Here is a 69,110-nt window from a genome sequence, read left to right on the forward strand (position 1 = left end):
TTGCTAAGTGAGTTTTATAGGAGTCTAACGAAGCTCTGTAAGCAGCAGCATAGCTGATGACTCGATAAGCTCAGCTGGTCTGTGCCCTGACACCTCCGTGTTTCCATCTCACCCACAGGCCGTGATGTGCAGCTGCTTTATCCCTCTGTACTTTGGGTTTTTACCTCCTGCGTTCCGCGGGGTGGTGAGTAGCCTTGTGCTCTGGAGACCTTGTCCCGGGTCAAGCCAAGGGCCCCCAGCCTGTGTCCTTTCCGCAGTGGTGGCATTGAGTATGTTTATATCTGTGGTTACCACCAAAGTTGGTGCTGTGTTCAGAAGCATCCATGGGCTGCTCAACTCCTTTCTCCTGCACTTGCTCCCAATTTCATTAAAGAGCAGTTTTTCGGCTGGAAGGGAGGAGGCGGTGGGTGGGCACCTGCAGCGCATGGGACAGGGGGCAGGGCTGTTCCCTGCGAGAGCATCTCTGTAGCGCCGGTTCCTCAGTTGAGTTTGGGATTGGGTGGGAAATAAACCCCAAATGCATGCACGTGTGACATATCACTCTTCTGTCCAAAAAGAGGAACGCTCAGGGTTCCTTGTTTTCTCTCCTAGCGTTACGTCGATGGGGAACTCAGCATGTGGCAGAACGACTTTGTGTCCCGGACCACAGTCACCATTTCTGCTTTTGCTGGGGAGTACAACATCTGTCCCAAAGAGAGCCCGGCTGCCTTTTTCACTTTCCAGCTATTTAATTATATTTTACAGATATCAAAAAGGAACATCTCCCGCCTCCAGTGTATTTTTCAGCTTCCTACATGTCAAGTGAGCTGCTATAACAGGTACTCAGAGCCATGAGGCCCCTATGGCTGGTCCACCTGCCCTGACTGCCCCCTCCTCCCTTTAGGTTCTGGAGCAGTTTTATACCCATGGCTACCAGGACACAGTCTCCTTCTTAAAAAGACTGAGTAAGTGACTGGGAGTGAGGAGCAGGTAGGTCGGGTGCTTCTCTTCCTACGCTGGTGAGAGATGCTGCCAATGCATCTAGTGACTGGGGCAGCGGTCTCTGCATCCCTGTCAGGATTATTTGAGTCCCATCGTCTCTGTGGCCTCTCCTGAAGCTCCCTGTCCACCCCTTTCCCACTGACGATGTCAGGTCCCCTCTTCTCTGCCACACTGGTAGAGCTTTCCAGGAATGCAGGTCCCAGAACCTACACAGAAGTGTAGGCTTGTGTGATGTTAGACTGATAAGCCACTGAGGCACAAAGCAGCAATATGTGGTGGTCCCTGGCCCAGAAAGCCAGCTCCGATTAGCCCTGTGCCACGCTCACCAGTCGCCCCATTTTCCAGTCAACCCTGGTCATGTCTCACATTGCTGGCGAGCTGGTAGTTGAGCAACAAGCAGTGAGAGCTGGATTCTCTTCCCAACAGGTGAATTTGGTATAAATTACCTTAATGAGGGCTTTATGCCTTCATTGGCTAATGATTCGTGTCGGAAAGGTGAAGGGACCCTGCACGGGAAACCAGAAGCAGGAATACTCCGCTGCAGAGCCCCCAGCCCTGAGGATGTCACCAAAGAGAACGCAGGGACCATCCAGGCAGCAGATGAAGTGGAAGAGGAAGCCCCACGCTGCCTTCTCCACCAGCAGAAAGGTAGAGGACCAGCTCTTCCTTCACCCCATCAGCTTTCATTAGCTAATTAACAGTTGCCCACTGCCGAAAGAGGCCGGCTGAGTTTGTGCAGGAACAGGAGAGTCCACTCCTGGGTTGGTGGTTGTTAGTAAAGCCTCATGCGGAACCTGGTTTGGGTTTGAGGCTTTAGGCTGTGACCAGATCGGAAAGGCTCTTTGGAGAAGTAGCTCTTTCTATGAAGAAAATAATTTACTCAACTTGCAAGGTAATAACAGGTTCTGCCCACACATCATTTCGTTAAGGGTGAGGGAAGGAGCGATGTCTCAATGGTTATTCAAATGGTTTATTCAAATAAACAGCTTGTGCTGTTGAGATCCATTTTGTGCCCATCGAGAACCAACAGGGGAGACAGTGGAGTACAACCAGTCCATCAACCCATGATGTGCAAAGTGTATTTAGGATGTTAAGTGCTGCCAATTAATTCTACGTACAGACCAGCAACATGAGGCGTGTTTGCCTGGACCATACGGTGTTCATAGCAGTGATTTACAGAAAGAACCAATGTATTTGTGAAATGTCGGCTCTCCTGGTGCAATAGGAGGTGCGGTCTGCAAGACTGCGGCATTTTGAAGGACAGGGAGGTTTATCTTTAAGTTTCTTCATTCTTCTCCACAGCTGCAAGTTCAGAGGGGTCCAAACGTGCACCTACCTCCACTGGCAGGAGAAGCAGGCATCCGAGCGTCTGTGAGGCTCAGGAATAGATAATTGGTAAAATGACTTCAGGAAACTGGAGAAAATGAGTTCCTGCCCAGTGTGATGCTCGCTGGGGCTTTTCCCTCTGTTTGATGCATCTCTCTGAAAGTTTTTGAGTGGGAGGCAAACACTTAAAATGTGGCATTTCCCAGCAAATATCTGCCCTGCAATCTGCATTAAAGCAGGGGGAGATGAGCAAGCGGAGCAGCTGGTCTGTGTGCGCGTGCAGGTGAAGGTGCCCAGTGGCCCCAGCACGGGCTGCAGGTCAGTTGCAGATGCAGCACCGCGGTGCTTTTCCTCGGCTGTCGTGTTAGAGCAGCTCAGGCCTGGGCAGGGAAACTGCAGCAGCAATGCGAATAAAATCAGCCATTTTCCCCAAGTGGCAAACAAACAAACAAACAATTTCCTAAAGGAACAGCAGCTGTGGGGCTGTGCGACGTGAGCTCCGGAATCGCGTGGTGTCCAAGACCCCCAGGGCCCATCCAGGACGGTTACCTAAGGGAACAAGCTGGCAATTAGTTGAATCAGAGTTGACGAACCAACAGGGGCCAATGAACCCCAGGGACATTGCTGCTGAAAGGCTTTTCCATGGCTGAGGGATTGTGTCGCTGCCTGCGGTGTGAAATCATTCTGTGCCAGCCTCTCCACCAGCTACACGTGAAGCGACTTACAAGCAGGTTTTGGGGAGGTTTGGCTTAAATGCTGTCTATGTGACAAGTTAAATGCCTTGAATCCTTGAGAGTTTAGTATCGAAACACCTCTCAAGGCCTGGGGGAATGTGCCTGATGTCCTGCTAGGACAGAGCCCAGCAGATAAATGCTCTGGAACAAGAATATGTTGTTGTTATGAAGCAGCACTATGCTGGTTCTTAGCACGGTTGAGATGTTGCTAAATAAATAATATGGAGGAAAAAAAATATAGCTACTTTCAATGCGTAGTACCCCAGATTTGTAATTTTTAGGCAAGCTCAGCATCAGTGACCCATGAGCGATGTCCCCAGGGATGTCCCTGCCCTGCCCTCCCTCTGCTGAGGGTTTGCAGCCCCCAAGCCACTCACCTCCTGGCCACGGCTCTTTTGGGCAACCCAGGCACCACGGTTTGGAGAAACTTCTGGAACCATTTTACCGTGGAGCTGATACCTTCCAGCAGCCCCCGCAGCTTCTTCAGCCTGCAAAATCAAAATGAACAGGCAGATTTTAACGACTGGTAAATGCAGCAGAAAAGGGAAGGTGTTAATGGTAAACGCATGCTGTAATAATACTATTTTTTGTAACGAGGTGTAGAAGAGTTATAGAATGGTGTGAGCTGGAGGGACCTTCCCAGCTCCCCCAGTGCCCCCCCTGCCATGACAGGGACATCTGCACCAGCTCAGGGTGCTCAGAGCCCCGTTCAGCCTGGCCTGGGATGTCTCCAGGGATGGTTCATCCACCACCTCCAGCAGTCCTGGAGTGTTCCTGCTGGTGATACCCACTCTCCCCAAGAGCTTGCATATACCAAATCCCCCTGCAGAGGACGGGAATACCACTAAGCCTATTTATGCAGCAGATGTGCCTCAGTTTGCCCCATTCTGTACAAAAGCAGGGACTCACTGCCAGCCCACGCTGTGCCAGAGACAACCCCACGAGCTTCCCACGGAGCCACCGCTGGGCTCACAGGGACACCTGCCTCGCGCTAACCCTGCACCGTGTCCCCGAAGGCACAACCGCTGGTTTCTGCATCGCTCTCAGCTCCGATGCCTCTACCGAGCTGTTCTTACCCCTTCCTGACGGGAGCCGGCAGCCTGTGTGGCTGCAGCAGGACCTTTGAGAGCGGATCCTGCAGTCCAGCCACCTGCTGCTTCCTCCACACAGCCAACCCTGTGCCCGCGAACGACAACACAGAAGTAAATAAACAACCCAATAAACGCAATAATTCCTCTTGTCCAGCAACACTTGCTGCAGCTCAGCCCATCGGTGCTGAAGCCCAGGCCAGAATCCAGCTTGAGCTGCTCTTACAAAGTATCTTTGCAAACAGCTAATGAAATATGAGAAATATTTACTGTAATAAATAACTCGATAATGTCTTAAATATAATGCTGCACCTCTCAAAGGCTGCAGCAGCCCCAGCCACCCCTAAAACTGCCGATCCATCCCCCGAATGCCCTACCTGCCAGGACACAGGCGCTCAGGCACTGCGGGACCATCTTGCAGAGGCTGGTGACCGTCCTGTTGGACTGTGCAAAGTCGTTCCTGCCGCACATGCTGGCGAAGCGGAAATTGCCGTCACAGTAGTTGAAGCCAAAGGCATCTGTGAGACGCAGAAAGGGCTGATGTTTGCCTGTGCGTCACACTTTGGGGCTGCTCGTCGGGTTTTGGGGTGACACTTACTGTTCCTATACAGGAAAAGGGCTGTGTCCTGGTACCCCTGGGAGAAAAAGTCATTCAGGACCTGCAGGAGAAACACTTGAGGTGACTGATGTTGGGGAATAGGCTGCCTAAGCTTGTTGAATTATTTGGTATACTGCTTCTTATAGAGCTTGGTTAGAGACCGTCCCCTCCCCTTGAAATCTGATTAATTAACAATGGAGAGTGAGCTGAACCTTAAAGCTTGGGAAGGCAGGTCCAGCATTGATTTGTTTTAACCAAAAGGAAGCTGGGAAGAAGACCTGGTGGACATACCATGGTGCTGGGTGGGAAGAGAGCGTAGCTGATCCGCAGGAGGTTTTCCATTGAGATCTGGATGCTGCCGTTGAAGATCTGGAAGCAGAAGAAGGTGGCGGGACAGTCCCGCGGGCAGATATCGAGCTCTCCCGTGAACGGGGACACGGTGATCACGGCTTCCTCCAGGCTGGAGACGGGCTGCAGGCCGGTGAAGCCTCCATCCACGTATCGCTGGGAAGAGCAGGGGAGGGTTTGCATCAGGCTGGATGGGGCTCCAAGCAACCTGAGCTGGTGAAGATGTCCCTGCTCATGGTACAGGTGGCACTGGGGGAGCTGGGAACGTCCCTCTAACCCAAATCATCCCATGGCATCTGCACTGCAGACAGATCCTGCCCAGGATAACTGGGTTGTGTGCCCAAGTCCCAAGTGTGGGTGTCCTGTCATCTCGCTTTGGAGATCTCCAAGGCAAGATCTAGTCATCCAGGCTCTGTCTGTAGGCAAAGAAAGAGAGGGTTCTCCAGATGGCAATTCCACCCAGCTATAATCTTTGGATGGGATGAAGAACAAGCTAAGAGGCTTTATCATCCTCCATTAACTAAAGAAGAAGCCTAGACATACATATCCCTCTCTGCTCAAGGCAATGTGATGTTTAAACCCAAGATCATACTGCTGGGAGCATGTGGTTTATTGGAAATATCACTCACCACACCTCGGTAGGATGGAGGGATGAATCCACAGTAGACAGGAAGAAAGCAGCTGCAGAGGAGAGCCTGGGAGAAGAAAGGGTTGTAAATGTAAATGCTCCTGTCAAAGTTCTCCTGTCGGCTGGTTATCTGTGAATTCAGGCTTGACAAACGTTCTGGAGCCAGGCGATACCACCTGGACTTTACACTTGACTGTGTCAACAAGAAATGTTTCAAAAAGTGGAAAATATCTCATTGCCATAAAGTCGAAACCCTTCTCTTGATAAGGGCATAAAACACTTCGTGTTTTATTTTTATAGCTGCCAGCAAAGGTAGAGTTGTATATCTGTAAATCACTGTCCAAACACTGTCCTTTGATAGCAGCAAGGTGCAGCTTTGGGGTCCTTTTTCATATTTGCAGGGTTTGGGTCAAAAACCAAGACTGCCTCACAATGTATTTCATCCTGCTGGGATTTGTCAATGGCAAAACCACTGCTGGGCGGTTTGCAACTGTTTTCCACCAATCTCATCAGCTGGGAACAAGCATCCCAGGCGCCTGGGTTGGCACCTCCATGGACCTGCCATCTTCTACCATGTCCCTGGGACAAGCAAGCCCACGACCTCCTGGTCAGCTCCGTTTTACCTGGGGATTCTTTGCCCAGCGTCTAATTTACTGGTTAATCCTTGTTGTTCAGCACCACAGACACTTTGTCCAGCTCTTTCCCCCCAGAAATGTGCTGAGGCAACGAGGAAAATTACCGCAAATAGGACTTGGCCGAGAAGAGACATGGCCAGAAAGCTAAAAGGTCGTGTTAGCATTACCACAGCTCTTTGCAAAGAGTCATTAGCACTTATTAGGCCTGGCCAATGTGCCGGCATCAGCTCTTTGAAGCTGCAAACAAACATTCTGCTTTTTTATCATGATTTATTCCTTCCTGGACCTAACAACATCTTCCTCCCTCCTGATGGAGCTCACTGGTGTGATCACGGCTCTGGCAAAGCTTCCTGACGCTCTCCCCATCTCAAGTAGAAAACAGTGCAGTTAAAGTGATCGATCCTTAGGTACCCCACCCCAGGCAGTGGGTATGGGCATCAGAGGAAGGTCCTGTACCTGAATGAGCTCCTCCTTGGAGCTGAACTCGGAGGCCATGACATTCTGTCCGTCCACCACGCGCGTGAGCGAGATGTGCAGCCGCCCCGACGCCAGCTGGTACGAGTCCTCTGGGAGCATCTGCTGCAAAACCGCCTTGATATTGGCCAGCAAGCTGCACTTGGGAGAGAAAGGGCCCAGGATGGTGTTCCTGACTTCTTTTACCGTGGAGAAGAAAAATTCCTTCAGGTCATCTGAGACAACGGGGGGAAAAGCAGAGAGAAAGTCAATTCCGTGCTGCCCTAACAGCTATGTATTTAATCCTGATTTTAACACTTCCCACACATAAAGCCTCTTGCAGCTCTGTGTATGACCCCAGGATGACAATGCTGCTATAACGGGGGACATAGTGGTGGGGCAGAAAGGGGGAGGTCACCCCCATGATGTCCTCAAAGGACAATATAAGGCTCAGTGTGGCCCCACTGGTGAAACCCCTGTCTGCACCAGGGGAACTGGCCGGGAATGGAGGAAAGGCTCCAAAGAGCCCCAGGAAAGGGATTGTGCTGCCAGCCAGGCACCCCAGCTCCATCGTGCCAGGACTCCCCGCTCAGCCGAGCTCCCCCAGTGACCTCCTGGCCACTGTTAATAGTCATTACACACATCTGCACACCCCAGCAGCTGGATTAAAGGAGTAGAAATGCTGAAGGCTCAGGAGAGGCTGCAAAGTGATGGGGAGGGCGGAGAGAGGGGTGCAGCAAACCCCATAGTCACCCCGATGCCAGGGAGGGGTCCCTTTGCCGAAAGGGAGAGGTCGCTTCGGAAAATCTCCCACCTTGGGTGGTTAAACTGTTTTGTCAAAAGCTTTTCCAGCTCCCCGATGCTGCAAAGAGCCGTCCTTGCAGGCGGGTGGGCCCCCGGGCCCCCGCACTGGCACAAAGCCATGGGCTGGTCTTAGTGCTGGGGCTTTGCAGGGGCAAAGGTTTCTGTTCTGTCTCGTGAGATTGCTTTAGAAACACGGACAGACAGAGGGATTAGATGGAGTGCCCTGAAGGCAACTGGAGCAACACAGGTATTAGGAGGGGTTATAAATGTTTGAGCGGATGTTCAGGCCATGTGGCGTGATGATTAACGCTCGGCGGGTTCACGCGGGGTCCCCGGGGATGCCAAAAGAGCCAGAGACACCCCAGGCGGGGGATGCACTCGCTGGGCACTGTCTGGCTGCTCTGTGTCCTGGAAATGGGGGGAAACCTGGAAAAACTGCCCACAGGCTGCTGGGCAGAGGGTCTTTCCTTCCCTTGGGGCAGATGTTTTGGGCACTAGATCATCTTGGCACCCCTAAGTGGATGGTGCCTCCCCCCAAGTGATGCCAACCCCCAGTTCAACATTGGTCCCCACAGCAAGACCAGTTCCCAAGCCAATCGATACCAGCTGGACAACCCCAGCTCCATCCAGTTACACCAATACGAGAAGTCAGAGAGGGAAGTTTTGGGGCCCTTGCTGATTTGTAGGGATGTTCATCCCCATATGGGCAGAAAGGTTCCTTTCTGCCATGTCTAAATATATTTCCTGAAGTTTTGCATTATTTGTAGCTCCAGCAGAGCAGTTTTAGCATCCACCAGAGGTTTCAAGCACTGTGTGTTTCCTCCCTGCATCCTCCATCATTATTTGGACCCTAAAACCCCCCATTCCTCCTAAAGGTCCCCATTGCTTGAATTGGGGCTTGGATCAGCCTTCCAAGTCTTAAGTCCTGTGTACGCTTGTTTACACAAGGACACTCATTGGAAATATAGGAGGATGTGATTATTAAAAGTGGATTAACTGCTCTGAATTAATTCTACACATAGATGACCATATTGCTAGGAGGTCCTGTTTCCACACTGTCTAGGGATATTCAGAATAAAACCTCTTTTGCAGCAATAAGAGAAACCCCAGCCCCGGGCTGGAGTGGTGACCAGTCTATCCCCCTGCACGTCCCACTGACAAGCCCTTGAACTTTTGGCAGGTTCTCCACCATCTGGAAATGGGAATTGCCCACATCTTCCCTTTTTGCTGGGGAGGCTGAGCGAGATAACCCAGCTCCATAGATACCCATATGGATGTCACTTGTGTCCCTTCATAGTTAAGGATGCCAAGGGGTCTGACCCGCAGGGGACAAAGGGTCTTTAGGTGGGTTATATCCACCTAGACTTGCTTTGGGCCACATCTCAGCACTCCTTAGACCTTGGAGCAGAAGACAAGGAGATCTGGTCCTTCAGCAGGAGCAGGAAAATGAGCCAATAAAATATAGATATGTCCATATTTATCCATGCAGCATCTACCTGACCATCTGAGATAACATTCAGACAGTAACAAGGGGCTTTTCAAGCTTACACTACCCAAAATTGCTCCAGGGTGGCTGCCAAAAGCGGCAACACCTGCAAATTTCTTGTGCATTGTGAGGGATAGGAATTTCACCAGTATCACATCCCCACCAGTGCTTTAAGGCATCAGCTCCTCTACTTCTAATTTTGAAATAAAAAGATCTACAGTAAGGAAACCCAGGCGATAAGTCTTACCGAGGCTGATGCCGCACACCACGGCGGCAGCGATAAGGGAGCCGGCGGACGAGCCGTAGACCTTCCCGGCCGACTGGAGCAGTTTGGGAGCCAGCTCCAGGAGGGACTGCACCACCCCGACCTGGTACAGCGCCAAGAAGCCGCTGCCCGAAAAGGAGAGCGAGAACGGGGCGCTGGAGCCCCGCAGCTCCTCCGCAGCCATCTTCAGGTCAAATCGGCGTCTCCAGCTCGATGCCTCGGGTTGTCCTTTTTCACCAGGTGAACCTCAAGCTCTTGTCTCCTGGGCTTTCTCCAGGCTCATCGCTGGCTGCAGAGGAGACCAGAAGATGGGTTTTCTGCCTCCTTTTGTGGCAGCTCCCCGAGGTGTTTAGATTCACGAGCTATTTTAATTGCCGCCTGTGCTAAAAACAGAATTTTTCCCTGATCAAAACAGCTCTTGTAATCCTTGACCGCAGCCAGCTCAGATGCTTGGCACCAAATTAAGGCTCCTCTTTTATCCCAAGTGATGGGAAGCGCCACGGGAGCCCTACCCACGATGGTCCCTGTGTCACTGTGCCCGTCACACTTGGAAACATCCCTGCAAAATTTCCTGTTTGCTCCGTGCTCTCTTCATCAAGGGTGTTTTCCTAAATAGGATTCTCCGTCAATCCTGGCTTAGGCACAGCTCAGCACAGAGTGAGTAAAGGCTTGTGTAAGACACTTAAAGCCAGAGGGTGTTACACAAGGAGTGGATGCAGGGCGTTACGCTGGGGTAGGTTTGGAAATGTTGCCTATACTTGCTCCCTGTTGGAAGGGTTTTATCCTTAGCTGACTCTTGGATATTCTTGGGGGAAAAAATAAACCAAGGAGATGGATTTTCTTTTCTCTTCCCCCAGCCTGCACTGTAAGGCCACAGAAGGACACCCACAGCAACACCGTGTTTCCCAAATCCGGAGTTATCGAACCAAAATCCAGCTGCCTTTGGGCTATCTTCATTGGCTGTATGATAATTAAAAAAAATACAGAGAAATTCAGTAGATTTTTAGTATCTTTACAGCCTTAATAACCTAATAGTGCTGCCAACATGCAGAATAAAAAGTGGCATTTTAAGCAGATGTATTTATTAAATATTACAAAATACTGTGTTGCTTATGTTGTCCAAATACCTACACCGTGCACGCAATATTATGAATATGACATATATTAAATTCAAGGTTGTATACACATACATAGCATTGGCATGTGTACATAGATGCCACTTGACATGGCCAGGGCCGTCCTCACTGGCTGCTGCCTGGACAACAGGACAAGCAAGAGCAAGTTTGTGAACTCAAAGGTATATTGAACCATCATCTGGACCATCCTGGAGGTGAATAACTCCTTGAATTAGAGTATTTTCATGTGACCATTTCCAGCCTTAGTGGATTTGGTCTTCTCATTTCTGGTCTTTCCAGTGTTTGATGTCGTTCTTACGTTATCCCCTTGATGAGTGAGTCTCCCCACACGTTCCAGCCTTTCTACCATCCTGGTGATATCTGAGCTTTGATCTGTGTGATTGTCAAGGTTTAAACAAGGTGACAATAAACCATGGCAGATGCTCCCTGTTACCCCCTTACCCTCCCTCCACCCTTTCCTTAGATTGAAAAGATAGGGAAGATAAGAAGGAAGAGAGACTTAGGCTTCAAGTTGGAAAAGGCTTTACTGATGCTACTAATAAATAGAAAAAATATACAAAATATACAAACCCACTCTTGAACGCTCAATGTGGAGTCAACGTCACTCCAGCGGTGGTGGAGCTATGAGCTGGTGTGGGTCCAGCAGCTATAGGGCAGGTACCCAGAAGTCATGATGCAAAGCTTGACAGCAAACAGGAAACTGGATGCAGGGATTGCAGGACCTCAGGCCTATAGACCATACGCAGACAGAGATGTTCCTCTTTAGATGCCAACCATGGTTGAAGAGTGGCAAGACGCTCGTGATCACCCTTTTATATATGGCGTATGACGATTATGGAATGGAATACTCAGTTGGTCAGTTTTAGTCACCTGTTCCGTCCGCGCCTCCCAACAAACACACCCCTCGTGGGAAATCTTATCGGTCTTTCTTGGCTGTCATAGCAATAAACCTAAACATCAGCTTCTTCAGCATTCTGTTGGTTCTGACCTTGGCGATATCAGCACCAAGCACCGTGTCCGAGAAAAACATGCGGGCAAAAACTCGGAAAAGTACGGTTACTTAGAAGGACTCGGTTGAAAGGAAAAATCACCAAAAGAGAAATGGTCTTGTTTTTAACAAAATCAGAAGAGTGATTCACTCCATTGTCTCCTCCAGCCCTTTGGAAAGCAAATTCTGTCATTTCAAGGCCTTTCTTCCAGCGCTGGCAAACATCTGCAGATAGAACAAGGATCCAGATGTACAAGCGCATCGGAAGCGCCTGAGTGTTTGCATGTGGGCAGGTACCATTTCCATGTTCCCTGTGAATTAACTCTGCCAATTATGTGTCAGGCCCCCAGGGAACTCAACAGGTTCTGCACGGAAGAGACGCAGGATGCTCCTGCTTTGCTCAACACTTCCACCTCCTCGGCTGAGCCCAGCCCTGGCTGCCGAGCTTTGGAAAGCTGTAAATAATGCCGTGAGACCTGCGTGAACATGCTTCTCCATCCTGTGCATGGCACGAGGATGGTTTCCCTGAAGGAGATGGGATTGCTACAAACCATGGTGCTCCAAGAATACCTCGTGAGTGCAAACCATGGTGCTCCAGGAATACCTCGTGAGTGCGAACCCCAGCCAAACTCAGCCAAATGTTCTTTCCCCAGCTCTTCTTTGGGCATCTTGTTTCTTCCCTTGAAGCTGCCATGAAGTAACGTGTTCAATGGTCTTTTCCATTCCCAGAACCGGATGACGAGGGAGCGTGCGGTGGCCATGAAGACGCTGTTATCCCTGGAAGAAGACAAGTGAGTAGCTCCATGGGGAGATGCATGGTGAATGCAAGATGTTCCTTGAGGAGGAGAAAGCCCAGCAGACAGCACAGCCCCAGGAGAGGGACAGGGGAGGCACGGCAGGACGGACAAGAGGACGAGTGTCCATGCATGGGGAAGGACAGGAGATGTCTGACCTGGCAGCACCCCAAAAAACAGCGGCTCAGACCTGCGAGGACTTCATGCTCAGACACCCCTTGGGATCCTTGACACCCAGGAAGAGCTGGGCTTTGGGGACACATCGCGGGCTTTGGGGACACACCACAGGGGTCCATCAGCCAAGGGGGGACACATCCACATCGCAGCATTTCCCAAATTTGCCCTGTCCTGCAGGGAATTATGGGGGGCTTCTCTAGGCAGGGGGGCACACAAAAGCTGCCCCACACCCTGTCCTACTGCTGTCCTGGGACAGCACCCCAAGAGACAGCACCCTCCTGACCCGGTGCCACACTCCCGTGAGATGAGACCGTGTCATCATCCTCTTAGTGACAGCGAATTTTGCATTAATTAGCCCATTAAGTGCCAGGCTGATATTCTAAGCCGTCCTCCCCCACCTGGTGCTCGGCAAAGCAGGATTAGTGGGGACTAAGGACTTTGGGGATGCAAGATCCCAGAAGCAGCCTGAAGTGCTTTGGGGAGAAGCCCCCCAGCTCACCCTGAGCACCAGGCGGGCAGGGGGCTGCAGGATGGATGCCCAGATGGTGTCCATGATCCCAGCGATTTTCAGAGCAGGGCGACTGCTTTTGCTGGTTGAAGCCATGACAGGGTGTTTAGGGAAGGATGAAGGTAATACTGAGAGTTGGAAAGCGATCAAAACCCCGGGGCTAATAACTTGCCCTTCTTTAATACCTACTTAATATCTTCAGTGGCCACAGGCAATCGGGGTCTCAATATTATAACCAAGAGATTAAGTCAAGATGCTGGAGTCGCTCAGGAGAAGGGACCGGGGCTCTGAGAGCCGCCAGCCCTGGGGTGCTGCACTGATGGCACTGTCACTGCTCCTGTTCTTGTCCCCCTTTGCTGGGCTGGAGCAGCGTCTCTGCTTTGGGTCGGGTTATTTGAGACCAGGAGGCCCTTGTGACTCTGTGGGTTTTGCTCCTTGTTTCCCCAGCACTGGGTGGGGAAAGTTCCAGTGACAGCAGAAGGAGGATATTTGGTTCCACCGTGATACCAGGAAAAGCACAGGAGGAGGGAACGGTGTTTCCCCTCTGGTGTTTTGCCTGGCAGACACGTCCCACGTGCCGAGGGATGACAATGTCCTCCAGGAGCTCAGCAAGGAGACAAAACCATCTTCTACTCCATGCAAATCCCAACCCACACCCAGCACCGCGTGAGCTCCCATGCAAAACAAACAGGAGCATCGCGTGATCCTTCCGCCAGGTCTCCACCGTGTCCCCATCCTCAGCAGTCACCTGCGCAGGGGACAGGGACGTCACCAGGGTGTGCAAACAAGCATGAGTGGTTTCGGTGTCTCCTGCAGTAAAACTCCCACGGCTTGGTTCCTGGCCAAAAGGGAACACAATGCTGGCGCTGCACTCGTTGGCATCTGGGCAGGGCTCAGGACTGGGACTTAATGTGTTTCTTAGTCTTCATTACCCTGGGCTAAACTACATGGAGCCCCTGCCAGGTGTCCCCGCTCCCTGGGGCTTTTCAGCAGCTGGTGGTTCTGCAGCTCTGTCAAAAGCTTCCTTAAAGGTTTTGCAAAGAGTGACGTTGATCTGCACGGGGAAGGGCTGTTTCCTTCTTACCAGGGCTCTGCTTCCCTCTCTTTTTTAATTAGGGTTTTGAAAGGACTGAAAAGCTCAAGTCCTTCAGGAGAGGAGGTGCTGGGCAAACACAGGCTGCCAGCGGTGGCCCAGGGGACTGCCACCCCACGCGTGGCACTGACCCAGACCTGCGGGTTTGTTTGCCACCATCGTTGCCTTCAGCTCATTAGATTGTCCCACCTCTTGCAAGCCCCAAAATCTTGTCCCCTTCACCCCAGGCTGGGTCCAACCCTGGCAAGGGAGATGCTCCTGCTGGTGGCACCGCGCTGAGCGCCGGGAATCCCCCTGGCCCCAAACTGCCTTAATCCATGGCCTGACTTAGGGGTCCGGGCAAAGCTTAGCTGGGAACATTCCCAGCGATTAGGATTTAATCGCTTTGACATTTCACATCTTCTTAGACCTCATAGGTGAGACCCCAGCAGCTGTAAATCCCCTCGGCCCTCGAGGGACCGACAGCAAGGGCAGCTCAGGAACCAGCTTTACCCACTTCTTTGTGTCAGATCAAGCTGCTTTGGATAATATATCCCCTTCTGCTGGAAAGGGAATGGCTATAAACTATAAAAAATAGAAGCACGGCACAGTATATCTGCTGTAAAACTCCCTTTGTGCCACTTTATATCTGGCTTGGAAAGAGCAGCCCACAACAGCTGGAGCAAAGCAAACGTTATTCCGTGTATAACATCTGCACACATCACCCATTAAAGAAGCCTGGCTATCATTTAGGGATCCATTTATTTGGGTTTTAGGGTTATTTTTTTCCTGAACTGAATGCTGGGCTGACAGCAGAAGCTACAAAATTATGTTGTACATTCACAGATATGTATAGAAAAGCAAGTAAATAAATACACATACACGAACGCAAACAAACCACAAGGTTCAACACGTGCACTTGGTGAAAACTAAAATACAAACACAAGGCAACCTCTGAAATTTGGCCTGTGTGTGATTTACAGACTCGTTGCCCTCAGCCAGCTGGTTTGAAGCATTTCACGCTGCTGCGGATGTCACTGGGTTTTCCTCACAAGATTTTAAATCCACAGCTCAGAAAATCATCCCACATCCAAGTCACCAACAGGGACGGTCCCCCCATCAGTGAATCTGCGTCCTTGGGTTCCAGGCACCGCGGGCCCGTCGGAGCAGCCGGTGTCAGTCGGGGCTCTCGCAGTTGTCTGTGCTGAACTGCTCTCTGTTCTGCTGAGACAGGAGAAGACATCCATCAGGTCCCTTTCCCAACATGAGCTGGTGCTATTGGTCTCCTAGATGGGTTTAGGAGGAAATTCTCTCCAAGGAAGGGGAGAATTCCACCAGGTTGCAGCAATGCTGTGCACTACAGGGCAGCTCCTGTCTGCATGTCTGCAGGCAAAGCAAGTCCCGCTCCTTGTGTGTGCATGGACCACCCGCTCCTTGTGTGTACATGGACCATGCTTGTGTTGGAGAAAGAAGCAGCCCAACAGCACAGGGCAAGATCCAGCACCTGGTCACGCCCCCAGTATAAACCAGTATGACTGCTACCCACCTAGGTCAGTCAATCACCCTAAAATTACACCACTTAGAGTCACAGAACAGTTTGGGTTGGAGGGACCTTCCCAGCTCCCCCAGTGCCCCCCCTGCCATGAGCAGGGACATCTTCACCAGCTCAGGGTGCTCAGACCCCATCCAGCCTGGCCTGGGATGTCTCCAGGGATGGTTCATCCACCACCTCTCTGGACAACCTGGGCCAGGTTGCACCCTCAGGGCCAACAATTCCTTCCTCATGCCCTCACTCGCTGCTGGAAGCTCAGCCCCACACTCAGTTCTCCTCCTTACCTGGAGAATTTTGCTGTAGGACAAGGGTGCAAATGAATCCTCCAGGTAGCGGGTGCCGAAGCCCATGATCCTGTTCACAGCCTGGCTGCAGATCCCGGCCACCTTGGCGGTGAGATGCACCGTGAAGGCAAACTGGATCTCCTGGGGGCTGGCGTCAGGTCTGCTGGCCGTCATTTCCTTGTTGACGTAGGCATCAGCCAGGTTCTTGAAGGAGCTGTAGGACATGTCTCGGAAGAACATCCGTAGCCGTGCATCTTCCTTTACCTGGTCAAGAAGCAAATACGCACATTACAAATGAATAACTCCATGTGTCATACTCGCGTTGATGCCTTCACTCTGAACGAGGATTGCAGTTGAGGGAGGACAGACAGACAGCCACAATCACACCCAGTTGGGGAATTAAAAGATGCCATTTCCTTGATTATACAGAGCATTTCCCCGCTCCAGGGAAATCAGTGGTGTTGCTGGTTTATAGCATCGCAGAGCTCAGCCCGAATTCCCTTGCTTCCGCCGCAGCTCTGCTCTCACCTGCTTGTCCAGCTCGTCTCCGGCGCTCTGGAGCAGGGCGACGATTCTCCTGATGGCTTCATCTGCAGAGAGAGATCCCACGTCACCTCCAGCGCTTCCTCCAAGCCCTGCACCATTCAGTCCCCAGGAAAAATTCCCTCAGCAAAGTCTATCCATCTCCATCCCTCCAAAACCCATTTCAGCCTATTGCCATGTATCTTATTATCCTTTAGCCAGGAAAAACATCCTCCTGCCTTTGAATTTCTCTCTTCCAACCCTGATGCTGAAAACCTCCCCCCAAAGGCTTCATACGACTCTTTGGATCACTCAAACCCCTGGGGCAGGCTGAAGCGGGGTTTGGGTCCCATCCAGGCTTTGCATGGGGGTAAGTCCCATGCATATATGTTTTCTATACGTGGCGGTGATGAAGCGCTCACCAGGGCGACACTCACCGACCCCGTCGGCACCGGCTGGCCGCGGCGGCTCCACGCAGCCCCGGGCTCTGCTCCCCTGGCCCTCGCTGCCCTGCACGATCAGCCCGATCTCTTCCGACACCCGTGTGTAGTAACCGTCGGGCTGCTCCACGTCTGCTGGAGAAAAACAAAACAAAACACATATTCGGAAGTGAGGGTTATTTTCTTTTTGGCCATCAATTGAAAAGAAAAGCAGCCACAGCAGTGACTGCATCCCACCCCCGATTAGTGCGTGTCACTGTGAACGATGGGGCTGCGCTCTCTGAACCACAACCGAGTGGCTGCAACTTGTCCTGAATCTGTAGAAGCTTTGCAGAAATGCATTTTTGGGCAGGGGAAGGGCTGGGGTGGGGACGGGGGTGTCCCATGGGCTCTCCCCACCATGCAACAGCAGCTGGCTGTCCGCACCCTTCCCCGCGGCAAATCGAAAGCGGCTTAACATTGGCCCTAGAGTGGCTTAAAGTTTAATCTCAGCACTTGAATGCAGGTTTAAACTAAAGCATTCCCCTAGAGGGGGAAAAACCTCTGGTGCTGGCAGTCACTTGCTGTGCTCAGGAGTCAGAGCGATGACATGAGCTCAAAGCACCGGCAGATCAACCCTTCCCTGGGGCAGCAGGTTGAGATCAGAGTCCTCAAAACCTCCACCACAGCCTGGAAAGCAGCAGGAGGGTGATGCTTGGGGTTAGGAACCAGCACTATTGCTTTCCGAAAAGGTGCCCAGCGGAGGTGCTGTTGGCGCTGGGGTTGGGTTGGGGTGGTTGGGGTGGCTGGGGTGGTTGGGGTGGTTGGGGTGGTTGGGCGGTGGTCTCACCCGTGGCCGGCGCCTGGACCTGCCGCAGGGGGAGGCAGCTGGGCCGCTTGGCCCTGGCCCCGGCTGCCGCCTCTCCCCGCTCCTCCTCCACGTGCTTCTTGAAGGAGAAAACCCTCTTGAGGCTGGGTCTCCTCCTCGGGGCTCTGCCCAGTGGTGGGGATGTGCTCGCGTCCCCTCCGGGTCTTTTAGCCCCTTCTGGTTTGGAGTCGAGAGGAGCCTTGGCATCTTTCTCCTTTACTTTTGTCCCTGTGTTTTCCTTCTGCTCCTCATGGCTCTTCTTGAAGAGGAAATTAAATAAACTTTTGAACCAGGTGCGTTGGGTTTTGCCCTGGGAAGAGTTTTTTGTGCTTTTCCTTTCGGGTTCCAGCTCCTCTTTCGAGACCTCCCCAGGAGTTTTGCTCTCATCATCCAGAGCCTCAGCCAGGTCCGGTGCTTTGGGTCGCTCCTCCTGGTCCTTGTTGGGGCTGAGTTTGGCACAGGAATACTTGCAGAAGTCGCTTTTCGACCGCTGGAGCCCATCTGCCTTCTTCCCTCGGCCCCGGGGTCTCTCCCGGAGAGTTCTCTTGCTCGCCAGCGTGTTTTCGCAGCAGCTCAGCGAGCGCCTGACATAGATCTCCAGCACTTTCTTGGCCCCTTGCCTGTCCAGAGAGAGGATCTTGCCCGACGGCTGCATCCCCGCATCCCACTGCGGCTTCACCGCAGCCGGAGCCTGCATGTTGCTGTGGGGGAAAACAACATTTTCAGCCTGGTTTTTGCTTTGCCTAGGATGCTGCAAGGTCAGGTTGGGCATGGTAGAAATCACCCCTACTTTGGCTAATGCTGGAACCCAAGGGTGCCTTGGGTGTCTGCGACTGTTTATGTTCTTGGTGAATGATCAACCCCTTTTATAGCTGTTATCTGAGTGTTGCTTATGCAGACTGCACGCCTGGGGTTTTACGACGGGCTATAGACATCGCTAATTAAGGAAGTGAAACTATGGACCGGGGAGAGACAAGCCGGGCACGTCTGATGGGGAGAGCCCGGTATCAGCCAGTGGGCATCATCCAGACACCGTGATGCTGTGTCATAGAATCACAGAATAGTTTGGGTTGGAATGGACCTTCAACGGTCATTCAGTCCAACACCCTGTATCTACCTATTGCAATGTATCCCCGCGATGTACTCCATGCCGGGAGCACCATCCCCGTGATGAATCATACAACCCAGATTGTTTCATTTTCTCCTGTTGAAGTATTTATTGGCTGCTAAAAAAGGCAAGGCATTTCTAGCCCTTGGAGAAGCCAAGGGCAACATGGGCTCTTGTTAATACCCTCAGTCGCCACAATATTGGCCGAACACCCTGCAGCGATGCAGCCCCTCCAGGAGTTGTCACCAGCTCAGACCCCTCGGTCCTTTCCTGGTGCCCTTTTCCTCCACATGTAGAAGCAAAATTAAACAGGAGATGTTACTACTGAAAAAGCAGAGCGCCGTGCCCGTGCCTTTTGTGCCAGTTCTGCTTCCAAAACCAGTTTCACCCCTCAGAAAACCAGACCCGAACCAGACTTTCTCCACCACTGAACAGCACCCGGGAAGCCAACACCGAAATCTCAGCTGTACAAACCGCCCTGGAGCCACCCCAAACTGCCTGTTTTTTGGGTCAAAAAGGCAACTTTCCTTCACCCAAGCCAACACAAAATCCACCCAACCACCAAATAATGAATCGTTCTACCCAATGTAATCACAGCACAGCAACAACCCCCATCCTGCCTCAACTGATCCCAGTACATTGGGCAAATAATTATCTAATTGCTCTTTTGGTATTTACCTTTCCATCAGTATTTCTGCCTTCTGGGTATGTCAAGACAACCTCCTTGGCCACGGGCACTAAGGACTATGAGACTCTCCTGGGGGTGCTGTTTTTATACCCGGGGCTGAGTTAATCCCTATTTATAGCAGCCATTCAGGCAGGAGCGCGCCCAGCGCTTCCGCCTGGGTTCCCCACTATCGCCTCCCTCGTGGTGGAAAACCAGTGGGCGTGAGTTTCGCTGGAGGAGAAAACTATTTCCTTATGACAAACAGCAGAAAAAAAACAACATAAAAATCACCTGTTACCTGGTGTAGGCGCTGCCCTGTGATACCAGTTATCTAAGGCAGCTGTTTGCCCTTCGGTTTGGTTTTTGTTTGGGTTTTTTGTCTGGTTGGGTTTTTGATGGTTGTGATGCCATGCGTGGGCTCCTCTGGGTTGTTTTTGTAAGGAGAAGTCGTCACTTTCTCAGAAAAACAGGGTTTCAATGCAGCAAAGAAATCACCCTGATCATGTCCCAGGACCTTCCAGGAAAGTGGATGTCGCGGCTGTTTTGGGACCCCGGATGCTCTGGGACACGGGGCTATTGGGGTGTCACCCAACCCTGAGCACGGCTGGGCTGCAATGTTTCCAAAACCCACCCTGGGTGCTTCAGACAGCCCTTAGACCCTCTAAAACACAAAACAGGACCAGCTCCATGACTCGAGTCCTTCATACCCACATGGCCCACGGGCAGTGCGTCTCCCCGGGGGCAAAAACCTTGACATCTACAATCTGCCCCTGGGCCAAACAAATCTTCAGCCTTTCTTCTGGCACCAGCGACCCATTTGGCCCCACAGGTATCCCCATCGTGCCCTGGGCTTCCTGCACCTTCCCACCGGCTTCTGCCCACCATCCTCATGGCTATTTTGCCATCTGATGGCAATATTTCACATTGCACCTTGCAGGGACGGGGCTGGATGCGGATGCATTTACACAGACTTCGGAAAACCCCTTGGCAAGATTTCCACCTGAGCAGGGCTGCATTTTCCCTAGTGTTCAGCTGCAATTATGTGCTGCTCAGGTCCCTCATAGATAAAAACAGTCTTTTCCTGATAACGGGTTCAGCTGGTAGTTCAAACAGTCCAGGATTATTTTCTGTTTCTATGAACTTTTTGTGCCATCATTTTCAATAATTAGGAGAGGTCCAGTCCACTTCCCTCTGTTTCTCCTGAGCTTACGGTGATGAATCAGAGTCTGGTATTGATTAGGAATCACCTGGCTTTGTTTTTCAGCATCCACATCTTCTGATAAATAATTGAACCACCCATCAAGAGCTCCCCGCTGCTAATGAGCATCTGACCGCGTCCTTTCATAAGCAGGTCGATTCCAGTGGGCGAGGAGTTTCACAATCAATTTTGTTTGGTTTTCTCTCTGCAACATCCATATAACAAAATCCCCACATCTGCCCTGGCCATGGGGTGCAGTTTGGCCATCTCCAGTTTGGAGCCCTTGCACCACCCCTGTTCATGGGGGATTTTCATGATCACACTGGGAAGCAGCATTGACTTACAGCTTCTTTTGGGCTTTTCCTCTTTGTAGGAGCATTTCTAGACACAGCCTGAAGATGGGATACCCCAAGTGACCCAAATCTTGACCCAAGTTGTGACTTTGGGCCGTGGCAAACATCACGATGGCTGCGTGCTCTCCCTCCCACACACCCACACCAAACACCCCGGCACACGCAGCGGTTACTCGGCTGTTTACCGAAAGGGATGGGTCCTTGTTCCGGGAAAGCAGCAGATATTCAGCTCGCTCACCTCTATTTACCACAGGGAAAGAGACACATCGCCCAGGAAGGACACGAAGGCTTCCTGAGGGCATGGAAGGAGCTCGTCATTGCAGCCCGTCCTTGCAAACGTGCCCCCCGATTTTCACCCTCCAAGATCCGCGGCACGAGGAGGGTTGAGGGCATTTGGCAGCTTCCCAAGCAGGAGAGGAAATCCCCGTCCGAGCCCAGCGGGATCCTTACTCATCACTGGAAGAAACAGAGGGCATGTGGCACGGTCCCTGCGGGCATGGAGCAAACGGGGGTCACCGACGGGCACCTGCTCCGACAACACAAACCACGTAGGCTGGGGAAGCGATGGGCTGCTCAGAGGTCACCAGGGCTCTTCCCATGGCAAGAAAGCAGGTGGGATGTTGTTTTCGGAGAAGGTCAGGAAAAACGCCCCCATGGGTGTGTATCCTGGGAGTGATGCGGGGCCAGGATGGGACAGTTGCCAAGGAAGGAGCTCTGTGTCCCCACCAAAGCTGTTCCTCAGGGCTGGGCAGGACTTAGTGACTCCATTCACCCCAAGAAAGATCTGGTTTTAGCCTTCTCTGGGGCAAAAAGCAGCCTTTGTAGAAGGAAGGGTGAGGTCTGGATGCTTCACGATTCCACCCCAGTGTGGTGCATCCCCAGGCTGCAGCTTGTCTGGGTGCTGGGCGACCTCCAGCCCTCTCCTAGCAGAGATTTTGATCTCCTTTCCTAGCTAGGACCCCCCAAATGCTGTGACACAGTGAGGCTGTGCTCATTTACCCCACCAGAACTTCTCATTTACTTCTCCTCCGCCACTTGACTTGTTGAGCATTTGCATTTTGCCAAGGAGCTGGTGATGTTTCTGGAAGTGAAACTTCTCAGCCCACATTTCCGGAGGTGTCGTACTGTTGACGTTCTGCCAACCAGCTGCCACGTGTCCCACCACCATCTCTTGGCGGCTGCAGCCCACCCGCATCTCCACTTCATGGGTGCAAAAGAGTTTTGGAGGAGCAACACCAGTTACAGAGAGAGGGGCTGTGGGTTCAGGTTGGCAACCACCAATTTTGATTGAAACCTCAGTCACAAAACCTCTACCAAAGTTTTTCACAAGACTGACAGTTCCTGGACCCATTCACAGCATTTTTACCCCAAAAGCGGTGCTGATGCAGCTCTGACACAGCAACTTGGGCTTGGGCAAGGGTCCAGGGCAAAGACCTGAGGCAGGGGAATTTCTGCAGTGGTGCGAAGGTTGGGGTTAACTCACCTTTTCTTATCAGCCGTGAAACACGATGCTGCTTCACGACCTGGATCTGTGCGTGTCCACGTAGCTACAAATCACTGTGTTTGTTCTGCATCCACCCACCTGCTGAGCTGCTGGGACTGGCGTGTTCTGGTTTAGGGGTTGTGAGCTTGGGAACAAGATCTGGGTCCCCACAGGAACTGGTTTTAAATGAGGAAAGCTTGGATTTCCCCGTTTCAGACCTTCAGCCACAAGACGTGGGATTTTTAAGCATACACAGCCACAGGGTTTTATTTCTTTAATGAAATAGTGGATATTTTCATATTTAAAAAACCACACACGCATTGTTCCTTCCAGGTCACTGACAGTGCCTGGGGTTGCCGGGATTTCTGCTTCGAATTCCAAGCAAATAATCCTGTCTCTGACGACGAGTATGCTCGTGTTCATTACCGCCTGTGTTTCTTTCCACATTATTTAGCCAGCTAATTACAAAAAGCATTACATTGTGGGGAAGGAGTTAAGACCCAGCTTAGGGCAACCTGAAGCTCAGGCCAGGCCTGATTCAGGTAGATATTTCATCTGTTCACATCCTTAATGACGGGAGCAACCCCGCAGGAGACAGCAAAGTTAAAACACACAGGGTATCTACGCTCTAGGTCCATCTGGAATGGGGCAAATGGCTCAGATTCAGCGCAACACGTTCAGGCTCAGGACCGCTGCTCTCTGCAAGCACTTCGGCAGCTGTTTGACCAGGAGCACGTGCTCCGGGGTCCCTGCTCCGCACATCTTGCTGTGACAACGGTGACATCTTTACCAGCAAGTGCAAACCATGAAGGCAAGCATCAAAACGTACAGAGCAAAACCATCACATTCCCTCGCGGAGGAGAGAAGAGAAGCGAGCAGAAGACCCGCTCACATGATGGCTTTCAGAGCTGGGGGGCAATTTCTGGGTGTGTTTTGGTAATGAAGCCCCAGAGATTTCACAGCTTTGGCTCAGGACAGGATTTGAAATCCAGGACCAGCTTTGTGCCGTCCGTCCAGGAGATGCAAGGGATGCCAGCACTTCCCAGTGGAGCAAATCTGTCTGCGATGTGCTGAAGATGCCGCCTTCCAAGGTTTCCTACGGTGAAACGTCCACTGGGTCTTCTTTCAAATGCCCATGGTCCTCGTTCTCCAGCTGCTCCAGTTTGCTGGATTTCTCATGGATGATCTCCCCAGGAGTCTTCAAAAACCTGCAATACATTGTTTAATGGCTTTAAGTGTCCAAATGCAGCCCCACACAGGCTGTAAACGCTGGAGCCCTTGCCCTCAGCAGCTGAGCACCACAGGACTCATCAGCCCAGCACTAGCATCAGTCCAAACTGGTCCCAGGGAAGCAGCCAGCACGGAAAACAGGAGGCTCCCAACTTATTTCCACCCCTTCTCCTGTCCAGAGGTAAACTTCAGACCCGGTGTCACTGGGGAACAGGAGGGACCTGGGACCAGCCCTCGATCTCCCTTACAGCACCAGAAAGCCACAGGACAGACCACATTCCCATACGTTAACTCAACATACAGCAAAGATGCTGCAACTTCAGCTCAGCCTGGACTATCAAGGACCCAGTGAGACGGAGCAGCTGCCAACATCTGGAGCTCACCACCTTCCCGTGCCCCATCCGTGCTGTTTTCCGATCTGCTTCATCTCACCTGAACAACAGCTTCTGCCCCGGCTCCTTTTTGATAATGTTGAGTTTATAGTAATGTCTGAGTGCTCGTGACATCTTCTCATATGTCATGTTCATTCGGTTCTGGAAGAAGAAAAGAATTGAGGGTGGGGGGCTGGAGTACAAGCAAGTTCCAACAGTTGGTTTGGGTCTGTCTGCGGCCGGGCCACATGTGGGACATTTGCATTGTGCATCGTAGGAACAATAAATTTGTTCCCAACTGCTTTTACCTTGTGGTTTCCCCAGAGCTGGGCAAGCCCGTTTGGGTTAATGACCCGGAAGACTTTGGCTTCCTTGTCTTCCCACTTGATGTAGGGCTCATAGCGGCTGTCGGAGAGGAGCTGGTACACGTAATCCCACAGCAACCTGCAGTCTGAGCGTTGAGGGGGAATAGAGAGTCATAGAGCTCCCACTAAGGCACCCGCGCTCCAGGGAGGATCAGTCAGCAACAAGACTGCACATGTTAGCAACACTAATAAATGTAAGAAGAGCCCAGAGCTCACGTACACCACTGTTGTTGTTAGATCTTAAAATCCTTGAGGGAACTACAATTTTTCAGGTGTGGAAACTGAGGCAGGGAAGCAGACACTGATATGGGGAATAAATAGAAGGGAAACAGATGGGCAGACAGGACAAGGCACAATCTCATTTCCCCAGGGAACCAAGCTATAAATTCCTATTTACCTGCAATTTTCCCATCCACTGGGGCTGTAGGAGCGGAGCAGACGGCACCTGAGCTGCAGCTGCCCTCCGAGCTGTGATGGGAGAGGTTCAGCAGCTCTGCGTGGCTGTGGGACACGGGCTGTTCCACATAACCCAGGCAGGAGGAAAGAGAAACTGAGGCAGCTTCAGCACTACAGTCTGTTCCTGAAATAAAACAAAACCCCTATGGTGCAGTATGGCAGGGTCCAGATCTTCCGAAGCCCTGAAGCAGGTGGGGAGGGACAGCCCAGGCTGGTTGTCAGCACAGCTCCAGCCCAACCATAGGAGGCAAGTGCTGAACTGACTGAGCGTCACCCCCAGATGTGTGCAACAGGACAGCCTGACGGACAGCTGCCGTTGTCCATCGTACCTTCCTGGGGGCTCCTGGCTTCTCCAAATGGTGAGCTGAGCAAAGGGCTGCACACCAGAGCTCTTCTTTGAGTCTTAATGTACTGGAGGATTTCATATAACACATCCCCTGCCGGGAAGGGATGATTTTGTGTTATAGTAGAGACTCAGTTCAGGTTTTTGCTTAGATTTCTGAGCTGCAGAGTAAGAGGTTATTCCCCATCCCAAGGCATTTGCAGTCCAGATGGACTAAAGGAGGAGGCTTATCCTTGTCTCCAGCACCCAAGTGACCAGGCAGAGCTCAAGCCTGATCTGTTGGGACCCATCCAGTCCCACTCAACAGAGCAGAGCTTCACTTGGATGATCCCCAGAAACCCCCTCGCACTGGGTCTAACCTGAGCTCGGAGCTCGGTATCTGAAGTCATCCTTGGTGAGGATACACAGGGCTTTGCCGTTCATTTCGAACCTGCTTTTGTCCGTCTGCGGAAGCGAATACTCCTTCTCAGCCCACCGGAGCCAGTGGATCACGTCGTCCTTGCTCCACAGGGAGGGCTGGATTCCTGCAACCAGGGGCAGCCTCTGAAACCAGTCAGTCTTCAACTCCACAGCTGCTGAGAGGCAGAGCAGGATGCTGCTCTGCTCCATCACCAAACTTCCCCTCTGTATTAAGCGCTCACATGTCAGAAATGCCCCAAAGTGAGAAAATGAACCCTGATGACTGGTCCATCTTGTCCCCCTAATCTAGACAGCAGAGAATGATCCCTCAGTGGGTCAACATGTCTGTACACACCATGTCTCACACTGTGGAGACTCCATTTTTCATAAATACATTGATTTGCTCAACATGTACTCACTCAGCCTGCCTGGAAGCCTGAAGATCTCCCCCTCGCCGGTGGGTGCACGTCGAGTCTGGGACGGGGTGGGTAATGAAGCTGCAACAACGGGGCTGGAAGAGCCGTCTGCCGCTTTACCCTGGGGAAACGAGATCAGCCGTGTCAGGGGCAAAAATGCCCAGCTTTGGTGTTGCCTTCGCTTTGGAGACACCTCCATCATGGTAAATGCTGCTCATGGAGCTTCTAACTGGTACCATGTGCCATCTGCAGCTCTTCCATGCTAGTTCTAGATGCTTTACCAGCACTGAGATGAATCTCTGCAAGTAGCTGCATAACTTTGTGTGAGGAAAATGGAGAAACTCCCGTATAAACTCTGGACAGGCTTGACAGCAACACAAACTCTCTTTCGGATTCATTCTAAGCAATAAGCTTCGGGAAAAATAAAAGTGAAAGAAATTAGCAGTATATTTTGCCTAGAACTCCTCTAAAAGGTATTTCAGTTTTCTCCCATTGGTGTGATTCTCTTACAAGAAGATTGCCAGTAAAATCAGACCAAATGTGTGATATTTTTCTCGCTCCTATAGATTTCTAGGGCATAAGAGATGCATTCTTAATTTTTACTACTTTGTACTGGTTTGTGTTCTTGCTTTTTGGTCCTGTTTAGCTGCTTTCACACATATCTGAGAAGGCATTTCCTTGCTTCAAGAGGAAATATTGTCCTTGGAGGGGTTTGAGTGGGAAAGTGAGAAAAGGGGGGTGAAAATGAACCCCCAGATGTGTGAGAGCAGCTTTTGGCTCAGTACCAAAAGGGAAGGATGGAGCCCCCCAGCTGCTCGGGGCTCCGTGAGGCCGTTTGGATAGGGGGGTCACCCTCCCCCGGGGGCATCAACTGCCAGCCCCTAATTGAGGAGGGGGCCGGTTCTTACCTGCATCCCCGGTGGCGCTGGGTGGCCGCTCCCGCCGCTCGGCGCTGTCCCGGTGCCCGGCACGGGTGGGTCCCGTCCCTGCGGCCGCGGCGGCGCGATCCTTCCGGGAAACGAAACCGAAACGAGCCCCGGGAGACTGGAGAGCTGCGGGGGGCAGCGCCCGGGGCTCTGTGCTTCCCACCCGCCCCGCTCCCGCTGCCGTGATCCCGCGTCTCCCCCTGCACGGCCGCCGCTGCCGGCACCAGGACAGCACCGGGAGACACCGTTCTCCCGGGGGTCCCATCCCGCCGCGGTCCCGGGGGGGAAACGCTGCTGGGGGAGGGAGGAATCACGGGGCGCACGGGGCACAGCTCCAATATCTGGGTTTATGACTTTTTCTCAACCGGGGGCGGCTGGAACGGGACAGCGCCGCTGAAACCGGGGTGAGCACGGGGAGGGGGAGCCCAGAGATACAGGGAAGGACGGACACCGGTCCGGGAGGACGGACGGACACCGGTCCGTGAGCACCAGGAGCTGCGATACGGCGCATGCGCACCGGAGGACACGCACCTGCAGCGGCGCACCGCTACGGACCGCTATGCCCCGCCCCTCCCGCTCGCTCGGTCCCCATTGGTCAGCCGGCTTGCGCGCGGGACCAATCAGGTGGCGGTGGGGGCTGGGGCGGGGCGTGGCGGCGGAACTCCGCCCTCCGCCCGCCTGAGGGAGCGGCCTCGGCGGGACGCGGTGAGTGCGGCCTAAAAGCGGCGGAGGCGGCCGGGACCTTTTTATCCCCCTGAGCGGGGCCTGGGCTGACCTGTGTGGCCTTGCTGGCCCTCCGTGTCCCTTTTGGAGTCCTTTCCAGCCCTTTAATGAGGCTTCGGGGGCCTCTCCGGGCTTTGAGGGCGACTGACGGGCCTGGGGGCGCCCAGTGTAGCTGTGCTCTCAGGGGAAGGGGATGGTCGAGGAGGCCTTTGCTGCGCCCCGCGGGTGTTGAGGAGGGTGTGCGGGCCGAGGGAACGTGCGGGTCACAGTGGGCTCCATTGTTCTCTGCGGGGCCGAGGGGCTGCCCTTGCTGTGTGGGTGTGGGGCCTCCTTTGTGTGCACTGGGGAGGGACACCCGTGGGGCTGGGTTTGCCTCCCCCTGGCCCGAGGCTGCTGGGGGGAGGGACCTTTGGGGCCTCGCATCCACTCGTGTCTACGACAGGAGGCTGGGACTGTTACCCCTTGAGTCAGTGCCGCATCTTTGACCCATTGCCCCTTTCCCTCCCCCAGGTGCTGGTTGGTGCTGCCCTCCTATGCACATTCTGGGGTTGGAGGCTGGTGCATTGTTATTTTTAAGCGTGTTTTTAGGCTTGAGTTGCTCTTTCCTTTATGCTTCCTGGCCTTTGGAGCTTTGAAAGAGAGCAGAAGTTTCTAAGAGGTTTTCTCCTGAATGGGTGCAGGAGGTGAGACCTCAGCCTGCGTCTGCTCATTAGGCACCTTTTGCATTGTGACTTTCCCTGTCAGATCCTGCTTTCTCTGAACCACCTTCTCATTGACCTTGGGCTTTTCAGCGAAGGGGTAATAATAACACCAGCAATATTGGACATAAACCTGGCAGGCTGAGAACACACCTCTGAAGGGAACGAATTTTGAATTACTTTGCCAGGTTTGCTGCAAACTCAAATCCTGTTGTAGCAGTAGGTTATGGCTTTAAGGCAGAAAATTTTCCTGTGCTCCCTCTGCCTCTGTTATCCTCCCCACAAAGTCACAATCCTTCCTGCTGGCATTAGCAGCAGTCACAGACTGTTAATCAGGAGGAGGTTGTGTCTGGGGAATTAAGAGAAAGGCACAGCTCTCCCTTGTGAGGTGTGTCCTTGTTCACCCTGGTGCCTGGACTGTGAGACTGCACTGCTGACAGTCACCTAGATTTAAGGGATATAAATACTTATGCCCTCAGTTCATAGAAACATTTTCAATGATGTGAGCATCAAAGGAAGCAGAGTATAATATTGTTAAAAGTAACGCTATTAACTCCACTTTAAATACCTTAAAAGCCATAAGTAGAATATTTGGGTGTAGAGAAAGGTAAATAATACTCAACCCTTTGTAATGAATTTGCTGTAAGACTTCAGTGCTGTGTACCAATTAACAATACCTTTGTCTGCTTTTGCCAAAAGCTGTGGTCATAAAGGAATATTGGCCAAACAGTAGGTAGTAGTGGTACTGTATTAATAATTACATTACAAAGTCACAGTCCTGTGATGAAAGTCACTGCCTGATGACAGATGGACTCAGCAGCCAAATAACTTTTGAAAGGAGGCTTACAGAGCTACCTGAAATAGCACGTACCTGTGCAGTCTCTCTTGGGTACATGTTCTTGCCAAAGACTCTGTCGGAAGCTCTTTCTCTGGGTGAAATCCTGTTTAATAAATGCTAAGCAAGTGTCCCTAAAACTGTAACTTGGAAACAGACTCTGGGACTGCTTCGTTGTGCTGGGAGATCCAGAGGAGTGTGTGGACAATGAGTTCTTTCTTCACAAGAAAAATGCTGAATTAGTGTGTGCTGATAAAGGCAGCTTCAGCTGTCTAAAGGATCTCCTGATTTTCAAATGAACTGCTGGCTGCTTTAGCTGTTATCCAGACAAGCAGCATAATAAATACTTTTCTGTGGGGAAATGTAAAGGAATGGGGAGCCACCACCACTTTTCTTCCACTTTATTCATAAATAACATAACCAGACTTAATGATGACTTCAGGAATTATCGATTTGGTAAAATTAACATTTTCTTTAGAAGCAATGTGACTGCAATATCTGGTTTTTGGGTGGTCTTGGCCAAACCGCTGATGTAAGTCCCTCTGATTTCAGGTTTCTGATCCCAACATCCCCTCTGACTCCAACATGCTGGTTCGCTAGAGCTCGTGGACCATCTTTTGCCAAGGTTGGTACAATTTTGGATTCTTAGCTTTTTGGACACCCTTGCCATGTGAATTGTTCAGCATTCAGTAATTTTGTCTGTTATAGCTGAGATTGTTCTTCCCCTGACTTTTGCCCTCAGATGCGTTATTTGCAGCTATTAAAGATGATTTCAATCCACTGATTGCTCCTGAATGGGGGAATGTTCAGTAGTTGCATCAGTTTGCTACTGAACACACAAATACAGCAATACCGTTGTGAACTGTAAATTAGAACAGGTAGTTGAATTGTAAATTAGAACAGGTTGTATGTATCCCACTGTCAGAGTGACTGGAAAACTAGTTAGCACTTGGCTCTGAGAATAAAGAACCGCTTGGGATCCAATACTGAAATACGTAAAAGAAGCAAAAAGGGATGAGGGAGATTAAATAAAGATAGAAAAATGTGAGCGCAGCTTTGTGTGTGTCAGGTCTGCCTTTGCAACTTGTTGACAAATAATACAGAGTGAAATTTATTAGTCATACCTTCCGTGGCAGCAGCATGTATTACAAGAACTGGGAAATGAATACGATACCAGCTAGTGATCATAAATTAGCACTACGCATCTGACTCGTGCCTTGGGATGTAGTGATTTATAGTCCATTGAATCAGGGTTTTCAGAAGGAAGTAGAGCTTGGCAGCCATAAAAGTAGCAGAACTGAACCTTGTACCTCATGCTCATCACAACGGAGCAGTTTGACAACGTGCAAGTCTGGTGGCAGCTGCTCTTGTGACAGTAATAAGAAATAGTTTATAATAATTAGTGATAGCTGCTGCCAGATAATGCTTCTTGTATGTAAAGTTTTGGTGACGTAGCTTTGAAAAACACATTAGGCAGGCAAAAATAGCAAGGCCATATTTCATAAAAGAAGGGTTTCCTCAGTAAATATAATTCTGGGTCTAGAAAGTGTAGCTGGATCTCTTTCCACTGGGGGAAAAAAGCAGGTGACATTTCCTGAAATTAATCTGTGATTCCATGTGTCACTGCAGGATGTTCTCTTAGCTCTCCTGGTTAAGCATGTGTCCTAAAGTTAGTGATTTTCTGAGTTTAATAATCATTGACATCATTTTTCTCTAAGTGGTAGCTGGTTTATAGCTTGAATGACTGCAGGAGAAACTGGAGTGAAAGGTCCACAAAGGAGGCGAGTAGGGAAAAAGCAGGAAGAGAGAACCTGTTCTCTGATGCAGCAGCATCAGAGTTTCTAGTAGGACTGGAAATTATCTGGGTAGATTTTACGGTTCTTCCAGTTCATGTGTGATTAATATCATCTGCTAGTTCAACATAACTGTAATAAATAACAGTGGAAACCAGAATAAGGAAGCTTTAGCAGATGTGAAAGCTGGCTAATTTCTTCTTCCTCTGGGTGAGTGGATTAAAAACGATGGAGCTGCATAATCTGTAGCCGTGGAAAAGGTTCCATCTGCCTGGAATGTTATCTGCTGGAGCAGCTGGTGGTTATGAATGAGTTCCCTCATCCATTGACATAAATGTTCTGGCAGGCGCTTGCAAAGCTCCTTGTAGCTGAATGTTTTGTGAGAAGTCAGCCCTTCCTGAGGTGCTGGCGACCGATCCAGGCTCGGGAGATGGAAGTTTGCGATAGCAAAGGCTTTTTTTACAAGTACCATTTTTAGAAAAATGTGTTGGCAAAGGAGTCTTTGGAGGTTTTTAAAAAAGGTTGCCTTATTTCTTGTAACTTTGTTCAGGAGACCAACTAAGGAATAGGAAAGGAATATAGACTATTTAAATTTCAGGAAGTGTTGATTTGCTGTTACAATTTTATATGTGAAATCTGTGGAGTTTCTCTAATGTATATGAGCACAATCTTTTTTCTCCAGGCTGTTTCCTATAGGATCTACTTTGTTCTTTTTCCTTTCAGGCAGGCCAGGTGGTAAATATGAAAAATCATAGGATTTGTCAGTGATCTTCAAATCAGGTGGTTCAGCTGTATTTGTGCTGTGGTTTAGTTTTAAAATAAAGTCCCTCGAAAGATTAAGGTTTTGCTTGTATCTACAGTTTCGAAGAGATCTGTTCTTATGGTGTGTAAATTAGCAAATATTTGAGTCATTTTGGACTGGACAGGTTTTAGCTTTTCCCCTTAGTGCTGCTTATCTCTGGATTAAGCTGTACTGCACAGCAATTCAAAACCTCCTTTTTGAGTATGATCAAAAGCCATCAATTGGGATGTTACACTAATGGAGAAAAATATTGATCGTGTGCATTTCTTGGGCATGTGTGAGCAGCAGGTGGGAGAGGAGCTTTCTCCTTATCACTTCCCAGAATAGTCCCCTGTTTCAGATCCTGTAACGGGGCCCGAGCGTGTGTCTGTCACAGCCTGTCCCTTGTCAGATGTTGGGGTGAAGCTGTGCTTAGACGTGCTGTTCTGGCTGCTGTTAAATGGGATGAAAATGTAGCTGTGACTCAGCTCCACGTCAGTGCTGGCGATGGTAGTTCCCTCGCGGGGCTGTGTGATGTGCAGCGCTCAGAAAGACCTAGAAGTACATATTTGATGGTGAGGAAATGCCTTTACTTACGTGGGGTTTTGCTGTCAGACGTGAGGAGCAGTGATAAACAGCTGGGTTTGAGATGGTTATGTGCTGTGCAAGATACTGAAGTGAAACCAGCCTCATAGTGGCGTTACCTAGCGTGGGCCAAGCAAGGGGGAAACTGGATTTCTGTTTACGGGTAATTATAAAGCTGCGGAGAGCTTAGTGCAGTAGGGCTGCGCTATATTTAAATGGGGCCCTGTCTGTCAAACGTCCCTATTACAAAATGTTCTTTGCCAAGATCATGGGGTTAGCCTCTCCTTTTAAAAGCTGTTTTTTAATCTCAATTGTTTTCAGAAAATTGGTTAATGTGCCATGGCTGTGGCATGTGTATCTGTCTTCACATGGCGCTGTTAAGTCCTATTTTAAAGGTGTTGCGTGCAACCACGGGAAATGCCATTTCACCCCTTGTAGAGTGGAATTATTGCATTTCTGAGAGATGAAACTATTACTAATGCAGAAAATAGACTTTTCTCTGGTCTCTCACCCTGTGTTGCAGACACTTAGCATCTTATCTTGAATTAGGAGACAGTCACAGCTGAATTAAAAATAACAATTCAAACCAAAACCTCCTGTGAACTTGAGCCAGCCAGATTGACAGCCGTGAGATTTAAAGGCTTTACTGACCCACAGAGCAGCTGGAGCCCCAACAAGGAGCCGAGCACAGACGGGGCTGGAAGAAACGTTCACCCGCTGGTGTTGAGTGTGCTGAGACTTCTGCCCATGGGACTTTGGGTCCCGATTTACCACCAAGAGCTTTATGTAGTGGTGGTGGTTTCTTGTAAGTGGTTCCTCTAGTTGACAGCCAGGTTGCAAACAGCGAGCTCATTTCATGCAGCGCACGTTAAAAGCTCTGAAATGCCGTGGCTTTGGTCGCGTCTGGTCGGGATTGAGTTGAAATCCTAGGGTTAGAGAGAGCTTCTTTGTACATTAATGTACCCTTTAATTAGCAGGCTCCACAGTAAGACCTATCTTCTTGTTAAGGATTTATTAAAATCATGCATAAGCTCTACTGCTGGAATATGCTGATTTATTTGTGAATCTCTTGGATTATTCAGCAGAGGAGCTGAATATTCCTCACAAGGACAGACTTTAAAGACTGTTTCCTTGAATAAATATTGGTTTTTAAATGCTAGCCTTTCTTCTGCTTGTTGTCTTTGAGATAAACACTCGCAAAGCCAACTGCAATTTTGGCTACAGTATTGATGGCTTGCTTGCCTGTCAAATTAAAAATGAGCTGGAGTGGACTGTTCTGGAATACACGTCAATTTTAGAACTTTCCACTTTCAAGAGTGACCTTATTCAGTGCCCACATGGGCACCTTTCCTCTGCACCAACACCTCATTATGTGTGTTGAAATAGGCATCGTCTCTGCTTTTTCAATTTTGTATTTTTCTTAGTGGTATTTGCCCCTTTTTTTAAACTCCCACAAACTATGGCTACAGTTCCTGGCTAACTTTGCTGAAACACGACACTAGCCAAATATTTTTGTGAAAGAATTATTAGTCACATAAGAAAGAATGTAATGGAATATTCTTAGAAAGTGTTATAACTGTATGTGACATGTAAAATATTTATCCAGACATGTAGACAAAGCAAGAGGTGTCTTGCCAATGTACCATCGTAAACCTCGGGTATTTTGAAATCTTGAGCAAGATGTTTTTCAGTTCTTGAAAATAAGGTATCGAGTTCTCTGCTGACATCAGTTGACAGAGTGCTAATGATTGGCTTTACCCAGCTGGAATTTTAGCCCCTGCTCTTGCCTCCCTCAAAATAAATCAAGATGTGCTTTCCTGAAGAGCTGCGATTGTGCTAAATAAAACGCTCGTGTTTGTTTTGGTTTTGGATTACTCGAGTGTTAGTTGCAGAGTTGACTAATGCGGCTGCACTCATGGCCTCGTGTTTGTTTTGCTTTTTGTTATTGTCTATATCTTAATGGGAATTAAAGAATGTGATTGATTGGGAGAGCCTCGTTGTTTCTGCCAACCAGAGCTTGGGCAGGTCCATCTGTAAGCACTGGGCTCCTCCTGACTGGAGTACACATGAACTGCTTTTTCTATTTACTTTCAAATAGAACTGCATTTCTTCAATCACTATACTGTTTTCCTGGTTGTATTTTGGTTTTTTATCCCGTATGCTCTCTTGTTCTGAAATCTCTTTGACGAATAGTTACTGTAACTGCGTTGAACTTTGAAAAATCTGCTATCTGTTGTTAGTTTTTCGCCATGGAATTGGTTAAAAATGAATGGCAGTTGGAGCGGTAGCAGGGGAGCTGGGAATGAGCGAGCAGTTACTTGTTGGGATCCCTTCCAGGGAAGGAAGGTGGAGTTGAAGCCGCTCGCAGCCTTTCTAAAATAAGAGTCAAGGCAAGTAGGTGCTTTTTGCAATGCGTGAAATATCGACTGTGTAGGAAACTCAAAGCTCAGTAAGTGAGGAGTTTTGTTTTAGTCTGAATATTCTCTCAGCAAATGTCCTGCTGTAAAATAACCCACTCCTATTAAAACTGTGGTGTATGGTGGTGCACGCCGATGTTTAATAGAGGACCCGCACTGGTTGGTTGCTGCACCAAAAGCAAAGGGGGTGGTTTATGGTGCTGGTGTTGGGAGCCTGTGTTGCGGGTCAGAATTGTGGGTGATCTCAAGCACTATGTGCTTTCTGGGGATTTTTGGGGTCCTGAACAGTGGCAACCTGCCCCACATTGGGTGAGCCAGTGATTGGAGGCTGCTGCTTTTCTTTACATCCCCCCAACCTCCTTACACAGGGGCTTTATTTTACCTGGAGCTGGACAGGTGAGATAATTGGGCTTTAATGAACGGCATGCCCCCAAACTGAGTGTAATAGTGTGTGCTTGCAATATGTTGCACATATGTACAGTACAAAGATGAGTTAGTAAATTAGTGACAACTTATATTAGGTTGGATTGATTGGTTTGTTTTTAATAAGATATCTCTTCCATTAATCAGGTGCTATGTAATGATCAGACTTTAGAACATGTCAGCACACAGACGTGCTTTATCACTGCCATGAGCCAGGGTAAAAATACTCTTGGACTTCTTCAGGCTCTATTTGCATTAAAAAATACATATTATTGATGATTTGTGATATATTTAGTTCTCTTCTGGGAAATGGTGTTTGCAGCAGTCTCTGAGCAATGCAGATACATCTGAGGGGTAAGCATTAAGAGAAGGTGCTGCTTTTCATTGGGGCTTGTTAGCAATGCATCTCATATCAAAATAACTCATTTTATCCCCAGTTACCATAGATTTGTTTGGGCCTGAGTCCAAGGGCTTCTGAACTCGGGGATGTGTATGAACGTGGGTCTGTATATATTCAGAAATTCCGGTAGTTAATTCCGTTGTGCCTGTGTGAGGGATGGGTGGCACGAGCGTATTTAACCACACGGCGTCGAGGGTTTAATAAAACTGTGCCTTTTCTACCACACCATTTGTGCAAAGCCATCCTGAACCAGGAGGAGGGATTTTGGGGGGCTTTTGCTGAAAATAGGAGGCTTACAATACAGCTATTTGTTACCCTGTAGATCTTTCTGTTCCAACTTTTCATGAATCAGCTGGGGGGGTGGGACTCTTAAACTGAAATATTTACATGAATCAGACATCTGGGCTTTGGGGGAGTGACCATTGCTTTCCAAACAGTTTAAACTCTGAAGCTTTGCCGTGACTTGGTGCTTCCCTCTGTTAACGAAGGATTTCAAGACACTGGTGCTGGCTGCACTGAGAACATATGAGCCGCCAGTAAGTAAGGAGCTGTGTTGTATAGAGGGGTCTCGGCACAGGGTTTGCTCCGGAGTTAAAGTAGGAAATGTGGGTTATAATTTGTGTTCAGAAGTTCTGATGGCTGCAGGTGTACCAGACTTGGGCTTGGAGCCTTCTCAGAAGTGCTGTTTTCCTTATGCTTTTTTGCTATAGTTTATAACTGAGAAGCTTGACTTCTTGTAGTGTAGATGTAGGAATTGTCATGAATTTGAGACCAAGTTAGATTTAGCTGCCTAGGAGAAGAAAAATTGAGAAAGAAAACAGCATTTTAAAACCTAAATGGTTAAGGTAGCTCTTGCTTTTATGTTTTGTTAAAACATGTTTTTTCTCTGACGCTTTTGTAAGTAGTTCTGCAGCAAATGGTGGAACAGAGAATACAGGGCAAAACTGCTGCTGTTGCTCCTGTTGAAGATTTTTGCATAAGTATTTGTAGCTTAATCCAGCACAGGTGAAGACAAAGTGTAACTTGTACTTAAAACTTGATTTAGATCAGTATTCTGTATTTTGGCAGGTGGACATTTGTTTTTCGTGTGTCTAGAGCAGAAGATCATTCTTATATTTGCAACAGCTCATTTTTCACCGGAGTTTTCCCCCTTAAACTGATCAGATCTGCGTATTCCATCCTTCTGCCTAGGAGGTGGATATTCCCCATGGGAAAGGCCAGCTTTATGGGAATCACTGACCAAATTTAACCAGCACTAGCGAAGCTGCCATGACTGTAGTGTTAAGAAGCTCTTTATGAGGATCAAATATAAGAACTGTGATTTGCAGATGACTGTCTTTAACCCGATAGTGTGAATTGTGGAAACAGCCTTTCCATGTTGCTTGATTGTGCTGTTTAACAGTAGTACCTGTGAGCTTCATGGGGAGGGAAGCAGCATTAACCTGTTGCCTTATTCAGAAATTTCCTTCCCTTCTGAGACACCCAGTGGTAGGACAGCATTGGATGCACTTCATCTGTTCCAGTTGATGCGGCTGGCACGGTATATAACTTTCCTATTTTGGAAAACTCACTTCAAGTTAATAAATCTCAAGGAGTTTTCTGCATGTATTAACCTTGGTGATTAGAGATTGGCAAAAGCAAAGCTGTGGTGGGAGCGGGGCCCCCGCCTGGGTCCGATGTGATTTTGCAGCGGGAGGAGCCGGTGAACCCTGGGTCTTAAAGCACAGTGTGGATGTGCAGTGTCAAACCATCAAAACCATCTTGCAGGCTGTAGTTTTGAATTGCATTTGTAGAAATAGTGCATTTTTTGTTAAGACTCGAGTCAACGAGTAAGTCTGTAGACTTTGCGAACAGTGAAGCACTATGCACAGAATAGGAGAAAACAATTGAGCGTTTCATCAGCCCTCTTGCTGTCTCCTGCCAGCGTTTGCAGGCTGTCCTGCGTTGCATCAGTCCTGCTGGACATGATTTTCCATCTATGTTTCGAAGCCAGATGGAAAAGGAATCCACTGTATATTGATAGAGTTATTTCATAACAAGGGAAAAGCCTTTTGTAATGTGCCTGTGCTCGTTCAACCTATAAATCACCCTTTTATTGTCTGGTTCTGCTCCTGTCTAGAGCAGCAAATGAAAAGAGGATCATTAGTAGGTGTGAGAAAAGCACATTTAGAGGCTCCAGGTAGATTTTCTGTCTGATGCAATTTGGGTCAATGCACTTTAATGTTGTTCTCCTGCGGTACAGAGTATATATAAAACACCTGCTAATGAATGAGAGACCCTCTGAATCTTCAGATGTTTAGAGGCTGTACAACTTGAGCGAAAGCAGGGAGCAGGATTTAACCTCAGGATGTCATTGCTTTGCAAGTGCCTTTATTCTAGTGTAAACTGTGCGATACTGACAGTGTGGGCTCATCAGCTCACTTTGAATTTCTGGTAGATAAAGAATCGATAGGCATGTGTTTACTCCAAGCAACTTGTAAAAGGAAAGGCAGATTCTTGCATTTTAAACTCTAGGTGAGCTTTGTATGGTTTACACTTAAGATGTGTTTTGACAGGCAGGTTTTATACTGATTTTTGTCTGTTCCAGTGTCCTAATGGTGCTGTGTTTCCCTCTCACTGGGAATGCAGATGGGAACAAAGTGGAGCATAAGACCAGAAGCTTTTGGGACCAGGGCAGGCCCAGGTTTTTGCCAGTGCCCTTCTCTGCTGGTTCCTTGCCACACTTTCTGCAGTTCAGTTTTTGAAATCCTCAGGGACAGTACACCTGACCATGGCAAGGAAATAGTTCTAATGGAAATTAAAGTTGCTAATTTGTTTTTCTGCTTTTATGTTTCGAGAAACTTTAGGCATGTTCCGAGGATATCTTTTAAGAAGTTAAAGCAAGGCTAAACTGTTTTGAAAGGCGTACAATTATATTAGAAATCCATCTTGTTCTAAAGTAATCGACTGCAGAATTAGGTCAGGCACACCCTGCGTACGCGTGTTTCCTGCTTGCTCATATTTCTGAGAATAATTGTACATGGGAATGTTTTTGGAGATTTAAAGGAGTGTTGTCACCCTAAAAATGAGTTGTTTGGAGTCTTATTTAAATCCTCTTGGTTACTCTGTGGTTTAGGAAGAGGGGAGGATCGCTGACCATCCGATTCACTCGACGTGCTCGGCGTTCTCCGCCATTCTTCACCGTTCGGTTTGTGAATGGCACACAAACAAGTTACAGAGATGTGAGCGAAGCAGCCAGGGCGCTCATTGACTGCTCCCGATCAGCTCTGTGCTCACCAGAGGGTAAAAACATGCGTGGAAACACCTCCCAAGCAGCTGTAACCTGCTGGTGTTTGTCCTGCTGGCCGCGGGGCAGTCACCACTGCACGGCCAGGGAGCAGCAGCAGTGAACGTGCTGGGAGTCAGAGTAACACCGAGGTGGTTATTGGGCCTGAGACTCTGGTTGGTCCTGAAGATTCGGTCTCTTTTTCTGCGTGTCCCTGTTTTGTCTCATAAAAGACTTCCCTGCAGTGTTTCCCAGGGCTCTTAGAAGCAACGAGCAGTTAATATTAGTAAAAAAAGCTTTGAAGATGAATAGTGCTAATTATTATTTATAGGTGTTCATTCTCACCACGGGTAGTTCACCTTGATCCGAGGCATGAAAGGAAACCAGGACATTTGTAAGCTGGTCAGGCCTGAGTGTGGCCTTCTGAAGTCATCAGTGGTTTCCCTGCTGGGTTGTATGCGTGATCGCAATATATTTGTCATGTTAAAAATACCACATGATGCGTAAGCATCAGATTTTCTAAAAATATACAGGTATGATCATGCTGGCAACCTAGTATTGGTTTTGTGGAACAAGAGGAAGGAATTGTGGCTGCCAGGAGCGATGGGCTTGAAACCCTCCACGGAGCTGCCCATTCGGCCTCCATCCCCAGCAGGGCCTGAGCAGAAAACTCGCCAGCTCTTGTGTGGCATTTTGTTGTTTTATTAGTGCTGTGTTTGCTCTGGTTCGTGTCCAGCGATGTCAGTGTTCTGCCGTGCTCTGGACATGGCACCCGCAGGCCCTGGGCTCTTCACTCAGCCAAGAGAAAAGACACAGGACAATTGTTCTGCAAGGGGAAAACTGGGAAAATTCATTAATGAGGAAATTGGTGGTTTATGTTTGAGAGAGTAAAAGGAAAACACTTGAAGCCAAGAAAGAAGAGCTGTTTCTTGTCCAAGGCAATAGGAGGACAAAAGATGTGCCGAAGAGAAAAGACACAGATTTGAGCTTTATTGCTTGGGAGCTTCTTTCCAAACTAACAACCTGGTATTTTCTCTCTTAGCTCTTCTCTTAGGAAACGCAACCAGCTCCTCACATCGCGGAGGCCCAGCATGAACGTGAACTGTGCTGCTGGGACAGACTGGTCAAGAAATTCCGAGTCCAGTTGCTCTGTGGAAAACGTAACTGTAGCCGTCCATGGGTCGGATGGGAGTGATGTGCTCGGAGGCCACAGCCCTGCTGCAGCTCCCAGGACTGAGGGTGAGGATAATGTCTTGACTTTAGGTCTTTAAGGGAGATATATACTTAATTTTTTTTGCGAGAGGTGTTACATTTTGGAGAAATTCCAGTATTCCAAGGCAGTTTGCAGCTGCATGCTCACCAGGAACTGGGCATGGACCTCCGCAGGCTTAAAGCACCTGTGTGCGTCCTTGCCACCTTTCCTCTGAGAGGACATGCCAGTGTTTGGTGTCTGTGCATCTGAATTGCTGGCCTTGTTTAATTGCTGCGCTCATGCTCTTCACCCACAGAATATTTGTTTGTCTCCCTCAGGTTTAGATTCCGAATGCCGACACTCTGCTTGTCCAGGGAGCCCCCAGATCAGCAGCATGCTCTCTGCTCCTGACGACGCGCACAGCTGTCATTTCCAAGATGGAAATAAGAGACAGTCAGAATATTTTAATGCCCAGGAACGCCACGGGTGCTGCTCCTTGTCATCAAGCAACACTTCACAAACGGCGTCTCCGGAGAAAGTAACGCTTGTGGTCGATGGCACTCGTTTTGCAGTGAACCCCCAGATTTTCACTGCTCATCCTGATACTATGCTGGGAAGGTGGGTGATTTCCACTCTTTTCAAGGTAGCTCAAGGTCAAATGTTTGCTAAAATGGAACAAAACCCGATGTTTGTTTTGTGATCTCATCTGTGCGCACAAGTGAAGCAAGATTGAGTTTGTTCAGAACTTGGCTGTGGGTGAGGCCTTGAAGATGAGATGCAGAGGGAGTTGGTAGTTCTCTAGATAACATTCCCCCTTCGATCCACTTCCTTCCAACAATGCACACTTCTAGCGAGACAGAGCCTGCCTTTGCCTTCTCTCCAAGTGGTTGCTGTGTTTGTAAGTTGTACATCTGTTCAGAGCTGATAAATTCCCTTCCAGAGTGCGGAAAATGATAACTCTCTGTCCTCCTTCTGCTGATCTTCTGACACTCTCCCATAAGAGAAATTACTCAGCTCCCTGTAATGTAGCTTAAAGGTTGGAGCCAATTGATGCAACAAGCAGCACTCATTTGTGTATTGGCAGCACTTGTTGCTCTCTAGAATGAAAGTGTCTATACCTGTGCACTTAAATAGATGTTGTTTCTTTTTATCAGGATGTTTGGACCAGGAAGAGAATATAATTTCACCAGGCCAAATGAAAAGGGAGAATATGAAATTGCAGAAGGAATTAGCTCAGCCGTGTTCCGGACTGTGCTGGTAAGGTGATGTTTGCACATTGAGGGAAGAAAAAATAAGGCAACAACAACAATCTGTTTGTCACATGTGCAGAACTGAGCCATCTCCCAGGCAGCTGCACACCCCTGGGCCAGATTCCTTTATTACTGTTTTGTATTGTGATTAAAAAAACAAATAGACTTTGGAATGAGTAATCATTTCAAACATTTGCTTGTGTTGCCATTTACCTTTCTTGTGTGATGCCGTTGTGGTTGCTGAGCCATGGCCTGACCTCATGATTGCATATACATGCATATGCGATAAATCCATACGTAGTATGCGATGTTACGAAACCCTGTGCCATGGGAAAGAAACTGGAGCTCACAGTTTATCAGACCCAAGAGGATCTGTGAAGAGACGTAGATTCTCAGACAAGCAGAGCTGTTCGTACTGTTCACACAGCTATATATAGCCTCTGGAACTCTGCAATGTTGGTTAATAAAACAAAGAGCTAAGTAAAAATGATGAGAGTCCAAGCTGTTCTGAATTTTTATCTCCAAAAACTCTCCTTTTATTTGCAGGATTATTACAAAACCGGAATCATTAACTGCCCTGATGGGATTTCCATCCCAGACCTTCGAGACACATGTGATTACCTCTGCATAAACTTTGATTTCAACACAATCAAATGTCAAGATTTAAGTAAGTACGGAGAGAAACACAGTGGGAAATTCAAGTTAAGTATCATAATGGATTAATTATTCAGTTTTTTACTGTTTTGCTGTGTTGATTGGACCTTGGTGGGTATTTTAATGGCAATGCAGTCTCATACAGTTCTGAAGCTGGAGACTGTTGATGCATCTGAACATTTGTTAAGGAGTTTGTCTAAAGAAGAATGTGAGCTGTGCTCTTCAATGTGGCTGGAAAGTGTAGAGCTGAGACTTCCATGCTGTGTAAAAAAGCTCATGGTACAATTTGTGTCTCACTAGGTGCTCTGTTACACGAGCTCTCCAACGATGGTGCGCACAAGCAGTTTGACAGCTACCTGGAGGAGCTGATCCTGCCCATCATGGTGGACAGCGCGAGGAAAGGGGAACGCGAATGCCACATCGTGGTGCTGACGGATGAAGACACCGTGGACTGGGATGAAGATCACCCACCTCCCATGGGAGAGGAGTACTCGCAAAGTAAGGGCGCTGCGCTGGGCTCCCGGCGCTGCCTGTGCTGCGCACCCTGACATCTGGCCCTGAGGAAAGGACCCGTTGCCCAAAAGGTGTCTTCCTTCAGGAAGATTTGCTGGCACGTGGAGTCCTGTTTTGTACATTCCTCTGAAGCGGCTGCTGCCAGCAGCAGGATAGCTTTGGGCTGAGCTGCTTCCTTTTGCTCGCTGCCTCCCCCTCGGCCTTTTCCTGGCTCTCTAGAGAGTCAGTACTCTTTGCTTTACACACCCATCGCCACCCATTCTATGCAGGCCGTGATGTCTATCGCCACCCTCCCACCGAGGAGCTGTGGCTAATCCCAGGGCTGAAAACAGCCACCTGAAGTAGTTCTTAGAAACCAGACCTAGTTTTTGGCACCCCTGCAGCTGAGCGCGTCAGAAACAGGCAGAAGGTCCCTCCTTGTAGATTCTAATCACCCGTTTTATTTCTCAAGTCCTTTACAGTTCCAAGCTGTACAGATTCTTCAAGTACATTGAGAATCGTGACGTTGCAAAAGCTGTGTTAAAGGAACGGGGCCTAAAAAACATTCGCATTGGCATTGAAGGTAAAGTATTTCTTCAGCAAAGGAAATTCTAAAGCAGGTGACTGGTAGTTAGTAAAGCTTGGTTTCTTCCAGACTCTTGGCATTTTCTGGTTTGATCTGTGTTTTACTGGGAATTTATTTTCATGCAACTAGCAGAAGCTGGGCATCTTCACCTCTATCTTGTTACACTGAAATAGGCCAGGAGGCTTAAAAGTTAAGGGGAAAAATGAGAGATACGTACCAAGCAAACAGGAAAGGGGGGTCACGCTCCCACCTGCCGATCCAGGCGTCCCCTTAGGGAGCCTGGAGAACGTGCTGTGTCCTGGGAGATGTGGTTTTCTAGTAGCTGATGTTTGCTCACAGTTTGCTAACACTGTGCAGACATCAATCCTGTGACTACACATAATGCTACACTGGCTTTTCGAGGGAAAAGAAAGCCATCTTTCGCAAGTCAATAACGTGGAATGTGAGCATTTGTGTGCTAAGTAACCCCGTAATCACTCCTGCCTGGCTGATCTGGGATCCCATCGTTCCTTTGTGGAACTCAGAGGTGTGTGTAATGCAGCTGACGGGCTGTCTGTGTTTTCAGGATATCCCACCTGTAAAGAGAAGGTGAAGAGGAGGCCTGGCGGCCGGTCAGAAGTGATATACAACTACGTTCAACGGCCGTTCATCCAGATGTCATGGGAAAAGGAAGAAGGCAAGAGCCGCCACGTTGATTTCCAGTGTGTTCGGAGCAAATCTCTAACAAACCTGGTCACTGTGGGTGATGATGTTTCGGAGGACCACGAGGTTATAATGCATCACCCCCCACAAGTAGATGAACTCGACAGGCTAAATGCACCGTTCTCCCAAATGGCTGTTAATGATCTACCAGATTAGTCGTGGCTCAGGGTTGGATAGTCCTGTTTAATCTGGGAACGTCTCAGCGTAGTTTCATCCCAGACGATGGAACACAGACTCCTGCAAGGTGCTTTATCCTCCTTCATGCTCTTACTGCGCTGTCATATTTCAAGCATGTTATTAAAGAGCCACACTCCATAGTCTAATTGTGCAATCAAACGCAACGTCTCCTCAAACAAAAAGAAATTATGCTGTTTGTTTCTACTACAAAGGCTTCCAGATTGGTGGGTGCTGAATATTTTATGTGAACTTCTAAAAGAGGAGCAGAAGTATTTAGAAGCGTCTTGTTTGACATGAGAGAGGAAATTCTGGGCCTGTCAAGACAAAGCTTTCCTTTACCGTTAGGCATTTAGCTTTGCTTTTGAGATAATCAGTTACAAAGGACTGAACATCAAAGCAGGCGGGATGATGCTCTTTCATCAACCAGCAGAGATGTAGCACAGTTGTGGCAGCAAAATCCTGAGTGTGGAGGAATGAAAGCAAAAAACAAATGCTGGGTGCAGAGGAACCTGTTTACACTGCCACCTGGCTTTGCACCCAGCGTGTCGTTCCGCTGTTCTAGGGAAGGATGAACTAGTTCAATAGGAAGCATATGCCTGTTCACAGGAATTTCCCAGCTATATTTCGCTGTAAGATGGAATCACTGGTTTTAGGGATGTTGTCTGTAAACACTTAGATGATCCTGAAGGAAAAAGCCAAAAAGAAGAGACTATAGTTGATATTTTACCAACAAAGTAAATCTGTTTAGTAGCCTGATAGATATAAGAAGCTTTCTAGAAGTGACTGTGCATGCTGAAGACTTCCAGTTGTTTCCTCCATCCCCTGCTAAGACAAAAGGCCAGTGGAGGAGCTCCCAGTACAGTTAGTTTACTACCTGAGTAAAATGCTTGGTCTCATCAGCCTTAGTGAGTCAGACTCTCTAGCCTGTCCCAGGAGCATCCTGCTCTTGCAGTGTTCAAAGGCCGGCTACATTCTCCCCAGTTTGGAACTGACTGGACCATTTTGCTGTCAGGCAGCTAAGAAATACCAACAGGAAACCAGCCTTCAGTAGAGAAAAATACATGTTCCTAGGAGCAGCTTTCCTTTGCTACTCTGAATATATAATCCTAGTCTGTGGTTAAGGCTCTGTCCATTTTGGATTGAGGCCCAACCAAGCTGTGACTGTGGGTACAGACACACTCCAGGCTGGTTTTAGCTCAGTTACGTTAGAGCCATCGTTCCCGATGGCTGCGGAAAGGTTTGATGTACCCAACGCGGAGTACTTCACCGTGGTGCTGCTGCAAAGAAGAGCTGAAAGCCATTCAAAAAGAAATGCAGGGAAGGAGCTCTGTGGTTAAATTCAGGTTAGTTCTGCTCTTGCAATCGGCTGCTGTTGAAACCTGAGCTGCTTACACATTGAGTTACCTGGTCATACTTGGCAGAAGAGAGGTGAGTGTCAGTCTGATCCTAGAAAGTTTAATCCTTTGTTGTCAGGGTTCCGTCATCAAGCAAACTTTTATTCTCCATCTGTCTGCACAGTGTATGGTAGACTTAGCATTGGAGATTTCTGTTAGTTTGCTGCTAAGGATGTTTGTTTTTATCAATGGAAGTAGCATGACAATATCAAGCACAAATTTCCCTGAAGGTTTATGAGTCTCATTTTAGTTACGAGTAACAAAATCTCTGCCAAGGCATATACTTACAGATACATCCATTTGTACGGATACAGGTTCCATTCTGGGCAGCATTTCTGTTCTTAGCTTCTTTCCTAAATGCAACAAATAGATTTCTTCCTTTTATAAGTGCCTAAGGGAAGATTTCCAAAAGTGTTTTGGGCCTCCTGAGAGTCCCAGGGGTTCGGATGCCCACGTCCACCTGGCGGCTCTTAAAAAATCCTCCCTGTGTGTCATTGGATCATTATAGAGAAGTGCCCTTCAGTATCTGCACAGAGATGCTGTGCAGTCACTTCCCGTTATTGCTCTTGGTGAAGATCTATTTTTGTAGTAGAGAAAGGAAGACATATGGACCGTTAACCTCCCTACTGGGGACCAGACCCAACCCATTTACCTGCCTTGGTGATGAGCCGTTCCCACAAGTCAGATGAAGTTGGAGTGAGACTGTCCCTATGGATTTTAGTTTTTTTGGTGTGTATTTATTTTTACAGCAGCGTTAGTTTTAAGTAAATGTGCGGTGGTGTTGGCCAGCTGGCTTGGAACTGCAGTTGACACGCGTCGGGGTTGCTGAGCGCTGCCTGCAGGGCTGTCAGGGCATCCCACACCCACAGCGCCAAGTCCCATTGAGCTCAAACAACCCCCATGAGTGTCTGTTCCAGAGCCCAGCGGCAGCTCAGCCTCTTGAAGGACTCGGTTTATTAGAAATAGTGACCCCAGCACTTAATTGCAACCGGCACTTGCCCCGAGGGATCTCGGAGGAACTTTGTTGGTACCCAGTGTAACCAATGTGGACCTTCCGCATGGGGTGGAGGCAGCCAGCTTCCCTGAGTTCCAGGCACTTTTCAGCACTCCACTTAATTGACTTTCCCAAGTCATTAGAGGTGAATTTTGGATTTATTTTTTTCAGTAGAGTTCCATTGGAACACTAAATCAACTTGAAAAAGGATGCATTTGCTTTTCCTGCTCTCATGGTCACCTACTTCAGGTACAAGGTCAAGTTTTGTCTTATTCTAGATATGCTGAAGTGTTACCCGTGGTGTGTATGAACTACAGGTGTATTGTTTTTCTGTAATAAAGTATAAATTATATGTGACTTGTTTGGCTCTTTTAAAAAATGGTTTAAATGTGGAGTAGTAGAATGGGCAGGGCCGCAGCAGCTGTACGGAGGCGTTACTACCAGTTTACCAACTCCTGCCGCTGATGTTCTAAAAGCAGCACATAGCACAGGTATGAGGCAACTCCACTTAACCCACAAGCTATGCAGCATCTCTAACAGGCCCTGGTGCTATTTTTGGTGAATATGCTGTTAAAGATGCTCTTGGCTTCTACCCACTTCTGTCGTTGTATGAAAAAAGCTTGGGAGCAGGTCTGGCTTTTATTTCTGTTGTCGTTGCTGGATGTATTTCAAGGGTTTTCCTGATGAAGCTTGAGAATGGAGTGAAGAGTTTGTGAACAAGCTGGAATTTAGTGGAATTACGGAGGAACTTGAACTTGCAAGTGGCACCAACACAAACGTGAAGCAATGAAATAAGAACTGCAGGTTGATTTTAGCATGTTACAAACTGGTGGTAAAAAAGGAAGGGTGGTAGCTTTGCTCACTGCTTATTACCCCTTTTAAAAATAGAAAAAGATTTAAAACAGCTTGCCCAGGAGTTGCATTTACACAATGCAGCCACCTGAAGCCCAGAAAGGCTTCATTCTTCTTCTATCCTTAAGAGGGTGCTCATTTTTTCATGGGTGCTGAGCATCTTTTGGAAATGCCCTTAATTCTAAGTCTAAACTTTAATAAACAAACCCTGAGCTTCCAGTTTGTGAAACCAAAACATGCCGGCAAAACCACGTTTACTAAGAGGATTTTATTTACACAACACAACGCAAAGATTGTTCCATAAAAAGTTGGCTCCCCTAACAACACACAATAGACTTGCCTGATTTGTACAGTGCAATTCAGTAACAGCTCTGAAATATTTACACAACACTTTTTCAAGGTGGAGGTTAAGGCAGACTCAGGGCACAGTGAGGAACGCTTGGTGCAGTTTTGTGGACTGGCAGCGCAGCTCACGCCATTCACTGGAAATGCAGGTTGGAATCACTCCTACAAGCCCAGCAACTGCTTGCAGCTTAAAGAAAGAGCTAAAAGATACACAGGAGCTCAATACACAAGCCAGCAGGTAAGAAAAATGTTTGGCTAAGGTGAGAGATGGAACAGGCATAAAAAATCTTCCATTTGATAGAAGTCAAGTGTGGATCCTGGAAGGACAATGTGTTTTCATCCTAGTGCGGGCAAACAGCTGTGGCAGGAAGGTGACAAGTGTAATACAAAACGTGTGCCCAGGAGGACAATGGTATTCAGAGACATCCACCTTCTACTGAAAGACAAGAGGAGTGAGGTACGAGCTGCTCCTTGTGCCTTCAGAAAACTTCCCTTAACTCAAAAAGCGAACAGGCTGAGGTTCCTGAAGACTTTCAAACGCATGCACTCAAAATGCACAATCCATACCATGTTTGTTCACAGCAAGTTATCACAACTTATCATTGTACAGCTTCTTCATCTTTGGTATTTATAAATAAAAATGCCAGTCCCTTTTAGCAAAGGGTAATAATGCAGCTACTCAAAATAATTCATTCCTGATCCACAGCAGCTTTCGAGAATTTGGGGTTTTGGTTTTGTTTGTTGTTGGTTGGCTTTTTAATTTTAAGGCAATAACTGAGCTGTTAGAAATGTTTTAAAATGCTTTGATCTTAATACCTCTTGGTTTTTCCGATGGTTTATAAGGCAACATTTTCAAGTGGCTGGCAGAAACTGTGGGATGAGGAGATGGAGCAATTTGAGTCCATAAAAAATGTAAAGGAGCAGAGGTAATAGTACTGAGTTGGTAAAAAGCCTGATCCTATATAGCTCATTACATCAGTTAGCCCTTGGTCATCTGAGTAAGCCCTACTGACTACAGTGATTGGGTACGTCTAATTAAGGCTATTTTTGCATTTCAGCTCTGTAGGATCCAATTGGGATCTAAACAGCTCATGGCAAGTCATTAATAACTCCGGGACACACACAAAAACCCCAGGGGGTGGCCAGGGAAAGGATGTTAACGAATTATCACCCAGTTTTAGCTACGCAGGGCCCTGTCAGTCCCCCAGTCAGCCCTTCGTGCTGGCACTCGGTTCAAAGACATCCAGGTAAAAATCCCCTAAAAACACCTATTTAAAAAAGTTGCACTACAAATCCATTGGCTGTCATTTCTTAATCTAGAAAGTTCGGACTAAATCTAACTGAAAGCCTTCCTTTGGAACACTTGGTTTTAAACGGCTTTGCTTTGTCTGTGCTACATCGCGCTCAGCACCAATAGAAGTTTGCGAGAATCCAAGGCGGTTCAAATTGATCCACACTTTTAGAAACCTCATTAAACTGATATTCTTTAAAAATCTAATTGCAAATTCAAGACTGGGACCAGGCAGGCCCCAAGGTTAATGCCACCTGCCCCTGGAAGCGGGGAGTTAACTACAAACCAGGTTCAAAGGCGGGCTCGTGATCATAAAAAGGAATTGCCAAAAGCTCAAGGGAGGCAGAATCCTCCTTCCCAAAACGCAGGCGTGTGCGAGAGATGTCGAGGCGAGGAAAGGCACTTTGGGGCTCTCCTGGAGAGCATCCTGATCCTAACTGAATGTACTTCTAGAAAAGACACCAGGTTGATCATCAAATTGTGGACAAGGTGGGTTCCGCTGCCCCAAAAGTGGAAACCAGAGGGGCAAGGAGCTCTGTAGGAAACACCAGGAGGCCTCCAGCAGCGAGACCCGCGGAGGAATCCCATCCTGTTCTGCCCAAACCAGGAGCGATAAAAGCCACACATGGTTTTGTCTTCAAACAGCTGGAGATGCAGCAGATCTCAGAAGTGGCCAAAAGATGGCAGCAGCAGGAGCACCAGGGATCGGCTCAATGAATTTCCATCTCTGTTTTAATTCCAGGTGGGCTTGTGCGAGCAGCTGGAGTTTTTATCATCTCCATCCTTTCGTATGGCAACCGAAAACTGTTGGCTCGGGGTGGGAAGGGGCCTGTTCCTGCTGTCGCTGGCTAGAAAAGAAAGAGTCGCACGTGTTTTTTTGAATTTAGAAAAAATATTAGATGGCTTGAGGGTCTTAGTACCACAAGTGCGGTGCCCCGCAACTGGAGGCCATGGCGGCAGCGCGGAGAAATGCCATTAAAGAGGCTTTCCAAGTGGCGTTGTTAAAAACAGCACTACAAACTAAGCTTAAGGCAATCCAAGTCGTGTCCTACTAGATAGTTCACTGGAGAGTTGTCTGTCTAGAGCTTTAATTATTGCTTTGTTTCCTCTGTCCTGAAGTCCTCAGCCACCGGGAAACAGCAGAACGGGTGGGTTGAGTTTGTCATTTAATGCAGGACTGGGCATGGCATGCTTTGCGAGGCCAGGGGGAAGGTTTGCTCCCCTCTCCCGCTGGACTGCGGAACCCAGCAAAGAATTTAAACAGAAACTGAAACTCTGGCTCCTGAAGCAGCAAAACATGCTCGCGGCAGAGATGGCGCAAACATTTCGTGGAATTTTTCAATGGTGCAGAAAGAAAAAATCCTTGTGTGTAACAAACAGGGTCCTGAAGTCTCCAAGAATTGATAGCCCTCAAGTTTTCTTAAAAAAAGAAAGTTCTAGGTATAAACCCGAACTCCAGGAACGGAATTGCACGGCTCAGAAGCTGTCCCAGGTACAGGTGTGTTACTCCCTGTTACTTCCCTCCTTTCATATAGGATGGTATCGCTCCTCGGGCTGTCAGGCCTTCGAAACGCTTGTAGGTGTAATTGATAAAAACCCAGTCCTTGTTCTTGTAGTCGGTCTCCGGATGGTTGCCTGTGGCCACTGATAACAGAGAGAAAACAACATGATCCTTTGAAGTCCGCAAAGTTGGTTTTCTTACCAAACACTGAATGTGGAGTAGGGGAGGATCAGTGAATCATTTTGGTTGGAAGAGACTCTCAAGATCATTGAGTCCAACCCTAACCCAACTCTAGCACTAAACCATCCCTAAGAACCTCATCTATACGTATAGAAATAAAATGACTCTAAAGAAAGAAATAAATCTACACATTCACTTTTGTTCTTTAACCCCGTAGAGCAAATGTCTGAATATGATTTGCCATGTAAATACCAGGAGAGATTGACACTAAAACGTATCATCCCTGCTGTGCCACCCACTCGCTCCTCTGTACTAAGCGCAGACACGGTACCAGGCGGTACCGGCGGTGTCGGGCTCCCTCTGGGAGCTCTGCTGCCTCTTGGAGATGCTGCTCCTCAAAAAGCTCCGGCACTGTTCACAAGCCTGCATCCCACCTCCCCAAACCCGCATTCCAGCCTCACCCGCACCCCCGCACCACGACCCTGCCGAGCTGGGAACCTGGCCACAATAAAAACCTCGCATCCGCTCACATCTTTTATCTGATTAACAGGAAAGTTACACCATTCCATCGGAGAAGAGGAAGGATTGTTCACGTGCAGAATCAAAGCATTTACCTGTTGGTTTAAGGATATCAGATTCTGGGAATTCATCAAAGTTTGAGGTATCGTCAATGCTTTTAATTTCTATTGAAATTGCAGCAGGTCTCTCTCTGCCAAGAAGAGCAGTTTCAGCGTTAAGATCTCAAAGGCAGAAGCAAGCAGGATTCAGCCACTTGCCATTGCTTAACAGAATTGAAGACTGAAGGTACCTAAACCTCAGCAAGCTTCAGATAAGGAACAAAATACTCTCACCCACACCTCGATATGATAAATGCCAGTGAAGCTGCTCCTTTCTGGCTCTAACAGTCCACAGAGAAGAGCAGCTGCTGTTCTGCAAAGCATCTTACCTGATATGCTCCCAATCAACCCCTTCAAAGAATGGGTTACTCTTTATTTCCTCCACACCAGATGCACCAATTCTGTGCTCCCATTCACAGCAAAATCTGAGATGGAAGGAAGAATGAAAATGAAGGAAAAATGAAAATGAAAGCATTCCATCCAGAAATGGAACGGCTTTCTGAACTGGTACTACTACGGTTTCTTAACATATAAATGGAGAAGGGCAAGAACTCCCACCACAAAACCAACACACAGAATTATGCTCAGGAATGTCATGTCAAATGCTACAAATAAGATGTGGTATTCTTTCGCAACAGCATAACGCGCCCTTTCTATTCCAGGACCATGCAGAGCAGGACAACATATAAAGCCTGGAAAGCTAGACATTTATACTTCTGTCCTGAGAACAGAGAGGTGATTGAAAATACAAGAGCAAGAGGCAGCAGGCACTGACATACACCTGTATGCTCCAGTGCACACAGTGTCAAAAGCATTGCTATTGTAAGACATGCTGGCAAAAAGGTTTAAGTTACTTCCATGAGAAGCTCGCAGACAAAATAAAGAACACTTCTACTTTGCCAGCACTCAAACGGGAGCTCCTTTTAGCAGAGCTTGGTCAGGGAACCACCGAGACAAATGCGTTTGACGAGGGAGTTCAGCATTTGATGCATGTGCATAACAGTATGTAGCTGTCACAAGCATCACGGTTTTATCATGTGAAACAACCTATGAGAGGTACGTTGGACAGTCTGTAAGACAAGAAAATTAGGAGTATATTAGCTGGTAAACCGTATGGCTGGCACCTTAAAATAAGATCCTTTGCTTTATCAGATATCGGAACTTCTGGAGGAAATGTCAGAGTCTCCTTCCAATTCATTACTTTCTTATACGTTTCCTGAGGAGTCTCCGAACAGAACGGTGGATAACCTGCAAAGAAAGAAAAATACAGTCTTGTCTAATGCAACAGCAGTTCCTATAGTCACTGAAGTCTAAACCAACCTCACAAAGCAGGGAGTGGGTGCTTTGAGAACCCGCCCCCAAGCACGTAACCACAGCCCAGGCGCTTTCGTACCGATCAGCATCTCGTACATGATGACCCCGAGCGACCACCAGTCACAGAGCTTGTTGTATCCCGTCTGCATGAAAACTTCAGGCGCAATGTAATCCGGAGTACCCACGGTGGAGAAAGCCTGGAGTAAATACCACTAGTTACATATCTTTAGGGAAAACTGCCCGATATGGAAGTGGGAACTCATGCAGCTATGGTCACTTTGAGGGAGACACTAGATTGTCTCTGAACAACTCTGCTATAGGACTTTAACGTCTTTATATTAAACATAGAGACAAAATCAACGTGTTTGTGTGAAGGAGTCTTAAAATACTGTCAGAGAAATGGGGAAGGTACCACTGTCTATATACACCTGGGAGTGGGTCGTTAAGCCTTTGTTATATGAAAAGAGGCAAGAACCGTTAGTTTTAGCTGGAAGGCATCAGATTTCAATTATAAATAATTACAACAGTGCCGTCTCTGGCATGTATGTCACCAGCTGCTCAACACATGGATGAAGGACAAACTGCAATCATTCCTTGTTTTAAAAGAAAAAGCAGGAATGTTTTATTCCAGCATCATTCAGAACTCTGAAATGGATTCATGCCATTTCAATGTGTGCTACTCGAACGCAACAGCTCAGCAGCCGAGAACGTCCCCAAGCAGGTGACACACTCACCAACTGCCGTCTATTCCTCTTCCAAGTCTCTGCTTTCCTTTTGGAATTCATGTTCTGAAAAGCTAAAGGAGATTGGAATAAATGTGACTGAACGCTACTGGTCGCCCAGCAGACGTTTCACCCCAAAACCATGACCCTAAAGATCACATTTATGACATCAAGGTACGAGGGGCTCAGCTGTCCTGCTAAGAGGTGACAGTCCCCGGTGCTCATCGCTGGCCCATACGGCCAAAGTTTATCAAGCCTTTCATTAGTGATCCATCCTTCCAGGGTTTTTTAACTCCATGATCAGTGTTATTCCCCTTGAGAATATTACTGAATATTCCAAGAGACCGTGTGCTCACTTCTGAGCTCAAGAACACACGAGATACAGCCAGCACCCACCAAAACACAGGAGTTTTCATTCCAAGTCACGCTTCAAGATGCAATGATGTCGATTATTGGATCCCCCGGCAGCCTTGTAACCTCAGGCTGAAATGAGTTAAGTCACCAAGAGCGAGTGAGGCCAAGGAACTTACTGAAGTCGCTGGGAAGGCTTTGGTTCAAGTTTCTATAGAATTCTGTTCTGTGGGCTTTCTTCAGTCCAGTGCACAGACCAAAATCCGACAGTTTCACATGGCCCTAGAAACAAAAACACAAGCACAGTATGAGATATCGTAGCAAATACACTTTCCTCCTTTTTCCCCTCTCTTGATTTTGTGTAATAAATAGATGCTCTCTCCTTGCATTCCTTGTTTCGCCTCAGGCTGGATGTGGACACAGAATCAAGCTATTCATATTCTTATCCCTTCGCAGGGAAGGGAAATGTCTCCAGAGGGAGCTGTAGCCCCTGAATTGCGCATTGTAGGTAAAAATAAACCATTTAAATTCACAGATTGGATCTGTCCTAGTGCACAACATGACCACACCGACTACAGGCAATTTTTAGATGTATATCAAACTACATATCCTTTTCAAAGACCTAAAATTATCTACATTTAGATGTAGACATGTTGAATTACATTAGTAATTCCAACAGTGCATTAATAGCTGGCAACTGGTGACGTGTAATAACGTACTGTCGGCAAACGCTTTCCAAACAAGCAAAACTTTAAATAAGCTTTAAATAAGCGAGCGGGTGAGCTGGCCAGCCTGCAGGAACACGGCCCCATCCCGAGAGACAACAGCTCTCGCTAATGGGACAGCGACGTCCTTCACATCCGACACGATCATCAGCCCCATAGCTGGTGAGTGTCACAGATGCGAGACCAAAAGGAAACAGCTTTGACCAAGAGGGGAGAACTGAAACTGTGTTTGAAATTGCAGCTGGAATAACCAAAAATAGCTTCAACAACTGTCAGAAGAGAGCTCATAAGTGAGACATGAATAGAGCTGGAGGAGAAGACTTTCCTGGCTTGGGTTTTTGGTTTGATTTGGTTTGTCTTTTTGGTGTTGGTTGGCCCTCAAAAGCGAAAAGGAACAGGGCTAAGAAAGAAATAGGATCATCTTTCTCAACACTAATTCAGATCAATATCAGAAATCCCAAGACCTCTTTACCACGCCGCAGCTGGTGCTTAGTCCCTACCTTGCTATCCAGAAGAAGGTTGTCTGGTTTTATGTCCCGATGGATAAAACCCAGCTGATGAATGGAATCGATGGCCAGCACGGTCTCAGCTATGTAGAACTGCGTCTCTTCTTCCGTCAGAGTGTCTTTCTTCATCAACAGCGTCATCATATCACCTAGAAACCCCCCCAGCGAATAGCAAAGGTAAATACGCAAACTCCACTCCCGCTCATTTTGAAGACGCTTGCAAAGAAAATAATTAACCTATTTAAAACCTCAGGAAACTGAAATTGATTTCATATAAAGTAACAGAGTTTCCCAGCACCTCTGTGACCAACTCTCCTATTTCCCCTTGTATCGCTTGTACTGTAGTTGCTTTCAACCGGGACAGGTAAATAGCATAGAGATGCAATATGTACACATATAGAAGCATCCCTTAAACCAGAATCAGCTCTGGACTGCCGCTCCTGCCTAAACATCTGAATCACACATTAAAATAGGTACTTTCAGCTCCAGAGCTGTTACACTAAGCAGATTGCACGCGTGCACTGTCATCGCGGAAAGCATTCTTGTGGTTTCATTAGTCACATTTATTACAGGCTTTCAGTATAACTTTCTTCTTAAGCGAATTGCAGCCACGTTATCATTCAAGGACAAACATCATCATCATCACGCTCTGCAAAAAAGGACCTTCAAAGATCCTCTTGCCGCCAGCCAGCTAAAAGCAAAAGGTTAGCAAACCCAAAAGCTGGTTCTGATCTATAGATACATTTCATTCGAAATTAAGATAGAAATCCCCAAAGAGGAGGAAATGGATGGATGGATTTTGGGAGGTTACCTCCGGGCAGGAACTCCATGATCAGGTAGAGGTTCAGCTTGTCCTGAAAGCTGTAGAACATCTTCACCACCCACAAGCTGTCTGCCTCCACCAGAATGTCCCGCTCCGCTCGGATGTGGCCAACCTGGGGGTACACGTGTGCATCCCGTTACATACAACTCTCTGGTTTATAACGTGCCTTTTTCTTCCACAGGCAATTCAAGTATTATATTGAAAAGCATCAAATAGTGAAAAGAGCGGTCAGACACGCCATCAAAACTTCAATAGTTACACTCCTCGATATTTGGGGGTAATAAAATGGCATCGTATACAATTCAAAAGGCATTAGAGATCGTTTGAAACCCTGTTCTAAGCATTGAGTTCCATACAACAGCCTGTAGCTCCTCCTGTGACCCTCCTGACATGAAAACTGGATACTCCTCAAACTTCTGCATTGCTACAAGGAATGTTTTCATTAAAAAAGGACTTGAAAGATCCCGCTAGAAGGTCCTTATAAATTCCCATGAGATTTTTCTGACCTATTTCCTCTATTAAAAAGCACCACCCCATGATTTTTTAGCCAGTAAACCTGGTCCACAGATGCCTGTTACTCTCTACACGTCACAATTACCTCCCAAGTCACGTAAACCACGGACAGGAGCAGCATCGCTACTCGAGGTGACTATTCACCTGCTCTTTCTCAAGCATGTCGGCTTTACGTAGTATTTTCATGGCATAAACGTGCCCCGTATCTTTCTTCTGGACAAGCCGCACCTGGGAAGTGCAAAAACCTGAGTGAAATAACAGCACTATCACTGCAACTCTTGGCAAATTCGGGTGTCAAGCCCTTGGCTTCCCTGTAATGAAACCACACCAGATTATAAAGGTAAAAAACGTGACAGAGTGCATGGTAATGGTAAGCAAGTTCTGCGTATTTGTGTTTCTTTAAAGCACGTCATGTTTTTAAAGCAGCATTTATTAGCTATAAGGATGGATGCACATGATTGTTAAGCTAAACATCAATTTGCAGTTGTTAGAACATGTATCTTTCACTTGTATAAACTACGCAAGTCTTTAACAGATACCAATGCTATGTGAGAATCCGTTTAATGGTCTTTCTGAACTCACCTCTCCAAATGCTCCTCTGCCGATCACTTTTAAAGACTCGAAGTCTTCCAACCCGAGCCTTGTTCTCTTTAGGCGAAGAAACTCTGTCTCCTTCTGTGCATGTGCTGACCTCCTGATTCTCTTCTAGGCAAAAAACCCCAAAAACACAGTGAGAATTCCACAGGCGGGCTCCAGAGATACCAGCAATTCCAAGCAAAGACCCCAATTGATAACATAAAATCACCTGTATTTAACCATTAAGATAATTTTCCCCATATTCATTACCTCTTCATCTTTTAAGCCTTCTTCTTCCATCATTTGTTCCAGCTTCTTCTGTCTACAGCAGAGACAAATTGGAAAATAAAGGTTGAATCATTAACGTTGTTTCTTAATCAAATACCCACATCCAACACCTTGGAAAGGAAGATGTGATGGCCGCATGTAACAACTATAAATGATATACATGAGTTTTAAATATTTCAACCAGGGGCATCAAATGGGAAGAGGCACCAGCACACAGGCCAGAGAAACACTTGCAAACCTTGGCTTTCTCCGTTTGAATCGTACCTCAATCCTCCCAAGCACATCCCACAGTTAATTTCTACTTAATTGTATAATCAAATAGATGCTTTTATTACAGCTTGGTAACGCTCCTGTCACTTTTGCATTTGCAGACATGTTTCAGTTTGTTTCGGAAGGAGCTCACACAGCTCCACCCTGAAATCCCACAGGATGCAGAAGCCTCTGGATCCAGGTCCCCATCTCAGGAGTTCAGGTACGCGCTCAACCAAAATGCTCTATTTTCGCTTTGGCTCCGAAAAACTAAATGCAGTGAACAGGTATTTTTGGCTCACAGCCCGTTTGGAAAGGAAGCGAGAAAGGTTGGGGTTTTACCTCATCTCTCGTTCTTCATGCTGAGCGATGAGGTTGCTGTAGAAGTTCTCTAACGTCACCTTGGTCATCGTAACTCGCTCCTTGGTGTGATTACTCATGGACGAGCACGGTGTCGGGCCTGTCATCGCCATGGCTGCGAGGAAAGCCAAAGGGAGGAAACATTTAACACCACAAACAACCTTTAAACGAGAGCTGAAATCAATTAAGCGATGCTGAATGGCAGCGGTAAGATTTTCACAACCAACGCGAACAGCCCGGTTGTCTAAGGAGGGAAAAGTCTTGCAAAATAAAAGGTACAAGTCAAACTTCCTGTTTTGAACATTTTTGATCTGAAAACAAGAGGGAAGGAAACTTGAGAAACACGATGCCTCAAAAACCACAATTTCAGGCAGTACCGCGTTTATTTCTCCCGGTGTGTATTTTATCTTTCATAAACGTTACAAATTCAGAAACATCACACTGAGGCATCTCATGCAGAAGTTCCTTTTCCTTTGATCCTTACAGCAATAACCCCACCAGTCACTTGCTGTCCGCTGGGGAACTTATCAAAATCCTGAAAGCCGGCCCATAACACCAATTGAGGAAGGAGAACAGAAAAAAGGCATTTAGTTGCTTTTAAGCGCTCTTGCTTTCACTGGGCGCTTTCACACAGAAATCTGGCAAAATCCAGAGGGCCTTTGAACTAATCGTAGTTTAAAAAAACCTCTAGTGTAAGTATCCTACATCCACATATGGGATTATATCTCAGAATATACCACTTTCAACCGGCAGCACGGCTTCAGGGCGCGTTTGACAACCCAGCTCTGCATTGTAAAACGCATTCAAACGCCAAGATTTTAAGCGTAAAACAGTCTAGTTCTGCTCGCAACGCAACGCGCAGCCAGGTAGCCAAGTTTTGCAACGATTACTAGAAATTGCAGACAAGCAGAGGTCAGACACACGCTTCCCGTTTCTACAACGCTGGCAACATTTTACGAGTTATTCTTTTCTGTTTACTTTTCGCAGATCATTCCAAGGCATCATTCTTGTGCCTTCGCAAATCGCACCTTTTGCAGACACCGACTATTTTGTTCGCTGCATTTGCAGGTGCGTTCAGAGAAAAGACAACAAGGTGGGAGCCGCTGAGACCCTCCGGCTGTGTTTCTTTTTTGAGATGGAAAAATGTCTTTACAAAGGAGCAGCTCCGAGTGACACCACGCGAGTGGCGGGGTCACATCTCCCCGAGGAGATGGCGGGTACATCCCTGAGCGCTCTCACAGGTGGGTGCGAAACCTGCCCGCGGTTTTTATTTCCTAGAGAACAAATACGGAATTTATCTGCTAGAAGCAGGTTACACAGGGGTGCAAAAAAAGGGAAGAAAAGCTAAAGTACCGGGCTGGAAGGCAGTGCCAAAGCACCTGTTGGTGTTGGGGTGCCCTTCCCACGGGGACCGGCGCTCAGAGCCCCCCGCCCCGGCGGTGGGACGGAACGGGCAGGATGCTCCTGGCACCGGGGCTCCCCTGTGCTGGCCGGGGGCTCCGCGGCCCTTGGTGCGGCCCCACCCGCCGCACTGGCGGAGGCGCCCGGCAGCATCACCCGGAGCGAACAAAAGGGGCCCAAGCCCCCCAGCCGAGGGGGAGGAGATGGCCCCGCCGCCGCCTCCCCCGGGGCAGGGGGGACCCCGGCCCGCCCCAGCCACACTGGACCGAGGGGCCCCTGCTCTCCGCCCCCCCGGGAGCGGCAGAGGGCCCCGCGGGGAGGGGATGCGGAGCACCGGGCGGGGGGACACGGCGATCGCCATGGCAATGAGGCGGGGGCGGCTTACCGGAGCCCCCCGGGAGGGGGGCGGCGAGGAGCTGAACGCGACGGCGAGGTCCCAGCGCCACCGAACCAAGCGAAGCAGCTGCCGAGAGGCGGGACGGAGCTGGCGGGTGGGGGACCGGGAGCGGGGTCACTACAGCCCCCGCACCGCCACCGCCCCCCGCACCAACCGCGACCCGGACCGGACAAGCACCCCCGGGACCGCTAGCGCAGCGCGCATGCGCCACCATCCTCCCGGCCCCGCCCCTACCGTGGGCGGGGCTGCTAAACCCCGCCCCTCCCGCCCGCATGCGCGGGGTGCTGGCTCGGGGCGCAGTGCATGCGCAGTGCGCCGGGAGTGCCTGAGGCGTCGAAGGCGGGCGGCGGTAACTTGCGCACAGTTTATTTCAATTCTGTCTTTTTTCCCCTGTTGGGCCAAGCTGGGGTTACCGGCGCTTCAAGCCGTGGGGTGGCACGCTGCCCGCAGTGACCGGCAGGCCTGGGGAGCCCTATCTTGGCTCCTTCACCGCACACACCTCACCTCAGCGCCCGGCCGCTGTGAGGGAGAGGTTGCTTTTTCCCCATCCCCACACAGGTTACACGCGTTGGGTCGGTCAGTGGTGACTGCAGGAGTGAGTTGTACCCAGGGACAGGTGACATGACACCAATAGTCACCTCAGGCTCCCAGGGCTCAGGAGGCATCCCTCAGTCCACACAGAAGCCATGTCTGCAAGGACAGACGGACAGAGCATGCTGAGGGGGGACGGCAATTTCCCAGAGGTTTGAGCTTTTCATAGTTGGATACGCTGGGTTTCACCCGTAGCTCTGAAGGACGGAGGTTTGGGGAGGAAGGGCTGAGCGTCCCAGCTCAGCAAACTGTGCTGGGCACCATAACCCGTGTGCGTCTTGGCCAACTTCTGCTCTTCAGGAGCATCTGGAACCGTCTGTTTCAGTAACTTTGATTGGCCTTGGGAATCTAACAAGGAGCTCTGAGGAACGACACAATGAATGAAATGTAGTTCTCTGCCCATCCCAAATGTGTGCAGATACTAGCAAAGGAAGATTTTGCTTCATTTTATTTACAGAGGGTGAAAAAGGTGTTTATTATTAACAACATCGAGGAGTTTTGGGGGTTTATCACCAAGAAATACTTTCTGCAGATTCAGTTGAGGTCTGTCAGCATCAAAGAGATTTCAGGATTTAAAACGTGTACAGTCCCCCACATGATGGAAATATTGATGTATGTGTAACACACACGACACAGATTTTATTTCTGAAAGACTGATTTTTGCAATTAAAATGAACCTTGCTTTGCTTACACAAGAGCTGGTGAGTTTGATATTAAAGGTGAATAGCAAAATCACATGCTGCCTCTTTCAGGAAACACAGACGGCCTTGGGAAACTGGTTTTCTGCTGAGAAAAGTGCACTGTGGGAGCTCTTGGAGAGGATCTCGCATCAACAAGGAAAAGGTAGGAAGTCTTGGGAAAAAAAGGGGCTCAGGTGGGGACCCTGGAAGCTGATTCTCATCTCTTCCACCAGCAGAACAAGGTGAACGTCTCAGGTTTTGGTTGGGAGGGGTGGGGATCGCTGCCAATTTCTACCTCTGTGGCCTGGCAGAGGTTTGCCACCCTGAAGGAAAACCTGAGAGTCAAGGGACTTAAACCATTCTGTGTGCAGGAGAAGCAGGAAGAAAACAAACAGGAAAATCGTTACTACTGCAGAACGGGGCAGAACTGCAAGCAGGCATGAAACAGAAGAGAATCTGTTTAATGGGTCCCTATTTAACATCTAGGAGTAACTAGTGCAACAAATGGACATTTCTTTTGCGGTTCAGCTTTGCTTTACAACATCACATGGCTAAAGCAACGGACGGACTGAGCTGGATTGCGGCTACTGGGAAAAGTCCTGTGCCTCGGTGCTGGGATTCCTCTCGCTGCCCAGCTCTTTGATTTGAAGGAGGTCAAAAAGGTCTTGTGGGCTCCAGTTACCCTTTGGCGTCTTCACATCCTGCAGCAAACACAGCTGCTTTAGCAGGGGGAAGCCCGGCTTTTTCTCCGTCAATTCCAGCAGCTGCTTCATCAAGCTTGAAGTCTCGTCTCTGCTGATGCTGTTGTAGAGAGTGGAGGGATCTGGGCCCTTCTGCGCATCCCACATGGCATTTGAAAGCGAAATATCCCGGCTGCTGGCGGTGTGCACGCTGCCCAGGGCGTTGTGGAGCCACATCAGGCGCTTCAGCCCTTGGAATGCTCTCGCTTTGTCGTGCATGAACTGGTGCTCTGTCACGGCTCGTTTACTGCAGCGGGAAGAGGGAGCGAGTTAGGAAACATGCACGGCCGGATCTAAACTATTTCAAACATGGCTGATTTGCCTTCGTCAAGCTGAGATGCTTCTCTAAGCTGAGGAAGGAGTGTTGCTGGTGTCCAGACACGATGTGGAGGGCAGCCCCAGCTCTTGCAGAGATTTGGGCTTTCCTAAATTTGGGTTCTTTTCAGAGGTTTAAATTCCCTTTTCATAACCTTAGTGTTCTAGGATTTGTGGGTTTGGTTCATTCCTTCCAGAGCTGTATGTCAGGGGTAATTTAACTGAAATCAGCTGTGTGCATGTAATGAAAACAAAGCTTTATTTTCTTCAGAAATACCAAAAAATTTTGAGCCAAATGTTGACTGGGGAGGGCAGGCCAGTTCTGGGATGCAAATATTTCTGGATTTCAGGCTGTTCAGATAACAGCTGACTGCAGCTATGGGCTCCCACTAGAGGTTTGGATCTGAATGGGAACCTAAATATGGAATTTTAGGATGTGTATTTTGGTGGCTTGCGTTGAGCATCCTTACATGGTTTGCTACGCTGTGTTTAAAAGCGTCAGCTGAAATGTGGTATCCGTCACACGTCTAAAAATGCAACTGGTCTAATTTTATACTGCATAGAAAGTGATGTAAAATGTTGTTATCTCAAATGTATAGAATATTCCTTCTGCCAAGCCCTGAAGTAAAGGACAGCAGCAGAGAATACAGCCCCTCAAATCAAAGGCAAGCACTCTTCTAATGGTATTAAGTAAAAGGATGATATTGCTTACTTGTCAGTGTCTTTACATGTTGCAAAAAAAAGCACTGCCAAAAACGTAACCATCTGCAGAGATCTCTGGGGCAGGAACATGTTCTCTCTTCTTCAGATCTGCTCCACAGGACAAGAGGCTGACAGTGGGATCAAACGTCTTTTTTTCTTGTTTTTTTCTTTCACCTGACAAAAGGAATTTCAGCCTTTAAGCACTGGTGAAAGTGGAGCATTGTACTGTGGTACATCATCCCAGGGCTTCCCGGAACACCAGACGGGGATTTGTAACATACTCCGGTAAAAGATGAATAGATATAGTCTATTCATCTTTTCCTGGTGTATGTTGGAAACTCTTTGTGAGTTTTGTGACAGATTTCTTGGGCAGCAATCCTGATCTTTTGGTGAAATTTCTGCTAAGTTTTCATCAGGCAGGTCTCTCGACATTTCTAAATGAAATAATCTCTTGTGCTTGCAAACGTACAAGAGTGGGAAGCAGCATATTGAGAGGCAATAATAGAAAAGGAGATTTAGGACTCCAAGCAAGGAAATGTAGAAATATATAGAAAGGCAACTTATACATTTGGCTTCAAAAATTAAGCTTGTTCTTAATAAGCCTGCTCCATTAATTTGGAAGTAATTTTGTTAGACAATATGGTCAAATTAAACTAGACATGAAAGAACAAACAGGTACTTGTTCTAGTTTAAAAAAAATCTGTATGAAACACAGTAATATACACAGAAATATGTATGTATTTACATGCTGTATGATACTTTAGGTTACCCTAATGTAGAACTCCTGCCCGTACATAATGAGTAAGCTATACTTTCCTATTGCAATCAACAGTAAAGTCTGTATTAGTTAAAAAGCATCTTCCAGTTACGAAAGTAACGTTATCTACTCACTGATGATCTCGTGGAGGTCCCGGTGAAGCTCTGAGCTGCACAGATGGGTCTCCTTGCCAGTCTTTCATGAGGTTCCAGTCGCAGTGACGCCGAGTGCCTGTCACCTCCTTTTATACCTGCCCAGAACTGCAGAAACAATAGAGCTGATCTCTCTGGCACTTTGTGACTAAGACCTTTCCTCTCATGTCAGTGAGATGCGACAGCTCCCTGTTTCTAGTGATAATAAAAGATGGATTCTAAAATGTTCCGTTCAACTGTGACTAAGGAAAATATCACAATTTCTGGACAGTACATTATAGCTTTGCTCTCCTGTTTTGTCAGAACTTTTTATTCTGACACAGAGTGTCCAAAGATGATGCAAAAGCAATATTCCAACCAGGGTTAATCTAGAAAAATGCCTCTGGTGTGCAAAAGAGATCTCGCTCCTTTGCTATTTGCATGGACCTGCAGATGGGATGCTAATGTTGGATGGGAAGAGTCTAAATCAGCACCGCCGATGAGCTCTGTAACGCCAGTTATCACACACCCAGCAAAATGAAACCGTTACAGAAAATGCAACTGAGGAGCTGGTAAATTTTAATGTTTAGTTAAATCCATTGATTGGACAGTAAACAGACTTGCTGTAAATCTTGGAAACTGGGGAGATACGGAGAAGACTTATCACTGACTAAACAATAAAAATGCGAGTAGTAGCTCGGCAAAAAGCCAAACTCTGATATGCTTTAAAACCCTTTGAGTTGATGCCGTGCGAGGTTTCACACTCACTTTATGGTCTCTGACCAGGTAATTTCAATAGAATTTGGATACTCAGGATGTGGCTGGACTGTGAGCTGAAACACTGGCCTGCTGCAGAGGAGCAGTTCCTATTTTTCAAAGTGCAAGAAAGTGAATGTATGTGTCATCTCTGAAGAAAAATTCCCTGGAAAGATTGAAAAGATCATTTTCTTTGCATTATCAGAAGCTACCGATTCCTTCCACATAGACACAGCTGTGCCTTCCTGTTAAATCCAGTTTAGGTGAATGCAAACACATTGTTAAACCCTGTCTAGGTGAGCGCGGACACGTTTTCTGAACAGACAGGCCCCGTTAGCAGCGCTCACTTGACCTCATCTGTTCTCGCAGCTTCTATGGACATCAAATTGCTTTTTATTCTGTTCCTCCTGACAGTTAATTTTGAGCCCCACTATTTCAGAGCAATCAAAGCAGCGTTCCTGGTTTCATTACCTGAGTTCCAATTGTTCAGGAGAGTGTCACTCATTAAAGAGAACAAAGTGTATCACCAATTAAAGATGACATTTGTTAAATGTTGGTAAAACAGGGGTGCGCTTCGCATCTTGGTTTCCAGGGTAGCAGTTACTCTGCAGCTACACTGAATTATCTGCCTGTGGAACCAGGGTTTCTTAGTTACATCTTCAAGGACTAATAAGCACTGGCCAAAGTCATATCCAAAACATCTGGTCTAATTCATCCTTGAACTTTTTGAGTAATATAATGGGTTTTCATTGACTGCAGTTACTGGCATCTCCACCCAAAGAACTAATATTGTGTTAATCCGAGTGACTGCAGGCAGGCGAGAGACACTGACGTGGGGTCGGTAAATGGGCCAAAGCACATTGCCATGGCCACGCTCTTCCTCTGGATTATTGCTTTCCACCCAGGGATTCAGAAGAAGTCAGAATAACTCTGGATGTGACTTTGTACCATCTGCTTGAGACGCGTTCTGTGAGGACAGGCTGCGCTGAAGTTACCATCTGTCTTGGAGAAGCGGCCGGTGCAAAGACTTACTGGCGCTAACGTGCTCACGGGAGTTATTTCCATGGTTTGCAGTATTTCTAAAGGAAATACAAAAATGTCTTGATTGCACAGCTTACACCACAGCCACACACGTACTAGTTCATATTTCTAACTAGTATGGGAATGTTGCTAATTTCACAAGGAGAAATAGTACAAACAGCACTGTCAGGGTGTTTGTAGCTGCTGGAGATTCATCCCTGCAGAGCCCTGAGCAGCGTAGAGCGGAGGATGATCCCGGTTTACCAGGGAAGGAACCAGCAAACCCAGCTGACCGGGGTTCGGTTACCCCGGGGCCTCCCTCCCAGCGCACCGGGAGCCATCAAAGGTTTTTGGTTTGGCTTCAAAGCCTTCGCTCCCACCCTCCGGCTTTTCCTGCTCTTAGGGCCTGACTCCGCAGAGCCCTTTGGCGGTGGGAGCGTTGGAGGGAGGAGGGCTGAGCAAATTACGGTTTCCCAGTGAGTGATTCTTTTGTTTTGCTTCCCAGCCCTCTTCCCCAGGGAGCCAGGTGGGGGAGGCAGGGAATCTGGCTTGCTGCAGAGGGGAAGAAAGAGGAAAGAGAAAGCCTGGAGGCCCAGCTGAGGGGGGAGCAGGAACCGGAGGAGGGAACAGAAAGCAAAGCAAATGTGCAAATAGCCTTGTTAGGGCAAAGGGGGATCCTTTTGCCTGGGATTTGAAAACTTAATTAAACAAAGACTATGCTGCACTAAAGGGATCGTGTGTCTGTAGGGAGATGGACGGGCAGATCTGGTGAATCTTTATGTGCTGTTCTCTGTTACTCATCAGTAACAGGAGTGTGGGCTCCAAAATGCTTCGTGCTTCTCTGATGTAAAAATCAACTTGTTTTTATTTTTTCATTTTTCTTTTTTCCCTCACTGCTCTTAGCCTAACAGACTAAAATTCATCCGAGCTGTTCAGCGTGGTGTTTGGAAAGCAAGACACCGCCCTGCTGAGAGGAAACTGTTTGACCACACTTGGATGGTAAATATAGTTCCCCTGTGCTGCTGTTGACGCCGCTGCCCATGAAGGGCTGTGCTCCCTCCCCAGCCTCCCAAACTGCAAATGACACCTCACAGCAAACCTGAGGCTTTTGCACCACCACACGCACATTGCTACGGGCCATCACCAGCAACATCGCCGCTGGGACCACTTAAAGCAGATGAAATTCAGGTCCTTGAGAGAGCAGGCTCCAGGCTTCCCCTTCCTGTAGCACTTTATTGCTGGGGGGACAGTCTTGTGCAATCCGGAGAGGCCGAAGTAACGGCATTTGTGGGGGGCAGGATCCAGGCCCAGCATCTGGACTGCGTGGGCAGTTTTTAATCGTATTCCACCATGTACTGCATCATCCCAGAGATAGCTCCTGTCTTCCAGGGGATTAAAATTGAGTTGAGCAGCAGTGAGTCAGGCTCACTGTTTTAATTTTCCATTTTCTGACTTCAAGCCAGATTTACAGAAGCGCCTGAGACTCACTGCTCTGAACGCAGCAGCAAGGGTACATGGATTGTCCTGCAAAACCCACCCTGGAGCCAAGCCTGGGCTCTTTTTCCTTCCCCAAACAGTCTCCAGATGGAATATGTTCTGTGTGCGAAACAAACTCAGGTGAAGCTGAGACAAAGCCTCCGGTCCCTTGTGCTGCTTTTGGAACACCCGCTGGGCTGTGGGAGCAGATCCCTGGTCCGGTGGGGTTGCAGTGTGCCTGGAGAAGTCAGTGGAGAGGAGAATCCTGCAGGGACCTCCCTGGAACCTGTACCCTGTAAACACCAGAGCAGTCACGGCAGGAATAAGCTTACACAAGCTGGTTGTAGCTTATCTAAAGATCAAACAAGTGTAGGTCACTGTTTCTTTAGAAAATACCTTTCATTGAGATTAGTCCATTGGCAGGATGTGAAAATGGGTTGAATCCCCAAGAACTTGCCCAGCAGGCAGCTGAGGTGTGACTGTGCCCGCAGCTTTTGGGCTGTCCCCTCACACCGGCTCCTGTCGCGCACATGGAATAACAGTTCCCAGCAAAAAGCCTTTCTGTAGATAGAATCGTGCCCGCAAATAAGTAATTTTTGCTAATGTGATCTAGTTAACGTTGCAAATGCCAATCATGAATGGAGTTGAGCACAGGAAATCATCTCAAGTCATAAAGGGAGATGGCTGAACAGTCCCAAGTAAAGCACGAATTATTTCCTTTGTTTGTGTTGCCTCAGGAAATAAACCATCAGCTAATTTAGATTACAGTGCCTTAGATTTCTCTAATTAAAAGCCAGTAACCGTCAGGTAACTGTACACATGATAAAGACACTTCGGAGCATCAGTTCTATCAAAATCTGTGGTTTTCTGTCCCTTGGCCAATTTTGACCCTTGGGAGGATTTTACTGAGAAGAGGCTCTTAAAATGAGAGATGCTGCAAATTTTGGAGAATTCTGATTAGTTATACCAGCTGGTTGTCTTTAATTCCAGTATTTTTTCTTTTACATGCTGGTACAATTCAGGTAGACTGAGAATGCTCCATCCTTTTCACAGTTCCTGCTTGAAAAACACAGTGCGTGTGCATTAATTTGTACTCAAATGCTTTATCATGTATAGTATTACTCAAAGTATTATTAATTGTGCTTGTAACAGATAAATTCATCTTTATCTGGCCCAGGTCAAAAAGGTAAAGTGACATTTTGAGAAGTTATTGCAGCAACAGCCCTGGCTGGGTTTTTTAATTACCTGATAACCTAAACCAAGGGGTTTGTTATCTAAAGCTTATACGTCCTAGATACAGGAATGAGAGTTCAGTAAAGCGAATCAACACCACTGACTGTGCTCTGTAACTAAAATGGCTCAATTCAAATCTTTTTTTGCTATTTGCTATTAAGTGCTGAAAAAATTCACCTCAGGAGGTGGGAGCCCAGATGTAACATTTACTAAAAGCTGTGGGTTAACACCAGTTTGCTCAACACATTGATTTAAAGCCCCCAGCCCATGGGGAGAAATTGCTATTAGTGAATTGAAGCTTTTAATGCTGAGGGGATGATGCTTAGCAAACGTGGCCTGAATGTATCCCACCGGGTCAGAGAGACACAACAAGAAAATAAAACCTTCTTTTTCTTTTTAGCCAGCAAAACAGCTTCCCTGGGTGTGTTGCCGTGTCCTGATTTCAGGGTCTTCCCTCGATTTTCTGTTTATAAAGAGAAATTTGGGGCGAAGGGAGGGGAACGGCCGGGCCCGCAGAACCGCCTCAGCGCTCCCGCCGCTGCCGCTGAGGAGGCGGGATGAGGCGAGTTGTCAATCAGCGGGATGATGCGCTCTGATTTGCTGCCGCGTTGAGTCACGTGGAAGTGGGCTGTCCCTATATAAGGGCGGGCGGGGTAGGCACCCGCCGCCATTTTGTCCAGTGAGGAAAAGCGGAGCGGGAGTCTCGTTGAGGGTCGAGTCGGCTACGAATTTAGCGCGGGCACCCTTCGGGCGCCCTCCCTCTTAGCATCGGTGAGGATCTTCACCTCAGAGGGCGGGGGGGGAGGCGGCACCCGCGGTCTCGGTCTCCCCGGCAGGGCGGATGGAAGCGGCGGGGCCCGGTGGCGGCGAACAAAGAGCAGCCGCCATTTTGTAAAGCTGGGCCGCGGGCGGCGGCTGCCGCTGCGCTGAGGAGAGCCGGGCGAGGAGACGGCGGGTAGGCCACGGGTTGCCTTGAAGAGCCCGCTTGTCGCCTTTTTTTTTTCCCCTCTTTTTTTTTTTAATTTTTCTTTTTTTTTTTTTTTATTCCGTGAGGCCGGGCGGGAGGTGCCGGGGGGCGGGGAGGCGTCTTTCCCGCTCTCGCCGAGCAGTGCTGGTGCCTCTGGAGCCGCTCCGGAGGGATTCCCCGGGCGCTCCCGGCGTGGCCTCTACCGGAGATGGCGCTGCTTCCCCCCGCGTGTGCAGCCTCTCCCGCTCCCAGAACAATGGAGTTTCCTCCCGCCCAGCGCTGCCCCTGCAGGCCCAGCCCCCCCGGAACAGGGGAGAGGGGGCGCAGAAAAACATCCCCCTTCAAACTTGGGGGACTTGAGTCAACGGAATTCCCTCAAGTTGTGAATT

General features: G+C 48.3%; 5 protein-coding genes and 1 long non-coding RNA gene across 9 annotated transcripts in view; 4 read left to right on the forward strand and 2 right to left on the reverse strand.

Annotated features, from left to right (window-relative positions):
• PNPLA1 (patatin like domain 1, omega-hydroxyceramide transacylase) overlaps positions 1 to 2,049 on the forward strand; it is a gene marked incomplete at both ends in the record, with an annotated part of 4,226 nt that extends 2,177 nt beyond the window's left edge. The window contains 5 exons of the mRNA XM_080358204.1: positions 119 to 184; positions 592 to 801; positions 884 to 944; positions 1,408 to 1,629; positions 2,003 to 2,049. Of these exons, the coding sequence (XP_080214330.1) occupies positions 119 to 184; positions 592 to 801; positions 884 to 944; positions 1,408 to 1,629; positions 2,003 to 2,049 (606 nt within the window). The remainder of the gene's footprint in view (positions 1 to 118; positions 185 to 591; positions 802 to 883; positions 945 to 1,407; positions 1,630 to 2,002) is intronic.
• A 21,522-nt stretch (positions 2,050 to 23,571) lies between these two features.
• Positions 23,572 to 26,969, reverse strand: ETV7 (ETS variant transcription factor 7; the record flags this gene model as incomplete). The annotated part of the gene is made up of 8 exons (XM_080358205.1): positions 23,572 to 23,683; positions 24,138 to 24,238; positions 24,385 to 24,527; positions 24,839 to 25,021; positions 25,227 to 25,334; positions 25,600 to 25,764; positions 26,059 to 26,176; positions 26,964 to 26,969. 8 exons carry the CDS (start codon positions 26,967 to 26,969, stop codon positions 23,572 to 23,574), a joined length of 936 nt encoding a protein of 311 aa, XP_080214331.1.
• A 688-nt stretch (positions 26,970 to 27,657) lies between these two features.
• On the forward strand, positions 27,658 to 46,694 carry KCTD20 (potassium channel tetramerization domain containing 20). Of its 4 annotated transcripts, none has more exons than XM_080358353.1 (9): positions 27,658 to 27,686; positions 29,790 to 29,862; positions 39,944 to 40,140; positions 40,432 to 40,711; positions 41,248 to 41,350; positions 41,890 to 42,010; positions 42,298 to 42,495; positions 42,962 to 43,072; positions 43,641 to 46,694. In XM_080358353.1, the coding sequence occupies exons 3-9, from the start codon at positions 39,993 to 39,995 to the stop codon at positions 43,931 to 43,933; spliced, it is 1,254 nt and encodes a 417-aa protein (XP_080214479.1). In that variant the 5' UTR covers positions 27,658 to 27,686; positions 29,790 to 29,862; positions 39,944 to 39,992; the 3' UTR covers positions 43,934 to 46,694. The 4 variants fall into 4 exon arrangements, with proteins under 4 accessions (XP_080214479.1, XP_080214481.1, XP_080214480.1 ...); XM_080358355.1 differs by lacking the exon at positions 27,658 to 27,686 and adding an exon at positions 28,279 to 28,387; XM_080358354.1 differs by lacking the exon at positions 27,658 to 27,686 and adding an exon at positions 28,343 to 28,590.
• A 579-nt stretch (positions 46,695 to 47,273) lies between these two features.
• On the reverse strand, positions 47,274 to 59,569 carry STK38 (serine/threonine kinase 38). Its single transcript, XM_080358120.1, has 14 exons — positions 59,342 to 59,569; positions 57,538 to 57,670; positions 56,929 to 56,980; positions 56,665 to 56,787; positions 56,227 to 56,310; positions 55,558 to 55,681; positions 54,741 to 54,895; positions 53,695 to 53,797; positions 53,177 to 53,238; positions 52,522 to 52,639; positions 52,253 to 52,376; positions 51,458 to 51,553; positions 51,126 to 51,220; positions 47,274 to 50,474 (listed from the first exon to the last, which is right to left on the reverse strand). Exons 1-14 carry the CDS (start codon positions 59,565 to 59,567, stop codon positions 50,344 to 50,346), a joined length of 1,626 nt encoding a protein of 541 aa, XP_080214246.1. The 5' UTR covers positions 59,568 to 59,569; the 3' UTR covers positions 47,274 to 50,343.
• LOC308048813 lies at positions 56,364 to 58,791 on the forward strand. Its single transcript, XR_013923184.1, has 3 exons — positions 56,364 to 56,422; positions 57,318 to 57,418; positions 58,624 to 58,791. It is a non-coding gene; the product is annotated as an uncharacterized lncRNA (long non-coding RNA).
• Positions 59,570 to 68,362: 8,793 nt separating the features above from the next.
• Positions 68,363 to 69,110, forward strand: part of SRSF3 (serine and arginine rich splicing factor 3) — a 2,636-nt gene continuing 1,888 nt past the window's right edge. Inside the window, exon 1 of the mRNA XM_080358526.1 lies at positions 68,363 to 68,525. The gene's annotated coding sequence lies outside the window, so the exon portion shown is untranslated. The remainder of the gene's footprint in view (positions 68,526 to 69,110) is intronic.

The sequence above is a fragment of the Nesoenas mayeri genome, assembly GCF_963082525.1.
Source record: "Nesoenas mayeri genome assembly, chromosome: 23".
In the NCBI taxonomy this organism is placed as follows: domain Eukaryota; kingdom Metazoa; phylum Chordata; class Aves; order Columbiformes; family Columbidae; genus Nesoenas; species Nesoenas mayeri.

Excerpts from the sequence above, each read along its gene's own strand:
- KCTD20 (XM_080358352.1), top strand. Across the intron at positions 40,712-41,247 it reads CCTGATACTATGCTGGGAAG|GATGTTTGGACCAGGAAGAG; the intron begins GTGGGTGATTTC and ends TCTTTTTATCAG. Across the intron at positions 42,496-42,961 it reads GGGAGAGGAGTACTCGCAAA|TCCTTTACAGTTCCAAGCTG; the intron begins GTAAGGGCGCTG and ends TTATTTCTCAAG.
- STK38 (XM_080358120.1), bottom strand. The coding sequence starts at position 59,567 with ATGGTGGCGCATGCGCGCTGCGCTAGCGGTCCCGGGGGTGCTTGTCCG. Across the intron at positions 56,311-56,664 it reads GCAGAGGAGCATTTGGAGAG|GTGCGGCTTGTCCAGAAGAA; the intron begins GTGAGTTCAGAA and ends TGCACTTCCCAG. Across the intron at positions 52,640-53,176 it reads AGAGGAATAGACGGCAGTTG|GCTTTCTCCACCGTGGGTAC; the intron begins GTGAGTGTGTCA and ends TATTTACTCCAG.